General features: G+C 37.9%; 2 protein-coding genes and 2 long non-coding RNA genes across 4 annotated transcripts; 3 read left to right on the top strand and 1 right to left on the bottom strand.

The window, feature by feature from the left end:
* Window positions 1–25,915: 25,915 nt before the first annotated feature.
* Window positions 25,916–26,468, bottom strand: LOC126597134 (uncharacterized). Its single transcript, XR_007614150.1, has 2 exons — window positions 26,414–26,468; window positions 25,916–26,230 (listed from the first exon to the last, which is right to left on the bottom strand). It is a non-coding gene; the product is annotated as an uncharacterized LOC126597134 (long non-coding RNA).
* A 93-nt stretch (window positions 26,469–26,561) lies between these two features.
* On the top strand, window positions 26,562–26,915 carry LOC126597136 (uncharacterized). The gene is made up of 2 exons (XR_007614151.1): window positions 26,562–26,665; window positions 26,749–26,915. It is a non-coding gene; the product is annotated as an uncharacterized LOC126597136 (long non-coding RNA).
* A 13,384-nt stretch (window positions 26,916–40,299) lies between these two features.
* On the top strand, window positions 40,300–44,715 carry LOC126597183 (heat stress transcription factor A-5-like). Its single transcript, XM_050263954.1, has 2 exons — window positions 40,300–40,675; window positions 43,178–44,715. Exons 1-2 carry the CDS (start codon window positions 40,454–40,456, stop codon window positions 44,405–44,407), a joined length of 1,452 nt encoding a protein of 483 aa, XP_050119911.1. The 5' UTR covers window positions 40,300–40,453; the 3' UTR covers window positions 44,408–44,715.
* An 8,443-nt stretch (window positions 44,716–53,158) lies between these two features.
* Window positions 53,159–53,884, top strand: LOC126597746 (protein RALF-like 24). Its single transcript, XM_050264557.1, has one exon. It carries the CDS (start codon window positions 53,198–53,200, stop codon window positions 53,690–53,692), a length of 495 nt encoding a protein of 164 aa, XP_050120514.1. The 5' UTR covers window positions 53,159–53,197; the 3' UTR covers window positions 53,693–53,884.
* The last annotated feature ends 18,205 nt before the right edge of the window (window positions 53,885–72,089 follow it).

The raw sequence follows: 72,089 nt of genomic DNA on the forward strand, positions 1-72,089 counted from the left end.
TGTTAAACCATATGTTGTGACTCATTTTGAAACTTATTCCCTTTTGTTTCATCAACTTGTCCACATGCTTGGTTATTTAGCTTGTTCTCATAAAAGAGAATTACGGACAACTCCCAACATATAACCATTTTATGCTAGATTGACGAAACCAACATTCAAAGACTATTCTTTAGAATGTCACACAACATAGAATTTTAACTTTTGAAGAGCTTGAGTCTTTTAACAATTAAAATTGCAAACTCTTAATAGTAGTCAAATACTATTATTCTTTAGACAACTAGAAACCAATCATATTTAAGTTTATATCCATTTTCACACCTCCCACTATTTCTCATGACTTTAATAAGAAATCATTTCATACATTCAAAATGTATAAAAGTGGAGTATTTTGCTAGAAGACATTGTGTAGTAGCTTTAAAACATTTCAAGCTTATTTGTTTCAATCTTCACTAAGTTTAATGTCTTGTTATTAAGTGAATAAAGTCTTTAAACATTTTATAGATTTAGACACTTCTTTCTTGGTTTAATCACTAACACAATTGACATTTTAAAACCTTTTAAAGAATGCCCAATTAGTTGTTCAAAATTACTAATTGAATCAAGAGTGATCTTGATCATTGTGTTTCAAGTGATAACCATATAAGAAACGTTTTTCTTATTACTTATATCATTATAATGTGATCTTCCTTTTCTTCAAGAAAGGATTCTCTAGCCTTTTTGTCAATTCATATAGAACTCATAAGTAGACAAATGGAACCAAATCTAAAGATTCATTGTATCCTTTTATGTCCTACATGTGAGATCTATCCACAATTGATAAATCTAAAGTTTGGTTATCACATTACAATAAGTGATATAACTCTTGTATCTCATCTAGGATACAACAAGACAATTTTCAATTCATAACATTACTTTAAGGAAATAGTATATTAAAAAGGCATTCTTCACATTACATTAATATGATAGTTCAAACATTCATAATGTTTAATACAAAAAGTATTAGCTCTATACATTTAGAGACTAATTAAATACCTTTATACATTTAGGCATTAATAGTGGTCTTCCATCATATGAAGTCACATAATAAGTTCTTATCAAAATAAGAAAGTTTAAAGACAATCTTTAATGCCTAACAAACTTCCTAAGTAGTGAGCAAAAAACATAATGGTCGAACCCTTCTCCACCTTTTCCTTGCTTGTTCCTCTTCTACTTGGCTCCTCCACCTATATACAATTATACAAGTGATTAGCCCTTTATATCAAATATAAATATTTAGAAGATCTAACATTTATAATTGAAGATAAGAACATAAACCATACCTTGTGGCTTGTCCTTAAGAGTTGCAAGGTATAACCTGCAATTCCTCTTCCAATGCCCCTCCTTTCCACAGTGGTGGCAAGTCCCCTTGGGCTCCATTGCCTTCTTTTTCTCCACTCCTCCTTTAGGCTTAGGAGTGGGTGACTTCTTCTCCTTCCCTTTGCCTTTGCCTTGCGGCTTAGACTTGGAAGAGGATGGCTTGTTGTAGACTACTGCAGAAGTCCCTACAACGTTCTCTTTCTTCATAGTCTTCTCAGCAGTTACTAACATATTTTGTAACTCAGAGAGAGTACTATCCATCTTATTCATATTGTAGTTCATTACGAACTGTGCGAATGAATCAGAAAGAGAAGCCAATATAAAGTCCTGGCCCAATTCCCCGTCAAGTGGAGTACCAAGGTTCTCCAATTGTTCAATGAATCCTATCATCTTCAGTACATGTTGGTGTACTAGAGCCCCCTTGACCATCTTGGTCTTCACAAGTTCACAAACAGTGCTAAAGCGACGGTTGCGCGTCCCTTCACCATATAACTCCGTAAGATTGAGTATTATGGAAGATGCACTATCCATGCCCTCGTGCTGTCTCTGTAGCTCCTCATTCATGGAATCCAATAGATAGCACTTGGCTTGTGTGTCATCCTCAACGTGCTTGTCAAACTTAGCACGTTCATCCTCAGTACCCTCAGGGCCGAGAGGTATGTGAGGTGGGGCCTTGTCTAGTACGTAAACAATCTTCTCCAATGTTAGGAGAATCTTGACATTACGATACCATGATGGGAAATTGTGCCCCTCTAGGCAATGTTTGTCGAGTATTTTCACGAGTGTGCTTCCAACCATATCTATATACATAAACAAATAAAATAATTAGATTGATTGTTGATTAAGTCAAACGATTCGGGTCTTTAAACCGAATGACACCACCCACCATTTTTGGCAAATTCCATATCCCTCATGATGGAATCTGGGAGATTTCAAAGAAAGCTCCTAGCGGGTTAAGGGAGGCTCACTATTACCAAGCCCACCGCACGATTATACGATGTTGGCTAGCAAAAATAATAATGAGAGGGTACGCTTACCCATTCACAACAACCTCTTGTGATTACCCATTTTTTGGCATCTAGAGAACAATGCCTCACGATGATACGATGTTGGCATCATTTCTCTTAGTTAAGTTCTTTCCCACCATGCCGGTTTAGATAGGGGTTCAAGCATGACCTCACGATGATACGATGTTGGCCACACTCGTTGCCTACCTTAACCTCATCAAATGTTTTAAATAAACTCCTCCTGAGTATAAGCATGCACTTTGCACTCCCCCATGATAGGGTGAAGGCGGTGTACAAGTCATAAACGATTGGAGCCTACCACGGTGGAAGGCCACGAAAAAGTGTTCAAAGCACTCTTACGCTTTCAACTTAATATTGTATGTTGGTTGAGGGATTTTAAGGTCTCATCAATTTTATTTATTTAATCACATTCAAATAAATAATGTCCTATTACAACTACTAGTCCAAAGTTTAATGAATTTTAGTGGCATATAATATCCCCACTATTCGTTTTCATAAAACAAATCAATATCAAAACATTTTTCAAAATATTGGAGATATATATAACTACTAATTGTATTCATTATAGTTTAGTAGCGTATGATACTCCCACTATTTGTTTTAAGAAAAACAAATCCATATCAAAAACGAATTTTTCAAATATTGGAAGTAACTACTACTACTAAGGGTTTTTGCATTCCTTTGAAATTGGACTTTATAGTTATCTTAGGCTCTTGGATGACCATGGACTTATTAGGTTATTGCAACAACGAGCCAACATTGTTGAATATAAACTCGGGGAGGTTGTGTCAATTTAATTACGTGCTTATCAATCCAATTAAAACATTTTCATTGAGCCATTAGAAATGAAAGACAATCATTCATTGCTAATTTGGGCATTGGACCCTTTTAATCTTTAATCTCATGTCAAAAACCCTCTTTTAGTTATGTCTCCTTACCAATAGTTAAAGAAACTCTAGTCTAGCACTAGAGGGAATCAACTAACGAATAGAGATTAAGAAGTAATAAGAATTACAAACCGATTTGTACAAATTCCTATAAATTACATATACTAAAAGGGGAGAGATAGATTAACGTCAAACGTGATAAGGTCCAATTAAACAGTAATTAAAACACATTCCCAAGGTTCAAACAATTTGATTTTAGCGCCTTATCTCATAGCTCAATTATCGTTTAAGGCATAAGTCCATAGTCATCTAGAAGAACTCACAAGCTATGAGTGACATCTAACCATATGTCATAGCTACCCAAGCTAATGTAGAAGTTTATTCGGAGAACCTATTCAGTTGGAATTACAATGTAATTTAATCCTTCTCTAAAACAATACTCTCAATCACATTACTAGGGTATGGATATATTATGTCAAACCCCTAATGTGATTATTCCTTCTTATATGATTCAATTGAGTCGTATAGGAACGCTTTCCTTTATTACGCTCGATACTTCCGCCGAAGATTCCCGAATCATATCTTAGAGTATTCTTCCTCTCTTATCGAGGATTAGAGATTCCTTGTTGCGCATACACTTGCCTTCATGACTAAGTGGCTTAACCCCAACTATGTCGTTGACATTCTGATAGAGTGACTTTTGACATAATCAAAGATCAAGTACTTAACCACAAGACAACGACGATGCCTCAGGTCAAAGGACTACTTACATTATTCCAACCATTAGAGTTACTTGCTTGACATGTGAGTAGACCTCCATGCAAGTACTCTCGTTCGATTGTGTTCAGTGAACTCATTCCCTTAATGAGCACCTACATACTTGCCTTAGTGTCACAACACGAATGGGATGAGACTTTCCATCCTTCCAATTGAAGCGGACACAGTATGTACCGGTCTTCGCATTGTCAGTATCCCTCTGACAATCCAATGACCAGGAACCTTTTTGGACATTTGGTTATGTGAAGAAGGTCTCTGTAGTCTAACATCATTAGATTACTTCTTCAATCGATCCATTGTCCATGGATACACTATTTAGGACATATATCGTTTATAGAGATAGTCCTAATTAGTATCTTTTCCATTTGATGTATAAGAGTCATCCATACATCGATTCAATTGTCCTGAATGGTTTCTTCCAAAGATTGACTTTCAGGGCATATTTCCAACAATAAGGCGCTAAAATCAAATTGTTTGAACCATGGGAATGTGTTTTAATTACTATTTTAATTGGACCTTGTCACGTTTGACATTAATCTATCTCTCCCTCTTAGTATGTGTAATTTGTAGGAATTTGTACAAATCGGTTTGTAATACTTATTATTTCTTAATCTCTTTTAGTTAGTTGATTCCCTCTAGTGCTAGACTAGAGTTTCTTTAACTATTGGTAAGGAGACATAACTAAAAGAGGGTTTTGACATGAGATTAAAGATTAAATGGGTCCAATGCCCTAATTAGCAATGAATGATTGTCTTTCATTTCTAATGGCTCAATGAAAATGTTTTAATTGGATTGAAAAGCACGTAATTAAATTGACACAACCTCCCCGAGTTTATATTCAACAATGTTGGCTCGTTGTTGCAATAACCTAATAAGTCCATGGTCATCCAAGAGCCTAAGATAACTATAAAGTCCAATTTCAAAGGAATGCAAAAACCTTAGTAGTAGAAGTTACTTCCAATATTTGAAAAATTCGTTTTTGATATTGATTTGTTTTTCTTAAAACAAATAGTGGGAGTATCATACGCTACTAAACTATAATGAATACAATTAGTAGTTATATATATCTCCAATATTTTGAAAAATATTTTGATATTGATTTGTTTTATGAAAACGAATAGTGGGGATATCATATACTACTAATTTCATTAACTTTGGACTAGTAGTTGTAATAGGACATTATTTATTTGAATGTGATTAAATAAATAAAATTGATGAGACCTTAAAATCCCTCAACCAACATACAATATTAAGTTGAAAGCGTAAGAGTGCTTTGAACACTTTTTCGTGGCCTTCCACCGTGGTAGGCTCCAATCGTTTATGACTTGTACACCGCCTTCACCCTATCATGGGGGAGTGCAAAGTGCATGCTTATACTCAGGAGGAGTTTATTTAAAACATTTGATGAGGTTAAGGTAGGCAACGAGTGTGGCCAACATCGTATCATCGTGAGGTCATGCTTGAACCCCTATCTAAACCGGCATGGTGGGAAAGAACTTAACTAAGAGAAATGATGCCAACATCGTATCATCGTGAGGCATTGTTCTCTAGAGGCCAAAAAGATGGGTAATCACAAGAGGTTGTTGTGAATGGGTAAGTGTACCCTCTCATTATTATTTTTGCTAGCCAATATCGTATCATCGTGAGGTGGGCTTGGTAATAGTGAGCCTCCCATAACCCGCTAGGAGCTTTCTTTGAAAACTCCAGGATTCCATCTTGAGGGATATGGAATTTGCCAAAATTGGTGGGTGGTGTCATTCGGTTTAAAGACCCGAATCGTTTGACTTAATCGACAATCAAACTAATTATTTTATTGTTTATGTATTTAGATATGGTTGGAAGCACACTCGCGAAAATACTTGACAAACATTGCCTAGAGGGGCACAATTTCCCATTGTGGTATCGTAATGTCAAGATTCTCCTAACATTGGAGAAGATTGTTTACGTACTAGACAAGGCTCCACCTCACATACCTCTCGGCCCTGAGGCTACTGAGGATGAACATGCTAAGTATGACAAGCACGTTGAGGATGACACACAACCAAGTGCTATCTGTTGGCTTCCATGAATGAGGAGCTACAGAGACAGCACGAGGGCATGGACAGTGCATCTTCCATAATACTCCATCTTACGGAGTTATATGGTGAAGGGACGCGCAACCGTCGCTTTAGCACTGTCTGTGAGCTTGTGAAGACCAAGATGGTCAAGGGGGCTCCAATACACCAACATGTACTGAAGATGATAGGATTCATTGAACAATTGGAGAACCTTGGTACTCCACTTGACGGGGAATTGGCCCAGGACTTCGTATTGGCTTCTCTTTTTGATTCATTCGCGCAGTTCGTAATGAACTACAATATGAATAAGATGGATAGTACTCTCTCTAAGTTACTAAATATGTTAGTAACTGCCGAGAAGACTATGAAGAAAGAGAACGTTGTAGGGACTTCTGCAGTAGCCTACAACAAGCCATCCTCTTCCAAGGCCAAGCCGCAAGGCAAAGGCAAAGGGAAGGAGAAGAAGTCACCCACTCCTAAGCCGAAAGGAGGAGTGAAGAAAAAGAAGGCAATGGAACCCAAGGGGACTTGCCACCACTGTGGAAAGGAGGGGCATTGGAAGAGGAATTGTAGGTTATACCTTGCAACTCTTAAGGACAAGCCACAAGGTATGGTTTATGTTCTTATCTTCAATTCTAAATGTTAGATCTTCTAACTATTTATATTTGATATAAAGGGCTAATCACTTGTATAATTGTATGTAGGTGGAGGAGCCAAGTAGAAGAGGAACAAGCAAGGAAAAATGTGGAGAAGGGTTCAGCCACTAAGTTTTTTGCTCACTACTTAGGAAGTTTGTTAGGCATTAAAGATTGTCTTTAAACTTTCTTATTTTGATAAGAACTTATTATGTGGCTTCATATGATGGAATACCACTATTAGTGCCTAAATGTATAAAGGTATTTAAATTAGTCTCTAAATGTATAGAGCTAATACTTTTTGTATTAAACATTATGAATGTTTGAATTATCATATTAATGTAATGTGAAGAATGCCTTTTTAATATGCTATTTCCTTAAAGTAGTGTTATGAATTGAAAATTGTCTTGTTGTATCCTAGATGAGATACAAGAGTTATATCACTTATTGTAATGTGATAACCAAACTTTAGATTTATCAATTATGGATAGATCTCACATGTAGGACATAAAAGGATACAATGAATCTTTAGATTTGGTTCCATTTGTCTACCTATGAGTTCTATATGAATTGACAAAAGTCTAGAGAATCCTTTCTTGAAGAAAAGGAAGATCACATTATAATGATATAAGTAATAAGAAAAACGTTTCTTATATGGTTATCACTTGAAATACAATGATCAAGATCACTCTTGATTCAATTAGTAGTTTTGAACAACTAATTGGGCATTCTTTAAAAGGTTTTAAAATGTCAATTGTGTTAGTGATTAAACCAAGAAAGAAGTGTCTAAATCTATAAAATGTTTAAAGACTTTAGTCACTTAATAACAAGACATTAACTTAGTGAAGATTGAAACAAATAAGCTTGAAATGTTTTAAAGCTACTAAACAATGTCTTCTTCCAATATACTCCACTTTTATACATTTTGAATGTATGAAATGATTTCTCATTAAAGTCATGAGAAATAGTGGGAGGTGTGAAAATGGATATAAACTTGAATGTGATTGGTTTATAGTTGTCTAAAGAATAATAGTACTTGACTATTATTAAAAGTTTGTAATTTTAATTGTTAAAAGGATTCAAGCTCTTCAAACGTTAAAATTCTATGTTGTGTGACATTCTAAAGAATAGTCTTTGAATGTTGGTTTCGTCAACCTAGCATAAAATGGTTATATGTTGGGAGTTGTCCATCATTCTCTTTTATGAGAACAAGCTAAATAACTAAGCATATGGACAAGTTGATGAAACAAAAGGGAAATAGTTTCAAAATGAGTCACAACATATGGTTTAACAACAAGACAATCCAAATTCAACATCTCATGTAACTATAACGCTCTATGTAGTTTTGATAAAGAATTATATCAACCACCTAGAATGAATGATTGAGTTTCTATATCCTTAGTAGGAGCCATGCTTCCACTAAAGACTTGGATAATTCTTATATGACTACATTAAAGGTCTTAGTATGACTAAAACTTGAAGTATGGTGTATGACACCATATAATTTAAATGAATAGACTTAATGAAACAAGTCACACATTTCAAATGGAATTACTTGAGAAGGAATTCTTTTGTGTATGATTCATTTAAGTTAAGTGGGAGCAATATGCATTCAAATCAAGAAAATATAATTGTTATTTTTGAATGAATGCTAAGTTACAACAAGGCCAGTGGGAGTGATGTCATAATTTGAGCAACAATATGTGAATAAAGTCTATTTGATAGACTTGACAAAACATAGATGTTACTCGAGAAATGACAAAACATGACACGGTCAATTTTGAAGTATAGACTTGAAATTGGACTTATTGATATAGGAAGGCTATCTCAAGGATATTAAATAGGGAAATTAAATCTCAAATGTTGTAGATTTAAGAAAGCATTTTCCTATGTGATAGGAAATCACTTTCATTACCCTTATAATGAATGTGTCACAAAATCACAAAAGGGACACATGTATGGACTTGTGAAGTAGATATCCAAAAGTGAAGAACCACAGGGGTTGTCACTATAAGATATTACTAAATCCCAGGATCAGAACCAAAGCAACTGAAAGAGTATTATTGCCTTTAAAGAAAGAAACATCAGAGTGGGACTCTGGAAGCGTGCATTCACTTAGGTTGTTAACCAAAGTGAAAATAAGCCATTTTAACAAATGGAACTTCATAATGGATGAAGTACTAATCATATGAATGAATTGTTAGTATTGTACTACAATGGTCTCAAGGTTGGAGCAAAGTTTGTATAAAGTATACAAACGAAATATATGACGATATATTGTTTTAGAAACTGCTTCAAAAAGGTGTTTTGAATGAAGGGGTTCTTATAGAACCAATGATTGAATCCAAACCATAAGGTCGTTAGTAGGATACTACGACGTAATGGGGCGATAGCTCAAGCCATGGAATCAAGGTCTCATCAAAGTATTCGAACACAAGAAAGAGACATCATCAAATGTTTTGGAAACATTTGATAAGTAAATCCCTTTTAAATAATAAAAGGGATTAATACATAACCGAGTTAACCTACGAGCATAAGCTCTCTCAACTAGCATGTATAAGATACACTAGTGATTGACTTTAGTGCAAGTGGGAGATTGTTGGAAATATGCCCTGAAAGTCAATCTTTGGAAGAAACCTTTCAGGACAAATGAATGGATGTATAGATGATTCTTATACATCAAATGGCAAAGATACTAATTAGGACTATCTCAATAAACGATATATGTCCTAAATAGTGAATCCATGGACAATGGATCGATTGAAGAAGTAATCTAATGATGTTAGACTACAGAGACCTTCTTCACATAACCATAATGTCCAAAAAGGTTCCTGGTCATTGGATTGTCGGATGGATACTGACAATGCTTAGACCGGTACATACTATGTCTGCTTCAAATGGAAGGATGGAAAGTCTCATCCCATTCATGTGGTGACACTAAGACAAGTATGTAGGTGCTCATTAAGGGAATGAGTTCACTGAACACAATCGAACGAGAGTACTTGCATGGAAGTCTACTCACATGTCAAGCAAGTAACTCTAATGGTTGGAATAATGTAAGTAGTCCTTTGACCTGAGGCATCGTCGTTGTCTTGTGGCTAAGTACTTAATCTTTGATTATGTCAAAGTCACCCCATTCGTGGGTATCCACGGCATAATTGGGGTTAAGCCACTTAGTCATGAAGGCAAGTGAATGCGCAACAAGGAATCTCTAATGCTCGATAAGAGAGGAAGAATACTCTAAGATATGATTCAGGAATCTTCGGCCGAAGTATCGAGCATAATAAAGGAAAGCGTTCCTATACGACTCAATTGAATCATATAAGAAGGAATAATCACATTGGGGGTTTGACATAATATATCCATACCCTAGTAATGTGATTGAGAGTAATGTTTTAGAGAATGATCGAATTACATTGTAATTCCAACTGAATAGGTTCTCCGAACAACTTCTACATTAGCTTGGGTAGCTATGATATATGGTTAGATATCACTCATAGCTTGTGAGTTCTTCTAGATGATTAAATGTAGTCATCAAAGAAGAAGGTGAATTAAAAGGAAGTTTTAATTCACTAAGTGATTGAATTAAATATAATCAATTGGATTGATGTCAATCACCTCACTACCTTGCTAATTAGAACCTAAAATGATTGTACACCGATACACTCTTGTGGTGAGTAATTAATGGATGATGGAAATAATTAATTGGATTAATTAAGTGTTGTGATTAATTTAGAAAGTCTAAAGAAATCATAAAAGCGATAAAAGATCGTTTTGGGCTTAAAGAAATGTTCGGGTTTAATTGGGCCCATTGGGCCTAAACCCATTGGACTTTTATTCAAGCATTGGATGACTAGAAATAAATTAAAGCCCAAAGCCCAAAGCCCAAACCAACACAAAGGGGCCGGCCATTTAAAGTGGAGAGGGAGAGATATTAAGTCAAGTTGTTGACTAGGTTTCTTTTTGTCTATATAAGGAACTTTATAGAGATTTATTCCTTAGGGTTTTTGTGTGTTTAAAACAACAAAGAGGCAAAAGAAATATCTCTCTAAAACTACACAAAGGCCGGCCACCTTAAGGGTGATTTAGCTTATCCTTTTTCACTCTTTTGGTTATTCCTCCATCCATCTCACTACACTAGTGGGTGTGGATCTTTAGAGGTCTTCTCCTTTGGAGACTAAAGGAGAACCTAGGAGCACTCTTACCAACAAAGTGGAGGAGGCAAGGAGGGAGGCTAGGCTCAATGAGTTCAAGGAGCAAAGGGCTTGGAGGTGGTCCATCCTTGGTCTAAAATCTAGATCAAGAGGTATAGATCTATTCCTTCACTTTGTTCTTAACTTAAATGTTTTAGATGCATTATATATAAACCTATGAACCTTGAAGGGGATTTGCATGACTATAGCTTTGATTTTATTTGATAACATGCTTCCGTTGCTTATGTATATTATTTTTGAATTGTATATGCATGCTAGTCATTTCAAAATCCCATATTAATCTCTAAGATTTCCCTTCAAGTTCTGGCTGGATCAAGTGTCATTCTTGATACATATGATATCATCTTAGGGTATTCTCGTGGATCCTCAAAAAGTAGCAATAGTGGAAAATAAGGAGCAACCTCATACTGTCATTGAAGTACGAAGCTTTCTTAGTCTTGCTAGCTACTATCGACACTTTGTGAAAGGCTTCTCAGTCATAGCACTACCTCTGACAAGGTTGACCATGAAAGGAGTTAAATTTGAATGGAGTGATGATTGTGAATGGAGTTTTCAACAGTTGAAATATTGCCTCACTCATGCACCTGTTCTAGCACTTCCCGATGACAGTGGGAATTTCGAGATCTACAATGATGCCTTTCTGAATGGTCTGGGTTGTGTGTTAATGCAACACGAAAAAGTGATCGCTTATGCTTCACGACAATTAAAACCCCATGAAATGAACTACCCTACTCATGATCTTGAATTGGCAGCTATTGTTTTTGCTCTAAAAATTTGGCGGCACTATCCCTAAGGGGAAACTTGTCGAATCTTCACTGACCATAAAAGCCTCAAGTATATCTTTACTCATAAAGAACTTAATCTTCGGCAACGTGGATGGATGTAATTGATCAGGGACTATGACTGTACTATTGAAAATCACCTTGATCGTGCGAATACTGTAGCGGATGCTCTCAGCAAGAAATCTCACGGTCAACTTAGTGCTCTTTATGCATGCCGTGTTCCTCTTCTGATCGACTTAAGATCTACTGGAACTACTTTAGGAGTGGATCACTAGGGAGCCTTACTAGCCAACTTTCAAGTAAGACCAGTTTTATTGGATCGTGTTCTCGAGGCTTAGATGAATGACTCAAAAACCCAGGAGTTAAAGTAAGTAGTGTTGAACGATAATAGGGGATATCTCAGAATTCGAAGACCTGATGGTATGCTTGTGCAAAACGATCGAATGTATGTACCGAATGTGGAAGAACTAAAGAAAGAAATTCTCGATGAAATGCATATCTTAGCTTATGGGATGTATCTCGGGAGTACTAAAATGTATCATACCATCCGACCTTTCTACTATTGGCCAGGAATGAAAAGAGATGGAGCACGTGAGTCGTTGTCCGGTCTGTCAGCAAGTCAAAGCAGAAAGAAAGAAACCATTTGGGTTGCTCCAGCCACTTCATGTACCTCAGTGGAAATGGGAATATAAATATATCACAATGGATTTCGTGTATAAGTTTCCTTGCACGCGTAATGCCTATGATGGTATCTAGGTGATTGTAGATCAACTTACCAAGTCAGCGCATTTCCTACCTATTCGTGAAAATTACCAGCTAAGTTGGTTGGCTAAACTCTTCATTTCTGAAATTGTCAAGTATCATGGTGTTCCAATTAGTATTATTTCTGATCGGAACCCTAAATTTATTTCAAAATTTAGGGTAACTGTACAAGAAGCTTTAGGTTCGAAATTGCTCTACAACACCGCCTATCATCCTCAGACCGATGGAAAGTCATAGAGAACTATTTACACGCTGGAAGACAAGCTAAGATCTTCAGTCCTGTAGTTCGGAGATGAATGGCACAAACACTTACCTTTGATAGAATTCGCCTGCAATAACAACTTCCACTCCAGCATTAGTATGTCACCATTTGAGGCGCTGTATGGGAAACCTTATTGTACACCTTTGTGTTGGTCCGAAATTGTAGATGAGACAACACAGAATATCCAAGGGATAAAGGGCAATCTGAAAGCAGCACAAGATCGATAACAAAGTATAGCAGATAGACATTCGACAGATAGGGTATATGCAGTTAGAGATTGGGTATTCTTAAAGCTGTCACCATGGAAGGGTGTTGTACGTTTCGGGAAGAAAGGGAAGCTAAGTCCTCGTTACATCGGACCATATCAGTCATAACTATGGCAGTTTTAGCCATTGAAATATACAGAAAAGCTTGAAAATATGAAGCTATGAAAAGCATAGACAAAAAGAGAGAGAGAGAAAAAAAAAGTTGACGTATTGATTGAAAAAAATCACCAATTACAATATTATCCAGCTCTATTTATAATAGCTGTCAAACTTAATGACTAAGAAATCCAACAAATCTAAGTAACTAACTTTACTGATGTGTACAAATACATTAAATTGACACAAATACCCCACCATATACTATTAATACTCCCCCTCAATCTCAGCTAAGATATCCCAATTTGAGATTGGAACAATGATGAACAAACAAAGGATTATGTAACCTTTTTGTTAACACATATGCAATCTAAGCCTCAGTGGGAATATACTGCACATGCAAATCACCTTTTTGTACCCTTTCACGAACAAAATGAAAATCGGTATCTAAGTGTTTAATTCTAGTATGAAATACTGGATTAGAACACAATGATAAGGTAGAAAGATTATCACAATGTAACAGACGTACTGAAGGAAGAAAAACATTAAGATCTTTAAGAACTAATTGTATCCAAGCCATATCTGATGATGCATACCTAAGGCTTTATATTCAGCCTCAATGGAACTTCGAGAAACACTGCCTTGTTTCTTAGATTGCCAGGACATAGGATTTGAGCCCAGAAAAACAATACAACCAGTGGTAGACCTCCTGGTATTTATATCTGCTGCCCAATCAGCATCACTATAAGCAAATAAATCCATGTCTCCTTGAGCAAAGTTAAACCACACTACAAAGTACCTTTCAAATATCTGAGGATTCTTTTAATCAAATATAAATGAGCTTCAGATTGTGTTGTCATAAATTGGCAAGCATAGTTAACAGCATATGCAATATCAGGCCTTATAAATGTGAGATATTGCAATGCACCAACTAAAGTTCTGTAAATTGTTGGATCAGATAGTGGTTCCCCACCAATTAAGTATGACTTGGAGTTGAACAAGGTATGCAATTCATCATTCTTGCCTTGTTGAGTAGATCAGTCACATAGTTTGACTATTTAATGAAAATATCTTCATTTTCTCTGTAAGTGATCTGAAGTCCCAAAAAATAAGTAAGCTTGCACATGTCCTTCATATCAAACTACGATTGGAATGAGATGACTGAAAGTTTAAAGAAGGAAAATAACTTGTAAACTTGGCATTCCAAGCCCTTAGAGCCTACTTAAGGCCATATAATGACTTGATAAGCTTGCACACATGAGTAGTGTTGGAAATGTGCCCTAAAACCAATCATATGATGATACTTTATGGACATTTCACATGTTAAACTAATCTAGTTTAATATCAAGGGCAAAGATTATTGTTTTAAGTCGTCTCATATAAATGTTATATGCTTAAATGATAAGTCCAAGGAATATGTAATTAGGAGAATGTAATTTAAGGAAGTTAGATTCAAGAGTCCATTCTCTTTCGTATACATATCCTAAACGTTCCTGATCATAGGATTGCCAATTGGGCATTGACAGTCCGTTAAGATCAGTACGTGTTGTGTCTTCTCTCAGGGTGAGTGATTGGTCTCAAGTCATTGGTGTGATTGACACCAAGACAAGCATGTAGGTGCTCAATAGAGAACGAGTCCACTGAACACGATCAACGAGGAGTTCTCATACTCATGTCATATGAGAACTCATGGTTGAGATAATGCAAAGTAGTCCTTTGACCTGAGGCATCATAGTTGTCTTGTGGTTAGGTCCTTGATCTTTGACTATGTCAAAGTCACTCTGTCAGAGGGTGTCCACAGCATAGTTGGGGTTAAGCCACTTAGCCATGGAGGTAAGTGAATGCGCAACAAGGGATCTCTAACCTTCAAACCGTTTGAGGGAGAATACTCTATGATATGATTAAGAATCTCTGGCCAGAGTATGAATGAGATTTAGGAAGTCGTTCCAAATCACATTCAAGGTCATCATATAAGTAAATGAATCACATTGGATAGTAGACATGATTAAACTATCAAACCAAACAATGTGGTCAAGAGTATTCTATTAGAGAAAGACCGTATTGCATTGTAATCCTAAACTAAATAGGTTCTCCACCTCTTCTGATTAGCTTGGGTAACCATGACATACTGCTAGGTGTCACTCATGATTTGTGGAAGCCCTAAACGTGTATAAACACTAAAGGGAGAATTGAAAGTAAGTTTCAATTCACAATCGATTTGAAAGAGTTCTAATCGCCCACTGCCTCGCTAAAAGGAACCTAATGGATCGTACACCGTGTAAGGTAGAGATTGAAGAAACAACGGAGATGAGTACGAATAATTAAATGGTTTAATTATTTGTGGCAAGGATTAATTAATATGTTAATTAATCAAACGAATAAATTTCGTTAAAGACCTCAGGTTAGTTTTGGGCCTCAAAGCCCAATGGGCTTTGAACCTTAAGCCCATTGACTTAAGTTGTATGACAACTTCATGACTAAATATTCACAAAGGCCCAAACAGCCTAATAACACCCTATGGCCCGCCATATTGATAAAGGAGTGGGTTTTGGACTTATTACAAGTTTGCCACTCCAATGAAGGTAGGTATAAATATGACTTTATAGCCTTTTCTTCATTAGAGTTTCTTTTAGAGAAAAGGTGAGAACACAATGTCTCTCCCTTTCTCTCTAAGAGGCCGGCCCCCTTGGAGGAGATTAGATAGCAATCTCTCATCCTCCAAGGTCACTCATCTCTTCTTCAAGTCCTTCCTTGGTGTGGAAAAATTAGAGGTTCTCAATTTTGGGAACTTGGAGAATCCTTTCAACCATCCTCTCCTTGGGTGATTAGCCTTTGTTTATGCAAAGAGGAATCAACAAAGGTATAAAATCTCTCAACTCACTTTGTTCTTGAGTTGAGTCTTGGTTCACCTTTCTACTAGGCTTTGAATTTCATGGGTAATGTTTTGTTTTTTAGTGCATACAAGCATGATTCCGCCTTTAAATGTTAATTGCATGCAATAGATGTTGCTCAAATGAACATGTTTTTCACAAAATTTCCTTCAAGTGGTATCAAGAGCCTAGGTCTAGTAGTTGGTGAATCCTTTTGGGTTTTGTATTTTCATTGTTTATGATTTGAATGTTGTAATTGTTACAAGCTTTATTCTTGCTTCTTTGAATGTAAATTTTGTTAGAAAATTTGCCATCTCAAATGTGTAGATGTAGTTCATATGAGCATGAATTTTGGAGCTAAAATTTGGTGCCATGTTTTTGGGGAAATTCGGCCAAATCCAAAGGGTGGATTTTTGGGTTCTTGTTTGTCTTGTTAAAAGTGTTTTAAGGTGACTTTTGGAACCCCCTAAGTACCCTAGGATGTTAACCCCCTTTTGAGTAGTGAAATTTTGAATTTTATTGAGTGAAAACATTCATGGAGCTCTTATGAGTTTTCATGTGTGTTCTTCAATGTTCTTGATGTTCTTACCAAGAACAAAAAGTTTTGGTGTTTTGATTCAATATGTTTGTTGCTTTGAATAAAGTTTTGGTTAATTATTGATTGGTGATGGATGATTGGTGATGGATGATTTATGCCTTTATTGTTTGACAAAACATTTTTCTTACAACCCATCCCAATCAACTTTTCCTCACCTACCTATCCACTTGCACAAAACACTTTCAAATTTTGAATTTTTCACCAAAACCTTCCCCCCCCCCCTCCTTTATCACTCTCACCAACCGGCCACCCTATTAAAATAGGGTACTTTTGGGGCTTTTATCCAATTACATAAAGTTTTGATACTTTTGTGTATTTGTACTTTGACCCGAAAGTTTACGTTTTTACGTAAAGGCCCAAAAACACTAAATGACAAATTGTTTTGCTCCTTTAATGAAGTTTTTGTATTTGATGAAATTTTTGGGTTCTAGTTGTAATTACATGAAGTAGTGGACTTTTGTGTTCTTACAAAGTGACCTTAAAAGTTTGTGTTTTGCAACATAGCCCAAAAAGTTGTGGTTATTGCATTTGGCCCAAATTAGGTGAGAACAAAATAGTTTTGTATCTTTAAATGAGAATTGGATTTTCATTTCATTTAGCTCCATTTAAATCAATTCTATGGAAACAAAAAACAAATGAAAATGTTGCATTCAAGTTTAATTAGTTAAAGCATTAATTAATTAAAGAAAGGGTGATTATGAACCTAAGCCTATGATAATTGAGCTATGTGAAAGACCGTCTCAAATTTGTTTGAACCATGGGAATGTGTAGATTAGATTTTGGTTGTAATTTGATATGATCAAATGTTGTAAAAGAGCATAAGCTCTTCTTTACTTTAAAGTAATTTGTTTTGATCAAATGTTGTAAAAGAGCATAAGCTCTTCTTTACTTTGAAGTACTCCTTTCTAGTTTTATTTGATATGCATGAAATTGGAGTAATTGGGTCCAACGCCCAATAGGAAAAACACGCCTTAATATGATTAAACGCGTAACTAAAATCAATCACCATCCCTAGACCGAGATTCAACACTAGGCTCGTGTTGGATCTAATCAAAGGTTCATAGTCATCCTAAGGCCATAAGGCAACTATATAGTCCATCAATGAATGCAAATCTAATGTTAGTAGTACCATATAATCTTGCTTTAAAAACCGTTTTACAAGCATAGTGGGAGTATTATATACAACTAAATCAATCACATGGACTAATAGTTGTAATAGGACCAAATTGTTTTAATAAGATTAAAATGCATGCTTATATGTGATGAGACCTAAAACCCTCAACCAAACCATTATTAAGTTGATAAGCGTGAGAGTGCTTTGAACACTCTTTCGTGGCCTTCCACCGTGGTAGGCTCCGATCGTTTGTGACTCGTACACCAACTTCACCCTATCATGGGGGAGTACAAAGTGCGTGCTTACACTCAGGAGGAGTTCTATATGCATACATGATGTTATGAAGGTAGGCAACGAGAATGACCAACATCATATCATTGTGAGGTTGTTCTTGAACCCCTACTCGAACTTGCATGGTGGGAATGACTTAACTAAGTGCAATGGAGCCAACATCATATCATTGTGAGGCTTCATTCTCTAGAGGCCAAATAAGATGGGTACTTGCAAGAGATGCAAATGAGTAAGCGTACTCTCTCATTATTATTGATGCTAGCCAACATCATATCATTGTGAGGTGGACTTGGTAATGATGAGTCTCCCATACCCTACTAAGAGTTTCCTCCAAAACTCTCGAATTCCGATGAGGGATATGGAATTTGCCAAAAATAGTGGGTGGTGCTATTTGATTTAAAGACCCGGATCAAATGGCTTAAAATCAATCAATTTATATTTGTTATGTATTTATTTACCAATATATTTGCAAACGCTATCCAAAACTTGACAAAGAAAAAGCCGAAAGCTTTAGTTTCCGGACTTGGTACTACAATCCCATAGATTGTCTATAATGGCTTGTATATGTACCTAAGTAGTCTCATCCTCACAATCTTCCTATTGATAATGTATCATTGGAAGAACATGTTACATAAGTCTATCATAAAGAGGACAACACTTTTAATGTCATAATTCTTCAATTACAAATTGTTGTATGAAGAAACAAGAGTTGCTTTGAACAACCCTTAGCTAACGCAAACATTAGTGCATGTTTCTTTGTTACATGAACAAGGAACTTGAGAAGTAAGCACAAGGGCATGGACACTTTATGTGCCATGATTCTTCACTTACAAATTGTTGTATGAAGAAATGAGAGTTGCCTTGAACAACTCTTGAAAGTTTGTAATTATGTTTAGAACATAATGGTTGGTTGACAAAAATAGTCCATCAACATGGACTTATGATGATTTTGAATCATTGAGTGTTGAAGTGTTAAACCACTTCTAGAGACGGAAACTAGGCAAGGACTTCACCTTTGTGTCCCTATCCAAATGGTTCACTAAGTTTATTGTAAACTATATAGTGAACAATAACCACACGCTCTCCAAATCGTTTTATGTGTATAACACAATTGAAATAAGTTTCAAGAGAGATAGTGGGAGTTTAGGGATCATGACTATTGTAGTCAAAGGAGAAGTCAAATGAAGAAGGGGAAATAACTCCAAGGGAACAAACTTTCTTTATGAAAGGATGGACATTGGAAGGGGTATTTGCAAGAAATGTCTTGCAAGTGTCAAGAACACACCTTTTGAAGGTGTTGTAAATTGTTCTTGAAAAGTTCAAAGTAGTTGGTTCTTCTACTTGAATGCTTGATTCCGTATAGTAACTATGTTTTACAATCGTTGTAAAAGTGTGGCTAATAAGAAGTAGAAAATTAATGAGAGAAGAGAAAGTACTTCACATTCGGAACGTGAATCAAATGTAGATCTCTGCGAAAGCAGATCGTACTTACTTCCTCATATGAACTACCAAAGAAATTGGAAAAACCAAAGATTGTCTTTACATTCCAATTTTAAGGAACTTAATTCCGCCACTATGAGAGATGGATGAATGTTTTGTTTGACAAAACATTGTTCTTTATTAATGAATGATTAGATTATTGTAATCTAATTGATTATCTCTATAGTAGAGATGATATGGTAGTGTTAACTGTTTAGAATATAACGATGCTTAAAACCCAAAAGGTTGCAAGGTAGTGACTAATCCCAACTGAGTTGTGATACCTCTAAAACATAAATTACGAGTTGGTCATAAATGAATACTTTGGATCATTAGATCCGGATCCAATGCCTTCTTGTTAAAATTGTATAGAGGCAAAATGTTTGAATCTTTATTCTTTTGGAAAGGAAGAAAGAATCACAAAGTTGTTGAGGTTAATTCACTTAGATGTTAGTGGCACTTGTCCACAACATAATACTACTCATGTTGTATGACATTCACCGAAGATCACTCTCGATTGGACTATCATTTATTTTGAATAAACACAAGTCCGAATACTTTGCAAAAGGTTTCAAAGAATTCAAGAAATGTAAGTTGATGAGTAAGATGTCTAAAGTATTTACCTCCTTAGATTTGATCCAAGGAAAGGTAACACTTTAGAACAGTTTCCTTGAAAGATATCAAGGAAAGAAGCATCATAAGATAATGGATTTCTCCATTAAGAGAAGAACGAACTCAAATAAGATTTAGTTTGTTGGATGTTATTAATTACCCATATATAAGATATACACTTCTAAGACAATATGATTGTCAATTAGAAGATCTTCCAAAATTTTCATGACTCCATAGGATTTAGTTGGAAAGAAAGACAAATCTTAATCATGTTAAGATTTGGGGTTGTGTGCTAATAAGCAATATTTGTTTAAAGAATTATCTTGTGGGTATCCTTAAATTAATATTTGGATATCACTTCTATAAACCAATTAACAAATGTTGTTTGTTGGGTAGTTCATTGTAATCCTACACTAGGATTTGCCTAAGATAGAGCAAATAAACAAGGGATAGAACTCAAAGAATGGGTTCTTTGAGAGACAAGATAGTGATTAACAAATATAACAACCTAGTTCCTATACCACAAGCTTCAAGGTAGTCGAGAAGGATTTTTAAACTGTCTCAGTTGAATGGTTTGAACTTTATGATTATGTCATAGAGTTACACCTCTTAATTCGAAAGAAATAAGAATGAAAATCCTTATGACTACATTGAGTGTATATACGACATATACTCAAGGAAATGGTAAAGTACCATTTGACCCGAAATAATGAAACCTTTATAGCTAATTGATAGCTTAAAGTGACTACAATCAAAGAGATTGGTTGACTTTGAAGAAACCATCTTTAACGTAGTCTTGGTTTCAATTAATTCGAAGATTGCTAGCTACAACTAAATGGTGATTCAATGTTTGGACATAATATGGGTTTCCGAAACCATTATTAAGATAGTCTTGATAATATATGTCTAAAACTATGAATCACAAGACATGTAAGTTGTAGAGATCCATCCATCATGAATCTTAGCAAGCTAGTGGGAGCTATAAGCGTCTTATGAGAGAAAGATCAAATCAATTGATTTCTAATAAAGATGTAAATGAATCTTTTGTTTACTAAGTTTACAAAAGATTAGTGGGAGTTAATCATGTTCCTAAAATTTAACACATATATGATATATTAATTTTGGAAATGAAAAGAATACTTCTTCGTTAAAGTTATGACTTTAAACATTCTATAACGATAGAATGTATATGGGAGACATAGTCTATAAACATGGGATGGAAATCTATAATGATAGATTTTAGGATATAATTGGATTATATCAAGCCCTAATGATAGACAAAAGATGCTAGGAAGTTTCTCATATGATGATAAACTTCAATCAGAAGAACAACTCTAATGAGACTAGGAGGTAGCTCTTCTCAAAGGGAACGTACCCTTTGACTCCCGAAGAAACAATGCGTAAATAGAATCCTTTATGTATACGCAAAAAGGTGATTTATGTATTTCATATTGTATGAAAAACGTTGATATGAGTTGTACCAAGATCGGTACAAGACAATATCAATGCAAGCTCAGGATCAGAACCATGGCAACTGTCAAGTGAATCCTTAAGTATTTGAGAAATAATAAAGGATGGATTCCTCAAGAATGAGGAAGAATTAGAGTAACGTAATGGAAGCGTAAATGTATTAGATTATGAATCTAATCCATCATTGGATGTTTCTTCATTATGAATGAAGAGATAATTAGATATCTCTTTATTATGACTAAAGAGAAATTTGGATGGAAACATTAAAAGTAATGACTTTAGTGTGTTCCATTATGCATGCAAAATATATTGCCATAAAGAAGCTTACAACAATGTTGTTTGGATGAGAAAGTTCATTTATGAACTCTCTATTCGGTTCCAACCAGAAAGTGTCTCTAGTGTACCGACACTACGACACTAATGGGGTGATAGCTCAAGCCAGGGAATCAAGGTCTCATCATGATCCGAACTCAAATGAGAGACTAAACCACATGATTAAGAATCATGTATAATGGTGACGTCATTATTCTCAAGGTTGCTTCTATGGATAACATGTAGATATCCATTGTCTAGGCCTACTACTCAGCCATTTTTGAAATGACTACATAAGAGGTATCATCATTGATGACCAAGCTGATTGGCTCTAGTGCAAGTGGGAGATTGTTGGAAATGTGCCCTAAAACCAATCATACGATGATACTTTATGGACATTTCACATGTTAAACTAATCTAGTTTAATATCAAGGGCAAAGATTATTGTTTTAAGCCGTCTCATATAAATGTTATATGCTTAAACGATAAGTCCAAGGAATATGTAATTAGGAGAATGTAATTTAAAGAAGTTAGATTCATGAGACCATTCTCTTTCGTATACATATCCTAAACGTTCCTGATCATAGGATTGCCAATTGGGCATTGACAGTCCGTTAAGATCAGTACGTGCTGTGTCTTCTCTCAGTGAGAGTGACTGGTCTCGAGTCATTGGTGTGATTGACACCAAGACAAGCATGTAGGTGCTCAATAGAGAATGAGTGCACTGAACACGATCAACAAGGAGTTCTCATACTCATGTCATATGAAAACTCATGGTTGGGATAATGCAAAGTAGTCATTTGACCTGAGGCATCATAGTTGTCTTGTGGTTAGGTCCTTGATCTTTGACTATGTCAAAGTCACTCTGTCAGAGGGTGTCCACGGCATAGTTGGGGTTAAGCCACTTAGCCATGGAGGCAAGTGAATGCGCAACAAGGGATCTCTAATCTTCAAACCGTTTGAGGGAGAATACTCTATGATATGATTAAGAATCTCTGGCCAGAGTATGCATAAGATTTAGGAAGTCGTTCCAAATCACATTCAAGGTAATCATATAAGTAAATGAATCACATTGGATAGTAGACATGATTAAACTATCAAACCAAACAATATGGTCAAGAGTATTGTATTAGAGAAAGACTGTATTGCATTGTAATCCTAAACTGAATAGGTTCTCCACCTCTTCTGATTAGCTTGGGTAACCATGACATACTGTTAGGTGTCACTCATGGTTTGTGGAAGCCCTAAACGTGTATAAACACTAAAGGGAGAATTGAAAGTAAGTTTCAATTCACAATCGATTTAAAAGAGTTCTAATCGCCCACTGCCTCGCTAAAAGGAACCTAATGGATCGTACACCGTGTAAGGTAGAGATTGAAGAAACAACGGAGATGAGTAAGAATAATTAAATGGTTTAATTATTTGTGGCAAGGATTAATTAATATGTTAATTAATCAAACGAATAAAGTTCGTTAAAGACCTCAGGTTAGTTTTGGGCCTCAAGGCCCAATGGGCTTCAAACCTCAAGCCCATTGACTTAAGTTGTATGACAACTTAATGACTAAATATTCACAAAGGCCCAAACAACCTAATAACACCCTATGGCCGGCCATATTGATAAAGGAGTGGGTTTTGGACTTATTACAAGTTTGCCACTCCAATGAAGGTAGGTATAAATATGACTTTATAGCCTTTTCTTCATTAGGGTTTCTTTTAGAGAAAAGATGAGAACACAATGTCTCTCCCTTTCTCTCTAAGAGGCCGGCCCCCTTGGAGGAGATTAGCTAGCAATCTCTCATCCTCCAAGGTCACTCATCTCTTCTTCAAGTCCTTCCTTGGTGTGGAAAAAATAGAGGTTCTCAATTTTGGGAACTTGGAGAATCCTTTCAACCATCCTCTCCTTGGGTGATTAGCCTTTGCTTATGCAAAGAGGAATCAACAAAGGTATAAAATCTCTCAACTCACTTTGTTCTTGAGTTGAGTCTTGGTTCACCTTTCTACTAGGCTTTGAATTTCATGGGTAATGTTTTGTTTTGGAGTGCATACAAGCATGATTCCGCCTTTAAATGTTAATTGCATGCAATAGATATTGCTCAAATGAACATGTTTTTCACAAAATTTCCTTCAAGTAGGATTCCTAGGAACTTGAAAACCCTTAGGTTGTTTCATAAAGACTTCTTCTTGTAACTCTCCATGAAGAAAAGCATTCTTCACATCTTATTACTCTGTTCATAATAGCAAGTGACAAAACCAGGCTTATTGTTGTATGTCTTACCACTGGACTAAAGGTCTCTTCATAGTCTAGCCCTTGTTCTTGACTATATCCTTATGCAACTAAACGTGCTTTATGTCTTGACACTTTGCCATCTTGATCCTTCTTGATCTTATACACCCATTTGCTTCCTATCACGTTCCTATTAATTGGAGGTGGTAATAACTCCCAAGTACCTTGTTTCTGTAAAGCCTCAAACTCTTCCTTCATAGCATTTCTCCAATCCTCAAAAAGAACAGCTTGCTTATAATGAGAAGGTTCTAATGAATCATGAATGTTGAACAACAAAAATATACAACATAAAAAATAGAGTCCATACAAATTGGGTCAGACTACAAGGCAAAACAAAGATGTAAACCAGCCCAAAAGTTAAGAATGGGCTTTACATACAAACCAAATATCCATAAACAAATAAATAAAATATAAATAAGTAAATAAGGAAAATTTCCTACAAAAGGGGGAAGTAATAAACAGGTTCCCCCCTTTCCTGCAACAAAAAAACGTAGGGACAGTTAAGAGAGGTTAAGAGAGAGTGGCAGGAAGTCATGCCCTCCATTTCTCCCCCCCCCCCCACGTAACAAGCTCTAGAACCCTCCTATGATGCCTATAAATAGGCATCAACTGCAACAAGAGAAGGGGACAGAAAAAAGAGCGGAGAAACTCTACAGAAAATAAGAGCAACTTTGAGAGAAAATACCAAAAGCAACGAAGTGCTACCGGAAAAGTGAGCAAGCAGTTCAACCTTCATGCTTTCAAGGCAAGAACCAAAGAAGAATATTCATCACCAGGTATGAAACATGTTCTATTTAAATTATTATTTGTCTCTTGTTTCGTTGCAAAAAGAACAAAAGCAGAGCAACACAAAAAGCGTTGCGACATAGACCACCATAGAGAAACAAATAGAAGGAAAAAATAAAAGAAAGGGGAAGAACATGCAGAGGTCCACGACAAATGATTTGTTTTTCCTAATCTTTCTTTTAGCCTTTTAGCTTTTGTTTCTTTGTTTGGTATTTTCCTGCACCAAACAGATAGAGGTGGAGACTCTGAACAATCTACCAGTTCCCCACTGACAAGCAGCAGAACTAATCTCCAAGAATCCCATGAATTTCTTCGAGGTGGCTTAGACCACCCCGTGATATTTTAACCAAGTCTAAATGGTCTATACCCCCTCGCCAGATTGTCAAGTGCAGTTTCAAAGTTCTAAAGCTTAAGTCCTGAGAAGTAAGACAAAGTAAACAACATATACAAAGATGCAACACAAGAAAGAAAAGAAATTATTCTATTTGGTGTTTTTGCTACTCACGGGTAGTAGACATGGAGGATGCCCTTGGCTAAAATGCTATGAAAACCTATTTGGGATAAGAGTCCAAGGAAAAGGAGGAATTTAAAATCTAAGGTGCCATCTCAAAGTCATTCACGTGAAGAAAAGGAAGAAGAAAAGTTTGTTTTTATAACATAAAAACCATGCACATGGCCATCATATTGGATAAAAGAGACAAGAGAACAAGGAAAAGGTGCATATGTTGACAAAAATGAGTGACTAAAGGAAGAAAAGTTCCTGTCAAAGCTAAAAGAAGGCTCAAAGTCTTCTTTGTCACGTGAAGATGGGACAAAGATATTCATTGTGTCAAAATTTTCACCTGCTTCTCTGCCACAAACATTTAAAAGAAGGTTCAAAGCCTTTATATTAAACACTTGTCGTCCCAAGTCTACAAAGAAGGAAAAGCTTGCTGCCAAATTATTTAGGAAACTCATTCACATGGTAAACACCCAAGGAACTAGAAGACAAGTCAAAACTACAAAAGATTTTGGGAAAAGCATTTCTTTGTACAAGTGTTAATTGGAAAATATGGCAAGTATCCAAGACAAAATACAAATGGGAACACAAAAAAGGGTGTCCAAATTCCCATTGTCAAGACCAATCAAATAATTTCCCCTGTGGAAACAGAAATGCCAGAGAGTATTTACACTCAAGTACATCAAAACTCATTCAAAATACAACAAATATGAGGGATGCATTACTACAAAATTCAGAGTGCAATTCTCACCTTTGGAGCCATGGATCAACACTTGTCTTCAATGAACTCATACTGCAAAACAGTTTGTCCAGCAACCATATCAAAAGCCAAGTCAAACCAATACCGAAAAGCTACTCGTGATAAAGGAAAAGCTAGAAGAATTTAGGCTACAAAAGCTACCAACAACAAGTGGGGTTTATCATCAATCAATAAACAAAAAAAAAAGGGTATGGACAATTCAATGAAGTTCATTACCTAAAAGACATAGCAACAACAAAGTCGAAGAGATGTTGTTGCCAATGAAGCATGCACGAAAGAATTGACAAGTTCATCGCAGTTAAAGCTTCATTTCACTCCAAATACATAAGCAAACCCAGAACATAAAGAAAACAAAAATGGGTAACCTGCTTGACACCCCCTGCCCTCTTCATTTCAAGTCTTCGATCCACAAAAAAGAAAAGCACAAGTGGCAAGAAACAAAAGAATGATGCAGGAAAAAAAATGAAAGTTCCGTGACCTGCACAAAAAGGGAGCTCTACAATTTGGGGGAAATAGCGGAAAATTGAAGTAATTTGAATAAAGAATCTGAGCTCCAACAAACCTTACCCATCCTCGCTCTGAAATCAACAGATACCCAATCCAAGTAGAAGTTTGAAACATAATGAAATTCACGGGAGCCCAAGTATATCGAAATAGCTTCTTGCTTTTGGGGGGAAACCACCAGGTTTTCAGAGCTAAGAGAAAAGGGATTGCTGAAGCATCTCACGGGGGGTGTGAGTACTAATGAAGTCTACACCTCACGTGGCTCATGTGGAGAGCAAAAGAGAGTCATTACCCCCACCGAAATTATGGGTTGTATTTATAATTAAGGAATGGAGACAAACTGACAAGGTCACGGGACAAAGAAAAAAAAACAAGGAAAATAAGATAGGCAACCCATCTCATGACACCAAACAAAAAATAGGAGAAAAGAAGTCAAAGCATTATCAATTTGGTGAATGTGACGTGGCAATCAAAATATCCAATTCTTTTGCCAAAAGTAGAGTATATCCAAAACCATCAAAATGCACCATGCTAAACATTAGTCTGATGCTAGACCATATTAAGTTTAGCTGTTGCTTGTCTCCAAATCGTGAAGCTAATTGAATAAACCAAATTCTAGTGGTACGAAACCACGAAAATTCTTCAATGGGTTACCCACCAATTCAATCAAATTCAAAATTCGTTTGAGCCAAATTCAAGGGCTCTAAAACCCTTCTAGATTGTTATACTCAAATTCTAATTAATGGGTCGTTTACCTATTAATTATTAAAGCTCCAATGGTTTAAAGTCCTCACCCGCACAAGCTAAAACTGCATAAGGCATCAACTGCTCAAATGGATCAAATATTCCTATTAAATTTACAAGACACAAATGGCATGAAGCCGCGTCAAATCCCAAAAGGCATGAAGCTGAAGAAAAATCTCAAATGACACAAAGCCGCGATGAGTCTCAAATCAAGCATTTATGAACTACGCCGGTTTGATTCCGTTAAGGATACATAGACAGTCTGATATCAAATTATAGACGCAACCATGAAATCAAGACGAATCCCTGGTTTATATAAACTAAATTCACTTCTAATTACAAATTCTATGAAGAGTAAAAGAGAAGCGAGCCGGTTCAAATTACGAATGACACGAAGCCGCTTCAAATGGTACAAAGCCATTTCACATTACAAATGGCACGAAGCCACATCAAATTCCAAATGGCATGAAGCTGCGTCAAATCCCAAAAGGCATGAAGCTGAAGAAAAATCTCAAATGGCATGAAACCGAATCAAAAGCTCCAATAGCTTAAAGTCCTCGCCTGCAAGAGCCTAAACTGCACAAGGCACAAACACTCCAATGGTGCAAAGTCCTCACCCGCATTAGCTAAAATTGCACAAGCCATCAAAATCCAAATAAGTATCAAGCATACAAGGAACTACGAGTGACTTGATCCCTCAACGAGGGTACGTAGGCAATCTAGGGCTCTACCTAGACGCAGTAAAAAAATCAAATAAACACCCAAACCCTCAAGTTACGATTTCTTCATATTAGAATCAAAGGGTATTCCTTTCCCAAAAGAAATGTTGTAATTAATAGGCGCGTAGCCTAGAATGGGTCGAACTCAAACTAATAAAACCATCTTAAAAAAAATAAACGAGGGTGAAATTGTGTCGAGGGAATTATTTGTTTACATATTATGTACAATTTTTGCTCAACAATGAATATTGAGAACAGCAATGAAACCACAGAGGACTTGACTTGAAGATGAACTTGAAGGCTAAGATGAAATAGAATGCAAATCCATGGATTGACCACTTTCACTACTTACTTCTCTTGTTTGTTCAGATGAACTAGGCAACACAATCGATACCATCCTTGGCAACTCTCTTTGTGGTATTGTAACAAGCAAAGAAACATTGATAGAAGAAGATGAAGACTTCTTAGAAGGAAACACACTTTCATCATGGATTACATTCCTTAATAACAGTAACCTTTGTGTATTCCTATTATAACATAACACTCTTTTATATCCAACGGAATAACCCAGAAGCACACATTCATCACTTCTAACTTGTAACTTATTGGCATTATAAGGTCTTAAGTAGGGATAAAATGCAGTACCAAAAATCTTCAAGGAAATCATAGATGGAGATTGTTCAAACAACTTAAGATAAGGACACATCATATCTAAGTTTTGGTAAGGCATTCTATTAATTAAAAACACTGCATACCTACAAGCATGAAACCAAAAATTTTGAGGTAACCCTGCAGCACTCAATAATGTCATAGTAGTCTCAATAATATGCTTATTTTTCCTTTCTACCAGCCCATTCTGTTGAGTGTTATAAGGGCAAGAGACAAGATGTAAAATCCCATTTGTATCTAGAAATTGTTTAAACAACCTACTCATATACTCTCCTCCTCCATTAGATTGTAGTGTCTTAATATTGCATTTGAAATGATTCATAACAAATGCATGAAACTTAACAAACACAGTATAGACATCAGATTTATTAACAAGAGGAAATATCCAAGTGAACCTTGTGCATTCATCTACAAAGATTACATAATATATTTAACCTTCAAGAGACATAATGGGTGAGGGTCCCCATACATCAGTATGCACTTTCTCAAAAGGAACACTAGACTTATTACATTTAGAAGGAAATGGTTGTCTAGTCATCTTACCCCTAATACAAGCTAAACATAATTGTGGACGTTTATCTAAAGAAATAGATATCTAAGACTCCTTCAACATTTTCAACTGAACTTCATTGGTAAGATGCCCAAGTCTTTAATGCCAGATTGAAATCTTCACAAGTTGTCCCAAAAGAGCCTGAGGTGTATTATTTACTAGCTGAGAATATTTGAAAAACTGCTGCTAAGGAATGTAATACAAGCCACTACTATTACTCCTTCCTCTCATTAGAATTTTCTTTGTTGCCTTGTCCTGCACCCAAAAACCAAGTTCATCAAGTATAACACAACAGTGATTATCTTTGCTCTATACACAAATAATAAACTAGCTGCTAATTGAGGAATATGTAAAACCATTTAAAGAGCTAAAGGTTTGGAAGAAGTTAAAAAAGAACCCAAACTAGTATTGGGCACATTTAGACCTTCTCCATTGCCCACTGTGATCCTTTCATTGCCTTCAAAAGGAGTGACAAGTGTTAAATGATCCAGATCAACTGTCATATGGTGTGTAGCCCTTATTTCAAGCACCCAATTTTGTTGTGAAGAAGAAGCAAAGTTTTACTGAGCTTGTGTAGTGAGAGCAATCAAAGAAGAAGAAGGTTGAGCACCTTGATATGCATAATTTCCTCGATGATAACAATTAAGAGTAGAATGACCTTTCTTCCCACATATTTGACATTCTAGAATTGAAGGGACTGAGTTTGAGCTTGCATCATACCTTGAGTAGCAATTAGGAGCTGTGTGTCCTTTTTTATTACATATCTGACATTCAGGAATCAATGTTGTATTAGACCCACCACTGCCATTCCAATTCTGCCAAGTTGATCCTCCTTTAGAACTACCAGAAAAACCATTATTGTTTAAACGTCTAGAGAAACCATTGCCAGAGAATCTGCCATTATTATGCCCATTGTATCTGGACCTATTGTTAAACCTTCCATTGTTGCCTCCATGATTTTGATATCCCCTATTGTTCTGAAAAGTCCCATTCCTTTGTTGATGAAGCTGAGGCAAAAAAGCCTGAGAAACAATGCCTCCAGTTGGTCTGTGAGCATTACTCTGAGAAGAATTATTAGCTTCACTAACAAAACCATAGCCACTAGAAAAATATTGAGAACTCCTTGATCTTGTGATGAATGAGCATTAGATGATTCTCCTTAACAATACATGGCTGACATGGGAAAATTCAAAGTAGCCTATGAATCTTCAGCTATCCTCTCAGCTGCCAACAATTATGCTCGAAATTCTTTCAAAGAAATAGGAGTTTCACAAGCCACAATCACAGTACGAATCATATTAAACTCAGTTGGTAAACCAACAAGAGCAGCAACAATAAGGTCATTCTCAGACACTACTTCACCTACTACCATAAGCTGATCTTTAAGACCTTAAGCCTCAACATATATTGTTCAACACTATCAGACCCTTTCTTGATAGTCAATAATTTAGTTTTAAGATGATTCACTCTTGCTCTTGAAACTGTAACATATTTGTCCTGCATATTCATCCAAGCTTCATATGCAGTTTTACATCCTACAACATATTCCACTGCCTCATCTCCTAGTGTAGCAAGAGGAAGACTAACAAGAGCTCGTCTAGTTTAATCCATTTCTTACATGCTGTTGTAATCTCAGCGGTTATACCACCATCTTTAGTGAACAGAACTTCGATGGACACACAGCTGTGCCATCAAAGTGATGAAATAAATCATATCCCTCAAACAGAATCAATTCACAATAGGCTTTGTGCCCAAACAGTAAAGAGCTTCATGCTCAAAACAATCATCAATTCATCAATCAGAAAGAATCAAGGCTTTGTGCCTAAACACTAAGGATCTTCGTGCTTAAAACAATCATCAATTCATCAATCAGAATATTCAATTCACAATAGGCTTCGTGCCCTAACATTTATCATAGCAACAAATCGTAGATCCATAGCTACAGCATGAAATTGAACATAAATTCAAGAGAATATTCATCAGAAAACACAAGAATCAAACAGATAGAACCTGATTTTTCAACAACAGACCAAAACCAACACCTTTCCAACGAAAACAGAAACCACCGTGCAAAACTTACAAAGCCTTCGCAAAAACACAAATTCCAAAACCTGATGAGCTCACCAAGATCCTCTTCACAGATTCACCAAACCTAAGCTCTTGATACCATCATAACTATGGCAGTTTCAGCCATTGAAACATACAGAAAAGCTTGAAAATATGAAGCTATGAAAATCACAGACAAAGAGAAAGAGAGAGAGAGAGAGAGAAAGAGAGAGAAAAGAAACTTGCAAAAGAAGCTATCAGTATTGACTAAAAAAATCACCAATTACAATATTATCCAGCTCTGTTTTGAAGGAAAAATTTTCTCCTAGCTAAGAACATGTGAGAATATTTGAATACATATGCAAACTATTAACACATTAAAGTAGGCATGCATTCAAAAATGATTCATAAAACCCATGACTTTCAAAGCCTAGTGAATGGTGAACCAATAAACTCTTTAACAACATTAAAGAGAATAAAGGATTTAGAGATTCTTTACCCTTGAAGCTCATCCTTGATTACACAAGGGATTCACCCAAGTAGAGGGCCTTCAAGTCACCTCCTTGCTCCTTGGATCTTCCTTGTGATTTTCTTCCTTTTAGTGCTCCTTTGCTTCTTTGAGGATTTGAGGATATGTTCTCCAAAACACCAAAAGCTTGATGTCTCTAAGTCTCTTCACCAAGGATATATTGTGAAGAAGAAATGGATGACTTAGAGAAGAATAGATTGCTAGCTAATGTTGGAAATGTGCCCTAAAGCCAATCATATGATGATACTTTACGGACATTTCACATGTTAAACTAATCTAGTTTAATATAAAGGGCAAAGATTATTGTTTGAGCCGTCTCATATAAATGTTATATGCTTAAACGATAAAGTCCAAGGAATATGTGATTGGGAGAATGTAATCTAATGAAGTTAGATTCATGAGACCATTCTTTCGTAGACACATCCTAAATGTTCCTGATCATAGGATTGCCAATTGGGCATTAACAGTCCATCAAGATCGGTACGTGCTATGTCTTCTCTCAGGGAGAGTGACTAGTCTCGAGTCATTGGTGTGTGTGACATCAAGACAAGTACGTAGGTGCTCAATAGAGAATGAGTTCACTGAACGTGATCGACGAAGAGTTCTCATACTCATGTCACATGAGAACTCATGGTTGGGATAATGCAAATTAGTCTTTTGACCTGAGGCATCACAGTTGTCTTTTGGTTAAGTCCTTGATCTTTGATTATGTCAAAGTCACCCCATCGGGGTGTCCACGGCATCATTGGGATTAAGCCACTTAGTCATGGAGACAAGTGAATGTGCAACAAGGGATCTCTAACCTTCAAATGGTTTGAGGGAGAATACTCTATGATATGATTTAGAATCTCTGGCCAGAGTATGAATGAGATTTAGAAAAAGTCGTTCTAAATCACATTCAAGGAAATCATATAAGCACACGAATCACATTGGATAGTAGACATGAACATATAAACTATCAAACCAAACAATGTGGTCAAGAGTATTAGATTAGAGAAAGACCGTATTGCATTTGTAATCCCAAACTGAATAGGTTCTCTACCTCTTCTGATTAGCTTAAGTAACCATGATATGCTGCAAGGTGTCACTCATAGTTTGTGGATGCCCTAAACGTGTGTAATCACTATAGGGAGAATTGAAAGTAAGTTTCAATTCACAATCGATGTAAAATGGTTTTAATCGCCCACTGCCTCGCTAAAAGGAACCTAATGGATCGCACACCGTGTAAGGAGGAGATTGAAGAAACAATGGAGATGAGTAAGAATGATTAAATGGTTTAATCATTTATTTATGGCAAGGATTAATTAATATGTTAATTAATCAAACGAATAAGTTCGTTAAAGACCTCGGGATAGTTTTGGACCTTAAGGCCCAATGGGATTTGAACGTCAAGCCCATTAACTTAAGTTGTATGACAACTTAATGAATAATGATTCACAAAGGCCCAAACAACCCAAAAATACCCCAAGGCCGGCCATGATGTTTAGGGTAGTGAACTTGGACTTATTTACAAGCTTGCCACTCAAATGAATAAAGGTATAAATATGACTTTATAGCCAAAATTCATTAGGGTTTGTTTTGGAGAAAATTGGAGAGAACATGTCTCTCCATTTCTCTCTAAAGAGGCCGGCCACCTTGGGGGTGCATCTTGCAATCCCACTACTCCAAGGTCACTCATTTCTTCTCCAATCTCTCCTTGGTGAAGAGACTTAGAGGTTCCCTATTTTGGGAACTTGGAGAAACCTATTCATCCATCTAAATCCATAGATTTATTATGCAAGGAATGAAGGCCCTCTCTTTGGGTGATTAGTCTTTGCTTATGCAAAGAGGAATCTACAAAGGTACAATTTCAACTCACTTTGTTTTTAGTTGAGTTTTGGTTCACCAATCTACTAGGCTTTGAATTTCTTGGTTAATGTTTTGTTTTTAAGTGCATGCTAGCATGATTCCGCCTTTAATTGTTAATTGCATGCTTATTGATGTTGCTTAAATGAACATGTTTTCCCTAAAATATTCCTTCAGCTAAAACTTCTCTAAGTGGCCGGCCTCTATAGAGAAAAAGAGAGAAAATGTTTCACCTCTTTTCATCAAGAAAACCCTAAATGAAAATAAAGCTATAAAGTTGAATTTATACTTCATCACATGTGAGTGGCAAACTTGTAATTAATCCAAGTTTGCATCCACTCACCCTATGGCCGGCCATGTTGATGTTATTGGGCTAATTGCCCATTTTGTTTTAGTTGTCATACAACTTAAACATAATGGGCCTTGTGGACCAAAACGCTTTTGGGCCCCGAAGCCCAAAACCAACTTAAAAGCCCAATACGAACATTTCGTATAATTAATTAACTAATTAATTAACTTTGACCATTCTTCAATTAAACCATTTAATTGCATATCCATTTCATTTAATTTCTTCACTTTCATCCTTACTCGGTGTAAGATCCATTAGGTTCCATTTAGCGAGGTAGTGGGCGATTGTTACTCTTAACGATCGATTGTGAATTGAAACCACATTTCAATTCTCCCTTAAAATTAGTGTTTGCTAATCATTAGGGCTTCCACAAACCATGAGTGACACCTAGCAGCATGTCATGGTTACCCAAGCTAAGTAGAATTCGTTGGAGAACCTATCCAGTTACAACTACAATGCAATACGGTCCTTCTCTAATACAATACTCTTAATCACATTGTTTAAGTGATAGTTTGTTTCATGTCTACTATGCAATGTGATACTTCTCCATATGATTCTATTGAATAAGATTTGGAACAAACTTCCTAAGTCATATTCATATGCTTTGGCCAAAGGCTCTCGAATCATATCTTAGAGTATTCTCCTTCCACCATGGAAGGTTAGAGATCCCTTGTTGTGCATTCATATGCCTACATTACTAGATAGCTTGACCCCAACAATGCCGTGGACACTCCAATGGAATGCCTTTGACATGATCAAAGGTCAAGGACCTAACCATTAGACATCTATGATGCCTCAGGTCAAAGGACTACTTTGCATGTTGCAACTATCGAGTTCTTACATGACATGTATGTTCGAACTCTCTTTTGATAGTAGTTCAGTGTACTCGATTACTCTTTCGAGCACCTATGTGTTTGTCTTAGTGTCCAACACCAAATGACTTGAGACTAGTCATACTCACGCTTGAGTCGACATAACACATACTAACCTTAGCGGATTGTCAATGCCCAATTGGCAATCCTATGGCTAGGAACGTTTTAGGAATGAACATAAGAGAAAGGTCTCGTTGATCTAACTTACTTAAATCACTTGTCTCTTAGATCAAATACATTCCTTGGATTCCCTTATTGCTTAAACACATGATACAATAAATAGTGATTAACAATAAGCTTTGCCCTTCATTAAACATATAAAAGTTTAATACAATAAGTATTCCAAAAGCTATTACATCAAATGATTGGCTTTGTGGGCATACTTCCAACATGTTTATAGTAGCTGTCAAACTTAATGACTAAGAAATCTAACTACCTTTGCTGATGTGTACAAATACATTAAAATGACACAAATACACCACCATATACTATTAATAATCAGATCATTGAGCGAGTTGGTGAAGTTGCGTACCGACTTGATCTACCTCCAGAATTGTCAAGAGTGCATAATGTGCTCCACATGTCTATGCTACGGAGATATGTCTCTTATCTGTCATATGTGATTCATCCTCAGCCTTTAGAGATTAACCCAGATTTGACTTATGATGACGTTCCAGTGACAATTCTTGATTGGAAAGACAAGGTCCTTAGAAACAAAACCGTTTGCATAGTGAAAGTCTTATGGAGAAACCACTATGTTGAGGAAGCTACCTGGGAGACAGATGAGCGTATGTGAGATCTTTATCCACGTTTGTTCTTTAACTATGATCTTCAGTAGCGTTGAAATTTCGAGGATGAAATTTTCTTAAGGGGGGTAGGTTGTGACGACCTATCCTTAATTTTCTATGTAATTTCCTTCCTGAGTGTGTATTATGATGAGTATGCCCTTTTTAGAAAAGTGGAAACTGACGTGGACGTAGTTAATCGGCTTTTAATTTATTTTTCCTATTATCATAATTAAATTGTAATTGTTGTTATGAATGCGTGAGCACGAGTTAGACCCAAATTGGATTTGTAACAAAAACGTTACGCTTAGTTAAAGTGCGTTAACAACGAGTAAAATTGTTCACGAGTTGCCAATTGTTTAGAGTTGGGAATACTGTTTTTGATAAGGTGAGCCGGATTGTGTAATTTTAAATTGTACCAAATCTTATCACCTTCTCTCTTTAAAATATGTCCCATGACCATACTCACTTACCAATCACTTCACTTCGCTCACTTTTTCAGCCAATCAGAAACTATCTCTCTCTCTCTCTCTTTCTTCTTTTCCTTCCCTCTATTTCAGGCCGTGTCTCCCTTCCCTCTGCAACCACTAAGAACCATTATCAAACCTCACGGATTGGACCTCAAACCACCACCATCATACTCCCTTCATCACCACGAGTCCATTCGTACGAACTGATTCTAAAATTTCCAAGTTTTGAGCTTCCAACTCGAAGCAACTCAGAGCTCCGACTTGGGTGTAAGTTCTCCGACAACTTTTCGTTCGAGTTACAAGGTTTTGGTTGGTCTAGGTGCAACTACACAACTCCCTAGCCTAAGTTTGAAGTCGAGCCAACATGTAAACACGCAACTTTGGTAAGTTAGAGTTAGTTTCGAGAATTTCGAGTTGTTTACACTCCATTTCTATACACTTTTTGGACTTTTAAAAAGTACAATCTTGTTCTTCTCTTTCCAAGCTTCATTTCTATATAAAGTACGTTGAAAATGGTTGAGAAATGAGAAAGTTCTGAATTTTTAAAGTTTTTACAAAATCTTGGCAAAATTTTCTAGTTTTCGACAAACCAGACGGCGATAGAGATCTACCGGAGAAGAAGGAGGAATATTTCGTTAAGTTGACAGAATATTTTGACGTTGTTAGATTTAATGGAATATTTCATCAAATCTGACGAAAAATTGCCTGGAATCCGCCAGCGCGTGAGCACACATGTGGCTGCGACCTGGCGGCACGTGAGATCTCGTGTCAGCATGTGGTCGACGTGTACTGCTCCGTGACATCAAGTAGAATGTTTTTGTATATTTGAACCCTCCGTTTGAGCAAACTATGGGGGATTTTCCTAGCCTTTTAGTGTATGTCCTAATTAATTAATTACTATAGTTGTTTCACATATAGGAGAGAATTATCCCGAGGAGGTACGAGGTCAAAAAAGGCTAGGAGGCTACAATCCGACTATGTATCAGTGAGTGGGCATTTGTTTTTATATATTATATATATAAAGTTTTATAGTTTCCCCAAATGCTTTTGGATTGATATTATGCCTATCATGCCATGATTTATTTAATTTTAAAAATACTATTATATTGTTGAGATTTATATATTGTCATGGCATGTTCATCTACATTATACTTGCTCATCATGCATGTTTGCACCGGTGTAGTACTCGCCCCGGGCCAGGGTCAGGCTTCACGTATATGTTCACATCGCACCGCACACTCACCCTGGATCCATTGTAGGTGCCAGTCCTATCCTAGTTTGCAATAGGCAACTAGGACTCGTATGTGATGCGCCTAGCGCTAGTCTTCACGTGATTGTAGTACTAGAGCGTATATTATGATTTCGCCCCTCCAGGACTTAGTTAGCTGAATTCTCTATGATGTAGGAGGGATCTTTGGTAGTTATGACATTTCCATAAATAAATATAGGAGCTTATTTTTGGTTGTATAATAAGTACCTTAACTAGTTTCGACTACTCTACTTAGGTCAGACTGTCATCTATGCTCTAACTACTTATGTTTTATGGGTTCTTCCCACTACTGCGCACTCTCTTTATTAGCTTAAATAAATGCTAGCCTGGTTTAAATTTATCCATATTTTATGCATCACTTTCCTTTTGGTTACGTCACCTTCGGGTGTCGGCCAGCATGCCTCGACTTCGGTCGGGGTGTGTCATCACCCTTTTACATTGAATCTTTTGAAAATGTAATTAAATGTTGTACTGTGCTATTATTTTTTTCTTTCATTTGTTGCACATATTTTTTTTCCACTCTTTCTTGCGGGGTTTTGGTTTCATCTGAGTAGTGCTGGAGATAATACCATCTTTGAGAGATATACCACAATTATGAAAATTATTGTAAAATTTTGAAGGTATGGCCTAACTCATGAGATTGGGTTTTATTTCCTTTTTGCATTCGTTGATGTTTGAACCATTAGACATAAAAAGGTATTGAGAGAAAGGATTGCAAATGAAGAATAAGAATATGTAATATGTTCACCTTAAAGTATCTAGACTGAATGAGAATGTATCATATCATTGTTTTTTGTGGCAATGGTAGCGGTGGTGATGATTGTGGTGGTGATGGCAACAATAGTGGTGGTAATGGCAATGGTGGTGTAGGGTTAATATTTAGTGTTAGGTGATATCACTTTATCTCCAAAGGATAAAATGTGTGTAGAATAATAAATAATGTCATTTTAAAAAAATTATTATAGTAATTCAAAATATTGATGAAAAACTCAACTTCGCTTTCTATGAAAATAGCTTTTAAACGCACCTACATGCTGCTTCTAAAAAATGTTGTCTAAAGGCTATTGCTTTTTGTGGATGCAAATTTCTTCCTCCTTGATCTTGGACAATTTTGCCCCTACAAAACAATTAACACCTTAGGTTAAGGCCAAGAGCCTCACGCGCCCACGATGAATGGGGGAGGCTTTAGCCGAAGAACCTCCGATGCCAAAGTTAGAATTTAGAGAGAAAGAGTGTTTAGAGAAATTTGGGATTTTTGCCGAAGTGTTGGAATGGGTTTTTGGTGGAAATGGGAGCATATATATAGGGATAGGAGGTGGCTTAATTTAGCAATTAATATATTAATTAAGAATAATATATTAATTGGTTAATTATCAATATAAAGGGAATGTTTTTATGACTTTCATGGCATGATCAGCTAATCAATCAAATAATGGTTGAAAAGATTAGCTAACCAATGTAAAAAGGGCAAATTGTGGTAGGAAATCAAAGGGAATGGCCGGCCCCCATTTTGGAGAAGGACCAACAGCTTTTAGGGTGATTTTTGGCTTGTAATTGATAATTTAATTGAAAATTAATGAGTTTATTAGGTAATAATCTCATTAATTTGTCAATTAACTCAATTTATGTGGAATATTTGGTAGGTTATAGAATGGTTATTTAATTATTTGGCTAGGAGGGAAAGTGAGGTAAAAATATATGAAATGAGATAGGTTTTGAATTGTTACCTATTTTGAGCATTTCTGACTTGGTTAAAGATGTTTATTCGCTACTCGCGCGTAGGAATCCCAATGTGCCTCAAGGGTATTCTTGTCCTTTTTTATCCAAAGATCCACGTGTCGCCTTGTGATTATTTTTCGCTCCACACTTTTAAAATAAATAGGATATTTTACACTCTTATATAGCTTAACTTTAAAATGAAGCAGTTTTGGTAAAAAAATAAAAATAAAAACAAAACCAAACGGGACCTAAAATCTCCCTCTCCTCTTTCACATTTTTTTTAAACTACACTATTTCATATTAATTTCCTAATATTCAAGTGGTTTTGCCCCTTGATTAGATTTTTTTTATTTTTTATGAAAGAAACCCCTTGATTAGATTATAGACTAATTAATGGTATCGTGCTTAAAGTTTTATCTTCATATGATTGCCTTTTAGGACATTCATCCAACATTGAGGTGGTGGTTGATGAGTCAAGTTTGCATATTTCACCCCATTCTTAGTATCTTTTGGATACTGTGTTTTGTATTTCTAATATAGGACATGTGAATCTCTTCTGACTAAAAGTAATGAAATAGAAGAATTTTAGACTGATTCGAATTTGACAAAAAGTGATCCAATCAACATTTAGTTCAACAAATCATGCTTTTGTCTTTATATTCCCCCGAAGAAAAAAAAAATCTTTTCTAAGGCTTTTTTTTTTTTTGAGAGAGAAATATAAATTTTGCCACCAATACAAAAAATTATAAATAACGAATTGTCCTGTTGATTAGAATTTTACTTTACAACCTACAACATTCGAGTTTAAACTCTCTAAATATTATGCAATCAAACGATATTTTACATATTATAATATACGTGAATGAAATTATATATTTTTTTCATGTCCTTTTCCTTATTTTCTTACACATGATTCAAGCGGGCACTTGGAAAAAATTTCCGCTAAGTTTAGATTTTTCTGTATTTGAATGCTGACGTGGCGACACTTACCAAAACCGTACATTTTAAACCCCTATACATTCCAGTCAACTCTGGCAACCGGCGCGTCTCTCCCCCACTTTCCCTCTCTCTCCCTCTCTGTCTCCAGTCTGTCGTCAAATTTGTTCTATTTCTCTCGAACGTTCCAATCGGATCCCAAAACCGATTCCAATCGGGTCCGCCCAAATCCTGACACGAGTGTCCATCATGGAAGGACCTTCGACGGCCGGCGGAGGCGGTGGCCCGGCGCCGTTTCTGCTGAAGACGTACGACATGGTGGACGATTCCGCGACGGACGAGATCGTGTCGTGGAGCTCGAATAAGAAAAGCTTCATCGTCTGGAACCCGCCCGAGTTTGCTCGGGTTCTGCTCCCCACCTATTTCAAGCACAACAACTTCTCCAGCTTCATTCGTCAGCTCAATACATACGTAAGCTCTTTGCCTCTTAATATTTTGATTTAGGTTAATTGTTAAATTCTTGAAAAAATTGAAAGCATTGTACATTTTTGTCCCAATTTGGATTGGTTCTGTTTGGATGCATCCCGGAGAATTTTCGTGTTTTGGTAATTCTGTGTTTGGGTGATTGGAAATTTACTCTCTTCTTTGTTTGGATTGTTGCTAGTTTGCACTTTCCTGTTTCCAAGTATTAGCATTTTTTAGGAAATTGCAGGGCTTTTCGGTTGCTCCGATTTCAGGGAGACTGTCTTCCTTCTAATTTTGCAGAAGCTACAATGGTTTTTATTTAGTTGTAAGCTTGATTGTGAATGTAATTTGTATTTTTTGTTGGTTCCAAATTCCAATACAATTTCTTCGTCATAAAAAATTAAGGAAAAAGAGGGAGATGTTAGTTCTGAGGTGACGATTACGTGGGAGCGCATTCAAAAAGCTCAATGTATATTTCTAAGTTGTTGATTAATGAAACTATTTTCAAAATTCTCCGTACCTCTTTCCCTTTTTTGTTCCGCTTTTAGAAGAATACATTGTCTTGCAGTCTGGACCATGAAACCTTTAGTACATTTTTAGTGATACAAATGAGATTTGGATTTATTAAATATGCTTCAGCTACCTATTGAGGTTTTCAAACAACAAGAGGTTACGGGAAGACCGTGCCTTGGCAATGGTATCTTAAATGTGCCATATTGAACAATAGAATAGTCAAGGACCACATATGAGTCTATGACTTCTTTGGTGTCCTTCCCTTGCAGCTTGGTTTCGTAAGGATAAGTTGAAGACCACAATGCAACTAGGTTAGAGTTCTAGAAGGTTCAACTTATAATCTAGATTAAAGCACATCAAGGATTATGTATGGTGGATGGTGCTAACTGATACTATTGAGCTATCGGGCTACTGTCAATGAAGTTTTTTACCTGGAATCGGACCCTATTTTAATTTAATTGACCTTGATTTGAGGCAGGAAAGGGGAGTTTGAAAGATAGTGTTTTGATGCCTTGAGAATGCCCTAATTTAAGTAGGAGGTAATCAAAGAAAATGCAAAAAATTAGGATGCACTGTTTTTGGTGAGTAGTTCGTTCTTGTTGTGATATGTATAGAAAGTCTTGCTCATCAAACATTTGTGTTGTAAAGTTATGTACTTATTTTTTGTAATTGTGTTGCTGGTGAAATGTGTGCTAATCGTTGGACTGAAAACAGAATGCAGTGCACCATTTTTCATATGCAAGTGCCAAGTGGTTCTGTATCAAGACATATGAACCGACTTGCTTTAGGTTGATTGTTTCATTGTGAAAAAATAAATTCAACATAAATGTATGCACATAAAGTTAAATGAATGGTATTTTCTAAATGTATGACCGCTGATGCTCAATTTTTATGTAGTTGACCAGGTTTTTTTACTGTCGAATGCCTAACCAAGGTGCTTGAACAAATTTGAAACTTCCAAACTTATCCAAATTATGAACTTAACCTATACACAATTAACTATCAAACTTGAATATAAGATGATCCTCCTTATCTCCTACTAGCACTGCCTTTTAAACTGTTTGTTAATCACATATTTTCTTCAAATGATTGTAATTTGGATATTAGAAACATGTTGGTTTTTTCGTATTCAGCATTTATTATCATAAATCATTACAATCGGAAATAAGGAGGAGAAGTCAACTTTTGATAACTTAAAACAAGTTCCATCTAATTGAAATAAAATGCAATGCAGTGCAAAATTGTTACTTTATAGTTTCATTCAAGTCTCTGCACATTCTTATGGTTATATCAATACTTGCTTTTAAGTGATGCAGCAAGCAGAAGGCAGAAAGTTGATATCTTTACAATATTAGTTTTTTACCGTTTGGGCTCAACATGCGACATTGGATGAGGAGTCAGATATGTTTTGATGGTTATGTTATGTCCTTAGAGTCTGAGTCAAACAATTTTGTAGAGGAGTTTTGTTAGACACAATTTTATATGCAGGGACAGAATTGACGGATGAAAAGTTTCACAATTTTCACATATGCAGTACATTTCCTTTTTTCCACGCTAAAGTCATATTTTCATCAAACGGCAAAAAATGAGCTCTAATGCGATACCAGATGGTAACCTCCTAGAATGTATCACATTAAGCAGATTCCATTTCTTTTTTCTCCTTTCATCAACCTATTCTAGTTCATCGTATTCCTTGAAGTTGCTATATTGCATTGTATATTCCAAATTTCTCTGATATATATGTTTAATTTAACTATAGATCGGTCCTTGGTTGTATTTTCCAATGCATTAATTTTCTTGATAATTTTCCTGGCTTGTAGTGAGCAACTCATTCTCTCTCTCATGAACCAACTTTCAGTATTTCTGGCACTCACCCTCTTTCAGATGCATTGTACAATAATTCTGTATCATCTCTAGGTGATCATCATTTTTATATTGTTGGAAGTGACTATCGATATATTCAACTTAGTATGTTTGGACATGAATTTGTCACAGGGATTTCGAAAGATTGATCCTGAGAGATGGGAATTTGCTAATGAAGACTTCATACAAGATCAAAAGCATCTTCTTAAGAATATCCACCGCAGAAAACCCATTCACAGCCACAGCAATCCTCAAGGTTCTATGGTTGATTCAGAAAGAGCAGCTCTTGATGACGAAATAGAGAAGCTTTCACATGATAAAGCTGCACTCGAGGCAAATATTTCAAGGTTCAAGCAGCAGCGATCTGCGGCAAAGCTTCAGTTGGAAGACTTAACACAACGGGTGAATGGTATGGAACAACGGCAGAAGAATTTGGTGACATTCTTAGATAGGGCTGTTCACAACCCTAATTTTGTTGAACATCTCACTAGAAAAATTGAATCTATGGATTTCTCAGCATATCATAAGAAAAGGCGATTGCCTGACATTGACCATCTACAGCCAGTCGTGGAGAATGGTTTTGTGGATAACCGAAGTAGTTCTAGATCTGAGTTTGGAAATATTTTCCACCAAGACTTCTCAAGTAAACTTAGACTTGAATTATCACCAGCTGTTTCAGACATGAATTTGGTATCACTTAGCACGCAGAGTTCCAATGAAGATGGGGGTAGTTCAACTAGGAAAATATCTGAAGAACTTAAAGGTGCACAGATGAGACCAGAAGGCGTTTTATTTGCACCTGAAACCTTAGAACTTTCAGATACTGGAACATCTTTTGCATTCAAAATGGATTCGTTGTTATCGCGGAAAGCACCAACTGTTGGAAGCCCTAGACGTCATTCCTTGCAGCCAGGTTTGCCTTCTAATGAAGAAGGTGATGGCCATATATCCTGCCACTTAAATCTCACTTTAGCATCTACTCCGTTGCAAGTTAATAATAGTCCTTGTTTAGCTACAGTACCCCAAGTAGGTCAGGATATCAACGAATCTGCAGCATCAGAGCTAAATGAAAATGGAAAAGATTCGGATTTAAGAGCCTTTACAAACAAAAATATAGCTGACAACGACAAACTCAAAACTTCCTCCCGAGAAGCCACACATAACAATCAAGCGCCCCCACTGGTTCCAGTTAGAGTAAACGATGTTTTCTGGGAACAGTTCCTAACTGAAAGACCTGGCTGTTCAGAGAATGAAGAAGCAAGTTCTAATTATAGGGGAAATCCATTTGATGAGCAAGATGATGGAAGGTTAGACCATGGAATGTCCAGAAATGTCGAGGATGCGGAAACACTCACTCTTTGAGTACCAGAGTCGTGGCGAAGCCCTGATCCAGGTTCACAAGAAAGCGCTCTCCAGTCTCCCTTGATTTATAAGATTCACCTTATATAATTCTGAAACTTGACATGAACTGCCTGTTATTGATTGGAATGAGTTCATGCACCAAATAGCAATTAGTTCATAGTCATCACTGGCTAGTGTTCATTGGCATGTTAGTGTATTCTGATATAGCCGCATTTAGCAGTGTAGTATTGATACATACGTTGTAACACACTTTTAGTGCGTGGTTATAGATTACTAACAACTATAAATAGTTAGGCAATTCACAATCAGTCTGACATGAGGTTCTGTTTGTGTACCTATGCTTCATGTATCCATTTCTCGTGCTAAATTTTTGTTTACGTTAAGTGGCCACTTAGAAAAACAAAATACCGATCTCAACCTGAAATTTGATGTTTTGTGATGGTCTGTTAACTCATACTGAATCCATTTTATGATTGCTTCTATCAAAACAATTTTGAGGATATGCTAAAATCTGATCTTTTAATCTTTAAGTTATATCGTCATTTTCATTTTTATTTTACAGTTGTCTGTGTTCTACTTTCTAACAATCGGAATACACGGATTTTCCAAGCAGTCATGTTGATAATTAGTTTCTATGCTTGTAAACACCATTTGCTTGGCCCCTTATTCGGTCAACACCCACTCTCTAGATTCAATTTGGTTTCCTGATGTGTAGAGATGCATTAAGATTGTGTCAAATCCAATCTGATTTTTTGGGAGATGCATTGAAACTTCTTTGGCCAATTCCCTTGAAGAAATTTTTGCCACTTGAGTCCAAGATTCCTTCATAATCCATACTGAAAACCAATGCTATCGATCGGGATAGTAAATGTGAAGAGACAATTTCCGGTAGTACCAACTCCCACGAAGACTTCTCCATTGTTGGAATCCGGCAATGGCAGTGTCTGAGCTAGTTTTTCATCTGCTAAATCAAAAGAAATGATAGAACTCATCATCTCAGGTTGTACCCAATGAAGAGCTCCATTTAAGAAGCAAGCCTGCACACCCCTACCCTTTAAGGAAATTGATTTCTTCTTCTTGACAAGTTGTCCATGAATTTGTTTTCACTGTGAAGACGTTTATCGCAGTTTGGAAAGGATTTGTTTCGGTTGTATCTCGACTGCCCAATATTACCTTGTAGTCTTCATTGTAGGAATCATATCCCAATCCATAAAACAGCTTGTCGTCGGATCCCAACTCGTAAAATCGTTTGTTAAACGGAGGTTTTGGTAAGACAGTGCTATCTCCGGTAGAGGGGTTCCATAAGATAATGTTGGCGTAATCGTCGCTGTCTTCAATTGCTAGACATACCAAGCGATTGTAAGAACCCAGAAGATTAACAAATATTTCCGAGGTCGTTACAGAGGGACAAGCAAGCTTTCTTTTCGGAACATAAGCATCATTATCATTCAATGCTTTGTAGTCCATGTAAAGGAGACGGTCATTTGAAACAAAGAGAGTTTTGAAAATCCGAGATGCATAGGTAGAAGCCCAACATTTCATTTACTACAATATTTAACCACATGCACATTCAAACCCCATTAATAAACAATGTTAAGCATGGAAATAATAAGAGATCATGAATACAAAATAGTGTTTAAATACCTTTTTTTGATCTCTCAAAATCCCAAGATTCTTCTATTCAAGAGGAAAGCAAACGAAGCGATTGCACGATTGGCGCGACTGGGGGCATTTTCGTCCAACTCGTTTTAAAAGTTATATTGTCTTCATTGTAGAAAGCACATGGCAAACAAGTAAAAAAATTCGACTCAAATCAAACATATGTACAAGGACTTTTACCTTCCATATGGCCACAAAAAAGACGTCGATAGCATTTCCAAGGTGGTCTATTTGATTTAGATTTACATGCATTTCAGTCTCTCTCTCTTTTATTTATTTTTTTTTTTTATAACAATGGCATGGGTGATTTAAACTTGGGAATCTGTTTCAACTTTTTAGAAAACATCAACAGTCATTGTCAAAACAAGTAAGAAATGAAATGAATTACATAATTTAGTTGTAAGCTGAGATAACTTACCTACTAAAAAGATGTAAAAACATTATTTACTGTCCTTTTTTTTAGATATAAATATAATACTTGAAATAAAAACGTACTAGTAACTTCTACTCATGTTATGGGCGCGATGTAGATAGATAAATTGGGATGAAAATTACAATATCATCATTTTCTAGATTAAAAAAAAAAAAATTAGGAGGTATCCTACCATACATTGATAGAAGATGAATTTCCCTTCCATGAGCCTTATACCACATGAAACAACATTTGGCCTCCAGGACAAACAGTATCCCAAAGTAGAGCCTTCTCTTTGTGAGAGAAATGTTCCATTTGTTAACCATTTTGTTTTTTGTTGTTGTGGGACCATGATTTTTTAAGGCCGGGTAAGGTGGATCGAAATACGAAAACATCAAAAGTCCGGTCATGGACTTTAGCTTTCATAATAGGGCTGCACAGACAGAGCATCTATGTAACCATCAACCCATTCTGGAGTAGTGGGTGAAGTCCGAAGCCCCACTCCCAATGATCTTATGGAAGTCAAGGCTTGATGTAAAGACCAGTTCTCAACGTCAACTATATCTACAGAGATTAAGAGTACCTGGTAAGATCAAGAATGAGAGGAAGGCAGCCTGCAAGAAGCCTAGGATGGTGGTTTCCATTAATAAGCCCATTCTAATCGACTCTAACATCTGATGTTCTCTAATTGGAATTTGGAAGATGTCCACTCGCCCTACAACGATGCCTTGGTCATTCAGGTACAGATTTCCAATGTCTTATTTAGTCATGTTCTGTTGGACAATGTATATGGGGTCAACATCTTCTTCAAGGACGCAACAAAGAGGATAGGGATCCTGGACAACATTAATAAAGTAAGGCCACTCTTCATACCTTCAATTGTACTAGCATCTGGTCATTTGGAATAGTAAAACTCGCAGTTCAAGCAAAAATGTATAACTATCTGGTGGCCTTTCATGTCATGGATTGCCCAACTCCTCACAACACCATACTTGGCCGGAATTGGCTTCATAAGATGAGGACAATCCCTTCATCTTATTACCGATTACTCTGTTACCCCACACTAGGCAAAGTAAAAGAGAGCATGAATATGTTCAGCAAGGGAGAACGGAGCTCTACTGCTCTCATGGATGAGTTGGCATAGCAATCACAGTTTGGGGTTCAACAGACAAGCTACAAGGAATTCAACCTAGATCTTGACACCCAAGACAACGACACTTTGGAGTCTGAGGCAGATAAAGAGTTTACATCAACCTCGAGCCTCAAAACCAGAAAGCAAAGCCATAATCAAATCGAAGATGTCTGATTGAGAGAATGAATTGTTTACTACCTTTTTGTGGGCCAACAAAGAGGTGTTTATTTGGTTCACATATGATATACCAGGAATTAGCCTCTCCATCTGAACCCAACTGCAACGACGGTTATCCAGCAAAAGCGTAATAATAGAATAGAGCGAAGCAAGATCATTGAGAAAAAGATTTGATAAGCTCAAGGGTGCCAACTTTATTGTTGAAGTTCACCACTTAGACTGGTTGACAACACATGGTACTCGTGCAAACAAAGAATGGAAGTGGAGAGGCTGTGTGGACTTCACATACTTGAACAAAGTATGTCCCAAGGATCCTTATCCACTCCATCAGATTGACTTGCAAGTAGATTCTACAACAGGGCACAAGCTTTTGAGCTTCCTAGACTCCTCAGATTGACTCCCTCATCTTGAACCAATACTTAACCATTCATACGAGGTATTGCCCGTTCAATAGTTTGGTAAGTGATGAGTAGATTTTATATTATATATTTTACCCTATTCTTAGTATATTTTGGTAAATATTTTGGAAGAATTTTGATGCTTTGAATTGTATTTTCAATATAGGACTTTGGACTCCTCTGGAGAAAAACAGGACCAAATGGACGAATTTTGGAGTAATTCCAGTCGGAGGACGTTCGTCAGTCACTTAGCTTGATCGTATCAAAATTTGGGATTTTTGCACCAAGCGGTTATTTTCTGGCGATAAAATAAAGGAGCGATGCACGGTGTTGGAAAATAACGTTTCTGGGCTTAAATTGCATTTTTGGAGCCTAGAATGACCTCGGATGGTTTCGTGACCTTCTGGAGATGTGTTCGGAACGTCCTAATATTTAAAAAAACCTATCTTGGGCCGGATTTGGAGGAGATCTGAGGCTAAAACGTGGCTGAACAAGTACCTAGCAGTTTCCCCTAGTTTAATTAGGGTTTTATTTTCTAAGATATTTTATTATTTTTCTTAGTTTCCTAATTGGAATAAGAGACCTATGTTTTAGGGTTTGTGGATGGCTTAGCAAATGTATTGCTTTTCCGTTCTTAGTTTTGTTCTACGCTTTCTTTTATGCAACTTTGGAGACAGAGAGAATTGTTAGGGTTCTTGGAGATTTTCTACTTTAAGGTGTTTTCAATCCATTTCTTAATAATATTTTCTATGATTTTAATTATGAATATGCGTAACTAATTCCTTTTGCTAGGGCGAAGCGTTGAGCCTTAGCATAAATATCTGATTTTTATTTAATTGCTTATGATTGATTGCATGCATACTTTAAATTATTAATTACCGGGATTAAAACTATCTAATTGTCTTAATGCCTGATCACCATTTGGATCTTTAGAAAAGTAATTTGATACAATTTTGGTCGGAAGGTTCCCTGAAATTGACGTTGGCTTCTTGTAATTAATAATTGTAATTTCACTTAAGATGAACACCACGTCTTAAGGGTTGCATGGTTTTTCAAAGGGTTTTCATAAAGCATAATGAGTCTTACATGTTCATATTTGATCCGAACGTCCGGACGAGTTGCATATTTATTAAACATACGTTCTATGTTGGAGGTTCCAAGTAGAACGTGAATTAGGAAAATCTAACCTTCAAAGTGGCATGTGTAGATCATAAGTAATTGGTAAAAGTTCATAAGATTGCTAGGTGATGGTGGAACCCTTGTGCTTTCTTAATTTGATTTCTCCAAAACTAGTTCCTTTTCTTTCAGCTTTAATATTGCAGATTAGTTTACTTTTATTAATTAAATTCATTTTTTAATTTAAGTAGGTTATAAAATCAATCATCTCAATTTCTGCTTTACAATAATTAAATAGAATTTGATTTGTTTCGAATTATTTAATAATCCCTGTGGAGAACGACCTTGCCCGTTTGTACTACAACAACCTTGTAATTCTTTCAAGTATTATAGGAAGTTTTAGCCCGTTCACGTGTGTAGCAAAATCCCTATCAATAAGCCCGAACCGAACCGAAACTTTTTATATGTATTTATTTTTTAATTATAGTTAAAATTAATCTTTCATTCATATATGTATATGTATATGTATGTATGTATGTATGTATGTATATTAATTAAACATCGTTTTCCACCCGAAGAAACCATATATAGCTCAAGGAAAGATATTAAGGAGAGAGAGAGAGGATCTTTTCTTCTCTTTTTCTTCTGGTTGCTTTTCTCTTCTCAAATGATTTGTTTGTTGAAAACATGTAACGTGGCATTTGGGAGGAAGATGTCTATATTTCAACGCCTTTCTTTCTTCCTTCCTTGTACTGCCAACCTACATATGCATGTCTTTGTATGTGTTTGTGTACCGTAGTGCATAAAGTATGGGTTGTTAGGTAAGGTTAGTTCTGGCTACACCCAGTCTTCATATTTATGAAAATGGAACGTTGGTGTGAGTTTGAATCTATGTATTATTATATATGCAATGTGTGGGGTTTGTTTTGTGTGTGTTCTGTGTTGTTGTTGTTGTGAGTTTGTGTGTGGGGCTGATTTATGGAGTTTGATTTGTGATTTTTGCCTTAATCTTGGACTTTCCCTGATTAAGTCCAATTACCTAGTCTCTACATTTGTTCATATATTATTGTTATTGGCTTGCCATCCTTTATTTTTCTGGACTTTCCCAGATTAAGTCCAATTACCCAGTCTCTACATTTGTTCATATATTATTGTTCTAGGATTGCCATCCTTTATATTTCTCAACTATGTAGTGTCCAATGACCAAAATATCGATATTATCGGCGAAATATCGCCGATAATATCGTTTTTTTTAGTAGGCTATATTTTCAAACGTATACACTTAATTATCGGAAATATATCGCGATATTATCGATAATATCGCCGGAGGCGTCATCGTCGCAACTGCAACCGAGGCTTCGTTGTCGCAGCTGCCAAGGAGAGGAATGAGGGAGAAGGTTCGAGGGATTGGGGAAGGGGGAAACACACAAAACCTTTCTTGAGGGTTTTGATCCCAGCTCCGGAGCGGCGAGCGGCGTTGGGTGCCTTCTTCCTGATGACGACGGGCTCCCAGTCCTGCGTGATGGGTCCTCCTGAGTCCTGACATGGCGATCGGCTATGGGAGGGGTGTGCGAGGTGTCGAAGATTTCTGGTCTCTCTAGGGAGGATATTTGGTTTTGGTTGCTATTCTGAGGCGGTCTAAAAGGGCTTTTTGGAAGAGAGGCGAGGGGGTGCGTTGGGGGGGGCGGTGAGGACACGGGTGGAAGTGTCTGAAAAGAAGAAGAAAAAAAAGGGTTTTGGATTGGTGCGTTGGCACGATCTGAAAAGAAGAAGAAAAAGAAGTGGTGCGTTGGCACCATCTGAAAACAAGAAGAAAAAATGTTTGCCAAAAAAAACAAAAGAAGAAGAAGAAGAAATAATAATAAAAAAATAAAGATTTTGGAATGGTGTGCTGCACCATGTGAAAAGAAAAAATAAAAATAATTTTTAATAGAAAATTGTACAACGAGATTAATTAAAAATTATATATAAATGATTATGGTGTGTTTAAAGTTAAACATCTTTCATTAATTACTACATATTTTCCACACTCACAATGTTTGCCAGCTCGCTATATAATCAACTTAAATCAGTTAAATCCATCATGCAATGCATTTCCTTCCAATTTTTTGTGATAAACTAATAGATAATTGACTAAATAAACATCCTGCAAAGTTTCAATAAAAATTTCCAAGTTTTTCTTCCAATTTCCGTGGTTTCCATATTATTTTTATCGATATCGATAATATCCCGATATTTCCATCGATATTTCCGTGTTTTTGGACTACCGATATCATCGATATTTAATACTTTGGTAGTGTCTGATCCTTGGTCATTTGTTATAATTTTCTTTAATTTTTTACATTTTCAATTAGTAAGAAACTGGGCTAACAGAAATTTTAGGCCAAAAGCCCAAAATCTCAAATTTCAGCCCAAAAGACCAAAATTTAATCTTGATTTGTTCGAAATATTGAAAACATTTCGGGAATATTGAAATTTCGGTTTGGGATCAGTATTCGAATTCATGTCCCGAAAAAGGTCAGTTTAGGATTCGGGATCCCATTGTCGATCCGGGATCCTATTATCGAACTAGCCTTAGAAAACAACGGGAGTTATTTTGTACTCTTATTATTTCAGATAATGAAATAAAGTACTATTGGTAAGCCGAGGACGTAGGCACACTTGTCGAACCTCATAATTTTTGTGCCTTATTTACTTTTTATTTTACTACATACGTATCCTCGATTTCACAACACATTCTAATCTTTTACATGGTTATTTTTAATATTGAATCATTTTTTTTAAACAAAAAAAAGAGAAAAAAAACTAGACGTGTCAAACTAAGGAGGAGCGACATTGACATTTTAACAATAACTACTTCTAATTGTTTAGCAGTTTTTTTTAATTTTTTTAATTTTTTATTTTTAACAATCAATAATATCTAGAGTAAGGGTTAGGAAATGTGCTAAGCCTCAAACTAGGCTAGCAACAATAATACGGTTCAAATTCATCTTTTAGCGAGAATCGAACTTAAAACCTCTTACTTACAAATAAAGAAGAATAATACTAGATCATAGTACTAAATGATAATTGTTGAGCAACTCTTATCAGAGAAGGTTTGTCACATCCCGGCCCAAGGCAGACCACTTTCCGGGCCCACTCCACCACCGTAGCATGATATTGTCCGCTTTGGGTTACCATTCCCTCACGGTTTTATTTTTAGGAACTCAAGAGCAACTTCCCAATGGGTCACCCATCCTGAGAATGCTCTGGCCTCCTTCTCGCTTAACTTCGGAGTTCCTATGGAACCCGAAGCCAGTGAGCTCCCAAAAGGCATCGTCTTAGGTAGGGATGAGAATATACATTTAAGGATTACTCCCCTGGGCGATGTGGGATGTTACAATCCACCCCCCTTAGGAGCCTGACGTCCTCGTCGGCACACTTCTAACCAGGGATTGGCTTTGATACCATTTTGTCACATCCCGGCCCGAGGCGGATCACTTCTCGAGCCCGTTCCACCACCGTAGCATGATATTGTCTGCTTTTGGCTTACCATTTCCTCACGGTTTTGTTTTTGGGAACTCACGAGCAACTTCCCAGGAGATCACCCATCCTGGGAGTGTTCTGACCTCCTTCTCGCTTAACTTCGGAGTTCTTATGGAACCCGAAGCCAGTGAGCTCCCAAAATGTCTCGTGTTAGGTAGGGATGAGAATATACATTTCAGGATCACTCCTCTGGACGATGTGGAATGTTACAAGGTTCACGAGGTGTTGAGTTGCCATTAATTCCTTCATGACATGACATGTTTCACATGACATGTCTTTGCTATAGTGTATGTATAGGCTATATAGCCATACATGCATATCACTTTGGAAGCTTATGCCAAAAGCTATGATCATGTATCACAGCCCATTCAATGACCCCTCCAACCACTAAGAATCTCACTTCCTTCTTTCCAGAGTCCACCGACCCTTCACTAAAGCAAAGAACCCACAAAACAAAAGCCACAAACAAAGAAAAAATGTCCAAACCCAGAAGCAGAAGAGCCAATCCCACTCTAATTCTCTACCTATCTCTCCTTTTAATCCACATCCACTTCTCAATCTGCAATGGGGTTTCAGTTCTTGACCTGAATCATCCACTCAAAGGAAGCGAAATCGAGGCTGCCATGGGGGGAAGAAGCGCCTGCAGCAAGAAGATTGGGGAGTGCTTGACAGAGCCAGAGATGGAGTCAGAGAGCAGCAGGAGAATTCTGGCAATGCAGAAGAAGTACATAAGCTATGGGACTCTCAACAGGGACTTGGTTCCCTGTGGAAAACCAGGGGCTTCCTACTACAATTGTCACGCTGCGGCGGCGAATCCTTACAACAGAGGGTGTGAGGTCATCACAAGATGTGCAAGAGGTAATTGACATGGAAACTTGATATAATTACAGGATGTGGAACCCTAGTTTGGAGAGAATGGAACTGCTGATTTCATTCAAATCTGTTAAATGTTAATGGTGTATTGTGATGGGGGTGTTTTGGGTATGAATGTATATTTGAGAACCCTTGTTTTGAAATGTTGTACTAGATCATGTATGATTAGCATGAATTTTACTGGACATCTGACTTTGGTTTTCCCTAAACCCTATTAATCCCACATTCATATATATATATATATATATATATGGATGTGGGATTGATAGATGTTCCAATGATACATGTTCTTGTGTGAGGGATAAAATTATGCTTTTTCCTAATGCAATTTTGCTTAGTTTGTGAGAGAAAATAAACCCACAAAAGAGAGATTAGATTGATGGATTTCTACAAAGAACAAGCTTAAGGATGCAAAAATGGTAAATAATGGAGACTAGTTATTGGGGAAAATGATTTAGCCTTCAAATTGAATAAACGAAGCGAGAATCATCAAGGGATAGAAACAAGAAAATCACTTTCCAAATGAAAATATGCAAGAGAGAGCTAGGAGGTGGGTAGGTAAGTGGGTGCTTAACAAATTACAGTGCATAATGGTGTTGGATATTTTCTTGAGAGGAAGACTGACGGTTAGTCTGAGTGGATGACAGAAGGATGGCATCAATGGACAAAAGGGAAGGGAAGATCAAATTCTTGTACTACTAGATGGATTTTGTCCACATTGTTGTAGGTCAAAGTGACGGACCCATTCTCCTATTGGTGCACTGCATATATACAATTAGAATCTATTCAACTACCCGTCTACCTATACTTCTTTGTTTACCTGTAAGTGAGAGGTCTTAGCTTAAATCCTCAAATTTCCGGTTATCATCGTAGCAGAAGATGATCATGCTGTGCAGCCTTCAGGGCTTCAGTTTAAGATTTCGGATGCCTACGCCTTTGTTCTCATCAGAATATGTTGGAGAAATTCAGTTTGTAAAATAATCACTAGAATGCCACACCTGAAGCTTTAGTTGAGCAAACATTGCTAATTGTTGAAAACGTTATCTTCCAACCGCAACCAAGCTCAAACATGATTAAAGTCGAGCAAATGCCCTTCCAAAATATCTGGCCTTAATTCTGAGAGATTTTTCCCTAGTGCCAGGTACACAAGCGGCGTGTCATTGTATAAGTGGACGAAATGAACTTTCCTTCCGTTTATCCATGGCTCCTTTTACATGAGGTAGAGGTAGTTGTAGCTCAGCGCTATTGTTTTCATGGTGATTGCCAGAGAAAGAAATTCCTGGTGGTACTTTTGGCTCATTGTTAGACAGCTTATCACCATTTTTATCGGCTGCAGGAACAACTAAGCCGTTACTGTCAGCTTCGTTTGAACTAGAACATCACGAGTGGAGGCTTCAGCTCAGCTTTCACAGCTTAACACAGAAAATAATGGAAATTTTGAATTTGGGCTTAATTTTTAACGGACTTCACCATAAGGGTTTAAATCCGAATTTTTTTACCACATAGGTTATCTTCTAAATACTCTGTCATCATGAGGATAATTTATCCAATTAGGCCTAGCCAAAATGATCCCCTGAGATTTGAAACTAATAGAAGTGGTCCCTTGAGTATTTTTATCATTTTATCTTTGTTTATCGGAGATTTTTTTTCATAGAATGACCACTAATTGATGGTAGACAAACTCAGGACCAGCTCTATCAATTTAAAATCTTATGAACCAAAATCAAAAGTTATGTTAATCTCAAGGATCATTTTCTTTAAAAAAACCTTTCTTATATATGCTATTCCACCACCATCAGAATCAGATTTCCTAGTAGTAGCAAGTTATCTAAAATTAGTTTGAGCACATTGTGTTAACAATACTTTAGAACCTTTTTCCTAAGATTCGGATCGATGTACCTTCCCGGAAGCACTCCGCCGGAAGTCCATTAGGAAAACCAACAAAGCCAAACCCTCCGGGAAAGGCCTCTGTCTCATGCACATTAAACAGAAAGAGCTGATGGGCTACAAATTGATTCATACCCACATGATAGCTTAATGGGCTTACCCATGCCCATCTCGCAGGATTTTCATGGAATGACTCCTTTTCGAACTCATACTCATTGGAACGCCTTCATCCCTATACTCAAGGTATATGCATCGTTGGTGGCCCGCCGCCCGGGGGGGGGGTGGTGGTGCGGGCGGGCGTAGGGGTGGGTTCAAAAAACCGAAAACCGAACCGAACCGAACCGAAACTGAAAAAACGGAACCGAACGAAAAAAACCGAACCGAATTGAAAAAACCGAACCTAACTGAACTCTTTTGGTTCGGTTCGGTTTTGGTGGTCTAGAAACCGAACCGAACCTAACCGAACCGAAATAATTAAATTAATATTTTTTAAATTTTATTTATTTAATTATTTGATTTTATTATATTAGAATATGATACTTCGGACTGCTGCTTTGGTAGGACTTGTTTGCTTTCCAATTCAAATTGTCTTCTCACCTTCTCCATCTACAACAAAAATTAGAACTTATACCATTACATGCAATATTTATAGTTTATATCATTAAGTGCAACACATATATAAGAACACATATCTCAACTGCACTGCAGTTGATTAGGGAAAGCAAACAGCGTATAAAAGTCTCATGAGTTTATTAAACACTACGAGATCAAAAACAAAATTCAAACTTTCTCACCTATGGCCAAGTATAGTAGCTTCCCTGGCCTAACAATTTTGAAAAGTATATCAATATATTCAAAAATATTGATGAACACCTCTTCAAAATTTGCTGGTGGTAGAAGTTGAACACAGAATGTAGAAATTATATTATGTAACCACATATATGGAGAAAAAAAATTCGGACCATAAAGATAAAGAAAATATCAAAAATTGTTACCTAGACAATAATCAAAATAAATAGTATATTATAGAATGTTTATCTTATTGCTAGTGAAGAATACATGTATGTATATATATATATAGAGAGAGAGAGAGAGAGAGAGAAAGAGAGAGAGAGAGAGAGAGAGAGAGAGAGAGAGAGAGAGAGATTGAGAGAAAGAGAGGAATGAATAAGGTCGTAATCCATCATCATCGTCTAAAAGGAAATCTATTTACAGTTAAACTTTAAACCCAAAATATTTAAAAAAAAACCTTTATGTTATAATTCTAGTTGAACTTTAAATGTTTATTTTCATTATTTTTAAGTCTAGTCGGAATATTTATGTTATGATTGTGTTGGATATGTTAAAATTTAAGATTTCAAATTTTCTCATTTTTTGAAAAAAAAAAACCAAAACCGAACCGAAAAAAAACCGAACTGAAAAAAATCGAAAAAAAATTGAACTGAACCGAAATTTCGGTTCGGTTTCGGTTTTGGCAAAAAACCGAACCGATTTGAACCGAACCCACCCCTAGGTGGGGGGGTGGGACTCGTTCGGCTTCCATCAACGCAATCGATTAACGAAGCAAGAAGCATGCGTGAGAGTGAGCACAGAGAGAGAGAGATCCAGAAAATATCCACTACTATTTTTAGCATCCTTAAGGGTATTTTTAGGGGGATTCCTGCCACATTCCCATCATCAAAAACGAAGAAAATATCAAATACAGATGTTAAAGAGATTTTTTTAATGTGCTGAAAATACGGTCTAGTACACCATGTCATCATACAAGTGGTTGAAGAAAAAAATTCAAATCTCCAACCACTTGTATTATGATGCTTGGGGTATCCAATCACTAAAGCTATAATAATAACAACAATAACATTAATAAGGTAAATCACATTTTACCACCTCAACTTTAGGTCACATAACAAAATTATACTTCATCTTTTGAACATTACAATGTCATACATCAACTTACGTATTCATTGCAATTTCAAACCTCCGTTAAAAAATCCGTCAATTTGTCATTTAATTAATGATGTGACAAATGTAAGTCTCACATTATGCTAACTATGGATGCAAATTTCCGCCTTTCCTTGATTGACGAATCTGCACTTGCAAAATAATAACACCTAAGATTAAACCCAAAAGCCTCACGCGCGCACAATGAATGGGGGAGAGGTCTTTGGCCGAAGAATTTTTTATGCCAAAGTTAGAATTCTGAGAAGAATGTGTTTGAGTATTTGTACAAAAGCAAAAAGCCTCTTTAGGGGTAGCAAAAGCTTCCCCAAATTTTGGAGATAAATGGAGTATTTATAGGATAAAAGGAGGAGATGGGCCGGCCCTTTAGGGTTTAGAAGTGGCCGGCCCTAGGGTGGAATTTTAGGTGAGAATATTCTAAGATATTTGGGTAAATAAATATCTTAGAATAATTAGATATATATCCTAAATAAAAGGAATTAGGATAACTTACTTGAAAGAGGTCTTCTCTAATTAGAAATGTATTTATGATAAGAATAAGGGATTATTCTATCATAAATAACTTTGACTTTTCCTACGGGCAGGGGTGCCTTGAGCAGTCGTTGATCTTTGCCTACTCTACCTCTGCTGCATGTGGTGAATGAGGCTGCTCCCCACTCATGTAATAGGGGCAATCTTGTCTTTCTTGGGAAATAATCCACCTATCAGCTCCACGATTTTTGGGATTATTTTTAGCTCCACAAATGCCCCCTACACCTGCTGGACTGCTCATAGGAAAGGGAAAGAGGTGTAGGAATCCAAAGCTACAATGGAGTTTGTGTCCCAATTTGATATAGATTCCTTCTTTGACTTGGAATTTAAATTCTTCTAGGAAAGAGAATGTAATTGCTACCAAAACCTATTTAAGTCTGTGTCAAGCAGGGGGTTAAATAAATTTGCAGTGCAATTAAAACCTTGCCAGAAAGAGAAAGCCAAAGGATATTTGTTCCCCTTCCCCTAGCAATCTTCTTTGCTTGCCCGTGCAAAAAATTATGTTTCGTTGGTTTTCTTTTTTTCCAAGGTAAGAAAAAATTAATTTTCTCTTTCTTCTTGATTTTTCAAAACCTTGGGGCTTGCGTTTCGGCTTGACGGGGGTCGAGGACTTGGGAAATTGTGCAGCAGTGGGGCTGCCATGCTGCTGTTGCGGTAGCTGGGTTGCTGTAGGTAGACTCAGCTCGGCGTGGGTCGAGATGCGTGTGGACCTAGGCGCTGGGGCGCTAGCCTTGGGCTGCTCGAGATGGGACACTAGGTGCAGGCACGTGTGGCTGAAGGGGTTGTTGGGCTTGGGCCTGTTTAACGTGGGAGGGAAGTGCAGGGACGCCAGCCCCATTCCATTTGAATTGGGTCGTGAAGGCTTGCTGGGTTGGAGCTTGGCATGAGATTGGGCCGAGATGAAGGCCTGGCGTGATGGGCCCGTGTCTTCTGTCTAGTGTGCTGGGTCTGTGAGGCAGCCAGCTGGGCTGCGGCCTGGCGCGTTGCTCCATTTAATTTTTTCCTTTTTTTTTGTTTCTTTTTTTAGCAACCTTCTAATAATTTTTCCTTGGCCTGTTGTAGGATTTTAGAACATGTTTTCCTCAAGCCACAAGAATGTTGAATTTATTTCGCCGTTGAACCATTAAGGCAGATCTGAAGTAAGCTAGGCTACTTCAGGGCTGCACACGTCAAGGTAGGTTCCGATAAGCAGTTCAGGACTTCCTTGAGATGCTTAAGCATGCAATTCTATTTGGGGTTCGCATGAAGCGGGCCAAGGATGGTAGTAATCGTGAGCTGTGTAAAACTATGAAAGCTATCAAGTTTCACCCTTACTACTTCGTGTTGGGGTTCACCTTTCCCATGCCTCAGTTCTTCTAAAAGGTGATCTGCTCCATGAAGTGTGCTCCTGCTCAGTGCTTTCCGAATGCGGTTAGCTTGATTATGGGGTTCCATAACTTGAGTAGGTTCTTTGACTTGGACCTAACTACCAACGAGTTTTGGTACTTCTTTGACATAGGTCACATCGATGGTGTTGGGTAGTTGAGGACCAGCCATAGGCTCTTCGATCACTCTAGCAAAAGGGATCATGACTAGGGAGAGCCTTTAGAGATAGTGGGAATCTGACTCCTCACCTGGGTTGATCGTTCTGATTGCCTTCATCAATGGTAAATAGGTTGCTTAGTCTCTAAGTTGCTTTATACTTTTGCTGAGCTGCCTTTTGATTTGTCATCATTTGTTTATATAGATTCAAAATTTGATTCAACTCCCAAGACTTCTCCAGACATGAAGAAGGTGCACATCGCTTTAAGGATCTCTGTTGAGTACCATGAATGGTGTTGGCTACTCAGTCATCTTCGTAGGGAGAAAGGTGGGCTACCCCTATTATAAGAGATTAAGAAGATCAAGGGTGAGGCGTTTGCTAGTCTGATTGCCACTGTGGAGCTTGTTGCAAGCAAATGCGGGAGAAAGAGATCTTCGTCGCCTGCTGGAGAGCCGTTGGTGGAGAAAAAATTGAAGACTTACTCTGTTGCTCGCTAAGGTTTGTCCATTGTTGGGAGGCTGGTGATTGACTTAACTTCTCCAAAAGGGAAGAAAGAGGCTGCTGGATCTAAGCATGTGAATCCTGCTGCTCCAAGGATTGCTAGAACTGTTACTAACAGGATTGCACAATGGAGAAGTTCTGTCGTGCCCCATGTGCCTTGGTTTTTTTCTAGACAACTTTTTGTGCCTCAGAGGTACGTGCAGCGACAAAGAGTGATGAAGGTGAGCCAAGGCAGTGCTAGGGCTGGCCCCTTTTATTGAGAATGAAGCACTTGCCCGCATAAGTAGCCGTGATCAGCATACCAAACCAGCCTTAGAGGACTTTTTTGAGATCCATGCCCTGTTGAAGCTTGATCTGCTTGAGGACACAGAAGCATGTGCCAAGTTTGTTGATGGCGTGATCAAAGTTGTTGACTCTAGTTTCTTTGCGAGGTGTGAGGCTTAATTGTAAAGGGGTTCCCTACTTGATATGATGTAAATCTATGATCTTTGTAATCGAGTACACTCGTATGGAGCAGGATGATGCCAAGGCTGTTAGGGAGATAGTGGTAGCCATGGTAGCAGAGGCTTGCTTAGCTGTTGATAAAAATTAAAGAGCTGGAGTTTGAACTTGCCTTTTTAAAGGGATCTGATGTCTCTGCCCCCACTACTCAGTAACTTAAGATTGCTCGCCAAAAGATCAGTGACTTGAAGGCTCAGCTTGACGAGATCTCGGGGAAGTTTGGCGTTGCAAAGAAGGAGATTGAAGTCTAAGCGTTGCTAATGTAAGACCTTGAGCGTGCCATTTCAGAATTTCATATTGCATGTGATGCCTAAGATGTTGAGCTGTTCGCTATACATAATGACGCTGTTCGACTTAAGAAGGTCGTCACTAGACTTGAGTCCAAGGAATTGGAGTTGTAAGGAGCGTCATCTGTTAGCGAGAACCTGAAGAATGAACTAGATGAGTTATAGAATGCTCGTAGTGACCTGATTGAGGAGAATAACCAGCTGAAGAGTGAGAAGTCCAGTCTTTAGGTTGTTCTTGCCCAAGGTCAAGCTGACTTCTACAAGCTTGGCTATATTGATAATTTCCTTGACATGCCATCTAACTACGCCTTCTGTGATAAGGACCTCAAACGTTTTTCTATTTCTTCTGAGGATTTGCTTAAGTTTTCCTTCGAGAGCGCTGTTAGTGGAGCAGCTGAGGATTAGGCTGCCCAGGTAGGTGCAGCCGAAGGTAGTGCCACCAGGCAGGGGCGGCTGATGATAGTGCTACCCAGGATGGGGCAGCTGCAGATGAAGCGCGGGAGGTTGATGCTATTGGGAGCAATGCGGCTGCTGAAGATGTCTAAGCTGTTGAGGAGTAGTTTTTTTAAATAGACTTTAGGATTTACCTTCTTTTCCTTTCTTGCTTTGCTTTTTCCTTTGTTTGAACTCTATTGGCCTTTGTGCCATTTACCAATTTGTTAGAAATTAATAAACTTTTTTTCTTCACTTTACTTCATTTTTGTCTCTTTGCCTTGCTTCAAGCTTTAAACGTAGAATGAACAAATAAGCAGGCTGCTTTGAACAAAGCAGTCAAGCCTATCTTTATTGCTTTAAGTGCCAACTCAGGGTTGTCGGGTGCGAATCTTCGCTTGCTTGAGGCATCTTTTGAAACTTCTAACTTACAGGGTCGAATGACCTACATGGTTGCATATTTTGTATCGGTAGTCCACTAGATCTTTAATCACAAGGTCGTCAGCGAAGCACGCTATTTTCAATAAGCAGACGGGATTGCATAACCTATGTGACTGCTGATATAGGCTTAGGACCTCTGCAAAGTTGTTAACTAGAGAATTAGCAGCCAAGCGTTTTACTTACAGAAGCAGGCAAGTCTGCATGACTGCTCGGTTGTTAACTTTGATCTTCTAGGGCTTTGAACTGCTGAGCTTTATCTCTCATTGTTGCCCCCTAACCATAGGCTGCTTAGCTAGTCATCATTTCTCCAATCCTTTGAGCTGCGTGGCCTGCATTACAACATACTAAAAATTATTAGGACACGAAATTCACTAACCTTACACATCAAAAGTGTGTGGTTCTATGGAATTTCGTGGGCAGTGGTTCAAAAAAACTCTTTGCACTTTATGTAACCAATTCCATAGGAGCATAGCATTTTAGGAATCAGTGTACCCAAGGGGTTATTTTGTGCTAGGCAGTGCATGTTCGCGTTAACCTGTTAACTTGTGACAAGATTGTGCGGTTGTATAGTTTTATCCGGTTAGCTGCTCGAAGGGTGTATCGTAGGCAGTCTTTTAAAAATTGTAGGCTGCTCGTTGAGTTGGTAGCGACTTTAGGTTCCTAAGGATCTTCCAGAATTCGTAGGCTACTCGTTGAATTAGCAGTAGCTTTAGGTTCCTAGGTACCTTCTAGAAACCGTATGCTGCTCGTTGAATAGGCAACGACTTTAGCTTTCCAGGGATCTTCCAAAGACCATAGGCTGCTTGTTAAATTGGCAGCAACTTTAGGTTTCCAAGGATACGCAGAGATCGCTTGTTGGTCACATACAAGATGCTCAGATCCTTACGCTAGCTGGTCATATCAAGGATGCTCAACCGCGTGCACCCTATATGTGTAGCTAGAGCTAGAATTTTGTATCCTCACAGAGATCACCTATGTATTGCACCAGGGATACTCAATTGCGAATGCTTGCTAGTCACATCGCGGATGCTCAAAAGGGATGTTCCTCTAACGGGTAGAGGGAATACTATTTCGTAACACGAAGATCACTAGTTGGTCACATACAGAATGCTCAATCGGGGTTGACAACAACTGGTCACATCAAGGATGCCTAACTATGGTCCATCTTCATGGGCAACCATCCAAAAGGCAAGCTGCGCAGTGTGCCTCATTCGTCTCTTTGGCTTGGGTCCCCGCAGATCAAGCCAAAGGCCTAAAATCCTTCACTCTAGCTAAGCCTTGAAAAAGACCATTATGGCTACTTTTAGGGATGTCGATGCAGGCCATCGTGGTCTAGTTACACCAGGGTAGCCTGACCCATCCACGTCTAGATATTCGGAATGCGTAATTTAACCTCTCACAGGGGAGAACAAGGTTGATCCTCGGGGGGCATAATTTATACGATAAGTCCCTGAATGGGCGCGATTTTCAATCAGAGCATGAGTAGACAGTTGTTGCAGATACGCAGTCAAGCCAAGTGATATATAGCTTTGGAAATCTTCGTTGAAAAATGAGATCAAGGATATCGAACTGGTAGTCCTCGGCTTGCGAAATAGTGCTCACTGAGCTGCTTGGAAGGTCATATGTAGTACTTCTGTAGGTTGTAGGCATTTCACTGCTTGTCAATCTCTTTGTCGTTTATGATGGTGAGGGTGTAGCTACCCTTACCGCCTGCTCCGCTAACTTTGTATGGATTTTCCCATATAGGATTCATCTTTTTGGAACCTTTTCTTCAGGCAATGATGAATGCTTTTCTTATGACCAAATCTCGAGGCTGAAACCGCCAGATTTTTGACCTTTTGCTATAGCTGGAGAGGAACTACTACTGGTAGGTTGCAATGTGGGTGATGACCTTCTCGCGTTCATCCTCTGCCAGATTTAGATTTGCGGCCATCTCCTTTTTGTTATGCTCCAAAGTTGCTAGTATAGTGCTGATGCTCAACATGATGACATTGCTAATGCTCAATATGATGATGTTAGGAGGGATGATTTCTTTTGAACAAAATTCCAATAAGAAAGGAGTTTCACCGGTTGCTCATCGTTTGGTCATGCGATACGCCCATAAGACACTAGGAAGTTCGTCTGGCCACTTTCCCTACTTGTCTGTGAGGGATTTCTTAAGGCAGTCCAGGATTGTCTTGTTGGGTGCCTCCGCCTACCTGTTGCCTTGGGGATATCTAAGTGTAAACATGGGCTGCTTGATGCCATATTTATGGAAGAACTTCGCTAAGTCTTTGCCAACAAATTATGGGGCGTTGTCGATGACGATATATTAAGGGATGCCGAATTGCAAATGAAGTTCCTCCATATGAAGCACTGATTGAGTAGTGGTGGTCATAGGCTTGGCTTCTACCCACTTGGCGAAGTAGTCGGTGGCCATGATCATCATGCCCTTACCACTAGCAATAGGCGACTTTGGCCCTACCAGGTTGATTGCCCACTATATGAATGGCCATAGGCTTGTTTGGGGTGGAGCTCGCTGACAGGTAGTGTAGGTACAAGCTTGAAGCGTTGGCAGCTATCGCACTTTTGAACAAATTCCTTAGCGTCTTAATGCACGTGTAAGCTAGTAGTAGCCGGTGTTGAAGACCTTTTGTGTTAAGGATTGGCCTCTTGAGTTGTTTCCATAAACTCCTTCGTGGATCGAGCTCAGAACTTTTAAGTCTTCAGGAGGCGCTAGGCAGCGGAGATGGGGGCCTGAAAAAAACCTTCAGACGAGAATGTCGTTCCACATAGAGTAACGTGCCGCCATTATTTGGAGCTTCCTAGTTTCTAATCTTTCTACAGGGAATGTCTCATTGAGTAGGTAGTCGATGATAGGGTCTTGCCAGCTTGGGGTTATATTGACTTGTAACATCTTGACTGCTGGTTCTTCTTCTTCACTCGGTTTTCCCAAATACTCGATCGAGATGGAGCGTCTGAACTGGTAGTCCAAAGCAGAGCCTAAGGCTATCAGGGCATCTGCATGAGCGTCGTTTACCCGTGGCACCTATGTGAGGGTGTAAGTCTGAAAAACCTCAAGCTGCTTTCGTATCTTCTCGAGCTATAGTGCTATCCTTGGATGCTTTGTTACATACTCCTGGTAGTCTGGTTAGTGATAAGCTGAGAATCAGAATGGATTGCACACTCCTTGACTGCCAGATCTTGTTCCATTTAAAGGCTTGCCAATAAGTCCTCGTACTCTGCTTCGTTGTTTGATGCCTTAAAGCCTAGAGTGATTGCTTTCTCGAGCATCGGGCCTTCTGGGGTGATGAGAACCAAGCCTGCTCTAGAACCTTTGTAGTTAGATGAACCATCGATGTGCAGGCTCCAAAAGTCTTTGTAAAAAAGGGTTGGTTCGGCCAAGGCATGCTCGATGACGTCTTTGGGCTGTGTCGTTGCATCTTCTAGGCCAAGAGTGTACTCTGCTATGAAGTCTACCAAGACCTGGGCTTTTATTGTCGTGTGGGGTCGGTAAACCAAGCCGTATAGGCTGAGTTCCAACGCCCACTTCATTAATCGTTGAGAAGCCTCTAGACCATGTAGGATAGATCGTAGGGGATATTGAGTCATGATGACGACCGTATGTGCCTAAAAGTATGGTCTGAGCTTCTAACTGCAACAATTAATGCTAAAATTATCTTGTTGATCCTCAGGTATCTTGTTTCCATATCGATGAAAGCTTTAGAAGTGTAGAATACTGGCAGTTGGGCCTCCAGCTATTCTCGTATGAAAGCAGAGCTTACTTCTACGTTTGAGACTGCCAAGTAGATGCATAATTCCTCGGCTGCTTTCGGCTTGGATAGTAGCGGAGGGGATGTCAAATATCTCTTTAAGTCTTGAAATGCTTTCTCGCACTCGTTGTCCCACTTCTCTTTTTGCGCCTTCTTGATGACCTTGAAAAAAGGCTTGCATCGATCGGTTGAGTGCGGTTGCTCGTCTGGTCAGACTTTGGATCTTTTTCAAAGTTGTTAGGGATTTCATCTCCAAGATTGCTTTGATCTGCTTAGGATACGCCTCAATTCCTCACTGGGTTGCGAGGTACCCTAAGAATCGGCATGAGGAGACCCCAAAGGTGCATTTGGCAGGGTTGAGCTTCATCTTGTACTCCTTAAGGATACTGAATGTCTCTGCCAAGTTTCTGAGGTGGTCTGACCCCTAATTTCCTTTTACCATGATGTCATCGATGTAGACCTTCATGGTAACCCTAATATGCTTCTTGAACATCATGTTTACTAACCTTTGATAGGTAGCTCATGCGTTCTTATGGCCAAAAGGCATAACCTTGTAGCAGTAGGTGACTCGCTCGATCACGAACGCAGTTTTCTCTTTGTCAGGCTTAAGCATGGCTATCTGATTGTAATCGAAATATGGGTCCAAGAAGCTGAACAACTGGTTCCTTACAGTTGAGTCCACCAGTAAGTCAATTCGAGGGATAAGGAACAGATCTTTCGGGTAAGCCTTGTTGAGGTTGGTGTAGTCTACGCATACTCTCCACTTGTCCTTCTCTTTCTTCATTACTAGCACGACGTTGGCTAACCATGATGAATACGTTACTTCCTTGATGAATTCGGCTGCTAATAGCTTATCTATTTATGGATCACCGGTTTAGCAGTAACGTCGACATATAGCTTGTGGTAGGCTACCTTAGGATCAATGCCAAGCATGTCAGAGGTTGACCATGCAAAAACATCATGATATTCCCTAAGGAATGTCGTGAACTCTTATTTTTCCTTTGGGCTCAGTCGTCAGCTGATTCTAGTAGTCTTTTCTGGCTGCTCGGGATCAAGAATGATGTATTATGCGTCATCTTCTAGATTCCATCCTTTTTCCTCTTTCGATATGTCCTCCTGAGCGCCATCATCTTGATCTTCCTGCTGTAGTTGCTATTTGGTAACAGGCTCGTCCTTCTCAACCTTGGTAGCTCTTACGGGGCTGAAGGACTTCTTCTTTAACTTCTTCAGCATTTGCATTGTGCATCATCGGGATGCGGCCTGATCAGACTTAATTTATCTAACTCTTCTTCCCAGGATACATAATCAAATTTTTTGGTACTCGACGGAGGTTACGGCGCCCAGTTTCACTAGCCAAGGCCTTCCCATAATCTCGTTATAGGGAGACGAGTTGGTGACTATAATGAACGTCTTCTTAGAGACTACTGGTGGTGTTCTCACATCAAGTGTGATGTTGCCAATAGCAGCCGAGGTGTATCCATTGAATCCGGTGAGTACCTCTACTCGGCATATTATTATGCTTTCCAGGCCATCTTCTAAATGACGGATAGCTGAAGTAGATTTAATGTGCTACCCTTGTCCACCATCACTATGTCGACTATAACATGTGCCAGTGGAACAGACACTATTAGAGCATCGTCGTGTGGGAAGTCAACTCCTTTAGCTTCCTACTTGGTGAAACCAACAATGGATCCAGGTTTGGCGTAAGCTACCTAAACCTGGGAGATTGCTATAGCCTGCTGGATCTTCCTTTTCTTGGAGTTGTTTGTGGCCCTTAAGTATTCGGACTCGGCGAAGATGTCGTTAATTCTGATGGTCTTGGCAGGCGACTCCTCATCTGCATCTGCATTCCTTTTAGGCTGCATAGCTAGCTTGTCCAGGCATCTGTTGCATTTACCCTCATTCACCAACTTCTCTAGGTATTCTCTCTAGATATAACAAGTGTCGGTCATGTCACTAGGACCTCAGTGGAACGCACAATACTTAATATGATCCAGCTTAAAGGTGTCTCCTCTAGATTGTCTTGGCAACTTGAACCAAGGCTCACTCTTAAGGTTGCAAAGGATCTAGTTGCCCGAGATCGAGAATTTGGGGACCAGTTTCTACGCTTGGCCCTTTGCCTGCTTCAGTCGTTGGACTACTTCTTGTCCACCTTCTTCTAGGCTGCCTCAAACTCTTTCTGAGGCTACTTAGGTGCCTTGTTTGCTTATTGGGCCTCATCCCAAAGCGTATGCTTCTCTGCTAAAGCGAATGAGTCTGGTAGAGTTAGGTCTTCCTTCATAATCAATTCTCCAAATAGGGGATGATCTGCTGGGAGTCCCTTTTGGAAGGCTGCACTGGCAATCGAATCATTGCAGCCGACTATCTTCCTTTTCTCCGCTTTGAACCTCTTGACATAATTACGGAGCAACTCTTTCGGATTCTTCTTGATGTTGAAGAGATGATCGGACTTCTTCTTGATCGAGCGATATAATGAGTATTCCTTGGTGAAAACTACAGAAAGCTTGTCGAAACTCTAGATGGACTGTAGAGACAGGGGTATGAAACCAATTATGCGCCTCGTTCTGCAAAGTAGTGGCGAATATCTTACACATTAAAGCGTTGTTGAATCTGTAGAGGATCATCGCGCTGCGGTAGTGCTTCAAGTGCCTTTCCGAGTCTTCATCCCCCTTAAATAGGGTGAAATACGGCGTACTGAACTTACGTGGGGGCTCCGTCTGCTCGATCTCGTCCGTGAAAGGTGATCTACCCATGTGAGCCACATCCATACAAATGGCTTCTTTTGTGGTCTCGATATGTTAGAATCCACGCAATTGCTTAGTTAGGAGCCTCTCTACTTCTTCCTTAATTTGCGTCTGTCGGGGCAGTGGAGCTTCCGGCTGCCCATGGCCATGACCTGCTGGTCTCGGCTACTCTTCCCTATGCTCGGTTCATCTATGTCGCAGCTGTTATGCATGTAGTACGTTCCTGGCAGGTGAGCGGATTACTCGTAGGTTGCCAGTTGAACTTGAGCTGGATTGTACGACTGCTTCTCCCCGTCCGCCATGCTGCCAACTTCAATGTGAGGTGGAAGATGCTCCTTGAAGGCCTAGCTGCATATGAACACTTCGCTTAGAAGGTTGTCCATGTTGATTATCGGAGTGTGGCCCTAACCATGAATGTATGCTCGTCCAGAGGCCTAACCAAGAGTGCACTTCCTCTGCGCGCTAAGACGAAAGTCTACGGTATCTTGGGGCCCCAGCCGAGAGTGTGCACTTCCAAAATGCTCGGTTCGTAGCTGGTCAAGAGGCTGCTTGCCGAGACGCTGTTGGAGAGAAACATCATCACATGCCCTTATCCTGCTTCTAATGTGATATAAACTAGCACACAAATTAAACCCTATTAAGATAGATGTAGTATATGAAAGTAGGGATTGTTCTAGGCCGGAGACTAACCAGGGATGCTAATCTACACAAATATGACTCAAAAACACAAAACTAGACTTAAAAACACTTAACTAGACTCTAAAAACTCACAACACACTAAACAAACTCAAAACATACTCTAGGGAATTATTTGGATGAATTTAAGACTAGTAAGACTCAAAACACTTAAAAACACAAGTTTAGACAGATTCTAAATAATTTGACACAATAAAGTAAAGGGGATTGGGTTTTTGACGAATTTAAAGTAAAAACAAGTAGATTTAAGACTCTAAGTAATTTGAAACGAGATTGGTGAATTGAATGGGTGAATGGCTAGTTAGAGGGTCCTTCTCCACACATGACACATATGCATACGAATCAATTTCCAGTTATTCTTTCGATAAACCATGTATGACAATGCCCCAAATTAATCATGAGAAACACAAATTAACTTTCAGATTTTCCTAATTTCATTGAATTGGGCTTAGCGACGCAACCAAATTATTCTTATCAAGTTCCCTACATGAACTGCATAATAGAGATACATATCAAAGATCATTTAGTTCTATGAAAATCATAAGCATTGACAAGGCATTCGTAACTATGAACTGCATGATACTCCTGCCAAGAATTCACTTAACACGATCGTGACTAACAACCTCCACTACCTGTGAATATAAGTTCATAACTATTAGGTGAAATTCCCTTATATTCTAGCATTAAATCCCTGCATGCAAACTAAGTATGCATCCTTAATTAACACACAAGAATAAGTTATCAATCAAACAGATAAGTAAATTGCATTCATGATTCATGAAATCATAACTGGATGTAATCAATTCATATCACATATATGTTCATGGCTTTGAATTCACCTCTAACTAAAACGAAATTAGTTCCTCATGTTCGCAATTAAACAAAGACAATTAAATTTAAACATTGAAAACAAAGATAGAATACACCTAGAAACGCTCCAACAATCCAACGTCTTGAATGGCAAGCACGGCTCCATGTGGCTTCTTCTTCTCCTTCCTTGCACAGCTGCGGCACAATGGGGATTTTCTGAGTTTATGGCTCTTATGTGTCTGGTGGATGTATGGCACGAAATTGTGATGGTAAGTGGGTGGGGGTTGCAGCACAATATATTTATAGAGAGAGGGAAGGCACGGCAAGGGTGTGAAAGAAGAGGATTAGGACTCCAAATTAGCAAGGAAAGAGGACACTTCTCATCAGATTCTAGGGAGGAAAAAGAGTAGTCTTTGCATCAGGAAATAGAGCTTCTAGAAGGGCTAGGTGCGGCACCAATTTAGGGATAAGGTTTTGGCTTCTAGAAACCTAATTTGTAGGTATCCTAATATGAAAATAAGTCCCCATTGCAGTTGGAATTAAGGTAGGATAAGATTAGGATAGGATAAGATAAGATAAGGTTAGTTTGGATAAGATAAGATTAGATAAGGTTTTGGATAATGTTCCTTCCTTTTAGCTAATTCCTTATCTTCTTTGTCTTGAATTTATTTTCATCTCTTCAGCATATTTCTAGCCTCTTGAACTTCAAAAACGTCCATCCACCGTACTCCATTCATATGCTATCCATTCTTGGTCTAAAACTGCTCCAAATTGCTCTAAATTGAACTTTCTTGCCAACTTTGTCATTTGGACCTACAAACACACGAAAATAACTTAAATTACTATAATAAAAATGCAAGAAAACAAGCTAACTAAGTTGTATAAATATGCTCCTATTAGCTTCAGGACACCTCTAGGGCACACTGCATCTTGGTGTGCTACAAGAGCTGATTCACCAAGGTAGTCTACTGTGTGAGGGTGCTTGTCAGTTCAACGACTTGTCGGGATAGGTGTTGTTCATCGTTTAGAGTGGAAGAGCTGGGACAGTAGACGTCTGCTTGAGTAGTGGAAGTGTAATGGACTCCGATTCAAAGCTTGATACATGATAGGTTAAATCTGCCATAAGGTAGGGTGAAAGTACCCTTGGATCGACCGTCAGCCACGAAATCTAGATCTGGGCTGGTTAAACTGGTTTAGGACGATGTTGTAGCAGGTCGGGCACACGGGCGCTGGGCTGCCTCGATTAGCGTGGCTTGGGCTACCTTGCTTTGGGCAACTCATGTCCAAGTAAATGTGGCAGGTGCTAAAGGTTGTTGGTGATGATGAGCAGCTGCTTGAGTTTGCGTTTGTTGGCTGCTTGCACTGTGGGCCTTCTGCCCTAGGGTTTCCTTGCGTTGAGCGAAGGCTAACTGTGGGCCATTACAGCTGTAGCAACCTTTGCTAGCATGGCCACGGTACCTTGTGGTGGTAAAGGTGCAGTCCTTGCCGTGGTGAGCCTTGAGGAGTGACGGCGTGGAGCCACATCTCGATTTCCGTTGGTTGGTCCATGTCTTTCAACATAGGAGGTCTCATTGGTTGTAGTTTCTGAATTTCCTGCCATCGTAGTCATGGATATACAAACGAAGGAAGTTGAAAGAGAGAGTCTACTTCGAGTGTTTGAATCAGAGCTCCCAATGAAAGCACTAATTTGTGGATGCAAATTTCCGCCTTTCCTTGATTGACGAATCTGCACTTGAAAAATGATAACACCTAAGATTAAGGCCAAAAGCCTCACTCCCCCACGAAGAATGGGGGGCTTTGGCTGAAGAATCTCCGATGCCAAAGTTAGAATTCTGAAAAGAATGTGTTTGAGTGTTTGTGGGAAACAAAAAGCCTCCTTAGGGGTAGCAAAAGCTTCTTCAAATTTTGGAGATAAATGGAGTATTTATAGGAGAAAATGAGGAGCTGGGCCAGCCCTCTAGGGTTTAGAGGTGGCCAGCCTTAGGGTGGAATTTTAGGTGAAAATAAATATCTTAGAATAATTAGATAAATATCCTAAATAAATGGAATTAGGATAACTTAATTGAAAGATGTCTTCTCTGATTAGAAATGTATTTATGATAATAATAAGGGATTATTTTATCATAATGCATTTGACTTTTCCTACTGGGATGCCTTGATCAGTCGTTGATCTCTGTCTGCTCTACCTCATCTGCGCGTGGTGAATGAGGCTGCTCCTACTCATTTAATGAGGCTTGTCTTTATTGGGAAATAATTCACGTGTCAGCTCTGTAATTTTTGGGATTATTTTTTACTCCACACTAATAGTGATCATCAAATTTGGGTCA

The sequence above is a fragment of the Malus sylvestris genome, chromosome 13, assembly GCF_916048215.2.
Source record: "Malus sylvestris chromosome 13, drMalSylv7.2, whole genome shotgun sequence".
Classification (NCBI taxonomy): Eukaryota; Viridiplantae; Streptophyta; class Magnoliopsida; order Rosales; family Rosaceae; genus Malus; species Malus sylvestris.

Excerpts from the sequence above, each read along its gene's own strand:
- LOC126597183 (XM_050263954.1), top strand. The coding sequence starts at position 40,454 with ATGGAAGGACCTTCGACGGCCGGCGGAGGCGGTGGCCCGGCGCCGTTT. Across the intron at positions 40,676-43,177 it reads TTCGTCAGCTCAATACATAC|GGATTTCGAAAGATTGATCC; the intron begins GTAAGCTCTTTG and ends AATTTGTCACAG.
- LOC126597746 (XM_050264557.1), top strand. The coding sequence starts at position 53,198 with ATGACCCCTCCAACCACTAAGAATCTCACTTCCTTCTTTCCAGAGTCC.